Source organism: Notechis scutatus, chromosome 1 (assembly GCF_049901735.1).
Source record: "Notechis scutatus isolate UNSWTSFEM ecotype Mainland chromosome 1, rNotScu1.2, whole genome shotgun sequence".
Classification (NCBI taxonomy): Eukaryota; Metazoa; Chordata; class Lepidosauria; order Squamata; family Elapidae; genus Notechis; species Notechis scutatus.
Window position 1 is genome coordinate 294882959 of NC_142009.1, and position 72089 is coordinate 294955047.

Sequence of the window (72089 nt, forward strand, 5' to 3'; positions counted from 1 at the left end):
AGGTAAGAAAGCGAGAATAAAGTTAAAACTTTTGCAAGATGCCAGAATAAGAGGAGGATTTGGTTTGCCTAATTGGGAGTTGTATTACCAAGCTACAAATTTGATGTGGGTTAAGGAATGGATAACATTAAGAAATACTAGATTGTTGACATTAGAAGGTCATGATCTGTTGTTGGGGTGGCATGCTTTTCTATGGTATAAAGGAACTAAAACACAGGGGCATTTTAGAAGACATTATATACGGGAGTCTCTGTGGTTAAATTGGGAGAAGACTAAAAGGCAATGTTATTTGAAAATTCCGGTCTGGCTATCGACTATTGAAGCATTTTCTTATCCTATAATATATAAAAAGGAACAAACAGTTAGATATGGTGAAATATTGAATGAAAAGGGTGAACTTAAATCTATGCAAAAATTAGAGGAACAAGGTATAAAGATGAATTGGTTTTCATATGTGCAAATACATTCAAGTTATGACAAAGATTCTAAAACAGAAGGTTTCTATGATAAACTGACTGATTTAGATAAGATTTTGACAGGTACTGATGAAAAGGTGATTAAAAATTATATGGATATTTATTAGAAATTAAACTAGAAGAAGAACAAGTTAAAGAAACTATGATTGCTTGGGGGAAGAATTTTGGATATGGGATTGATCTAGAGAAATGGCAAAAACTGTGGTCTCAAAATTATAAGATGACAATGTCAACAGCATATAAAGAAAATTTGTATAAGATGTTTTACAGGTGGCATTTTCCCCCGACAAGAATAGCAAGAATGTTCAAGAACAAATCCAAAAAATGTTGGAAATGTCATCAATACCAGGCTCATATTACCATATGTGGTGGACTTGTGCGGATGCCAAAAAATATTGGACTAAAATCCACACGTGGTTGGAAAAAATGACAAAAAAGCATATAGATTTGAAACCAGAGATACTTTTATTGGGAGTTTTGCCTGAAATATATAGTAAAGAATTGAAATACCTGATTGTAAATGTATTAACAGTGGCTAGGATTGTATTTGCCAAAAACTGGAAAAATGAGAAAATACCATTACAGGAGGAAATCATTAAGAAAATATTGGAATGTGCTGAAATGAGTAGATTGACATTTGAAATCAGAGAACAAGATGATAAACAATTTTATAAAATTTGGGATCTATTCTATCAATGGTTAGACAATAAAACATGGTAATGAAATGTGTAGATTCTTAGAAAATAATAAATATATAAAGATGTATTCTTTTCTTATTATATCTACAAAATGATTGTAGGATAGATTTGAGATGATAATATGAACTGTCATAAAACAAATTAAGTAAAATATGGATTGTTTCGTAAAACATGAATGAATAAAAGTATAGTCAAATGATTGATTAACAATGATATTAATGTTCTTAATATTTGATTGAAAATATGAAAATATATACAATGTAATTGTAATTGAAGACTACGAAATGGAAGCACAAAACAATTTGTACACCAACTGACACACTGTATGTATATATATGGAAGATGGCTTGATGTTTTTATGTTTTGTCTATCTATGTTTGTCTTAAAAACCAATACAAATTTATATATATATATAAAAAATCCGCTATCGGTTCTCCAGAACTGCTCAGAACCACTTCTGTGTGGGTGCTATACCTGCTTTTCACTTGCAGAAATATTGATCTGAAACCTTGACAAAGATGAGTGACCTTTTTCAGATGAAGCTTTCTGAATAGTGTATAGGGAATTTTACTTCAAAAAAGCATACACAAATGCATATGTAACACTTATGTACACATAAGCATGCCCACATGTATCAGGCCACAACCCTTATAACAAGTTTCAGTGGTTCTAAGAAGAGAGGACTCTTCAAGTTACACAAGGGTTTTTGTGGTCTGTATTTAGACTTGGAGTTAAGATTGCTAAGCTCTATTAGCATTTAGATCACTACCAAACACACTTGTAGAAATAGCACACATTGTGATCCTAGATACAGGAAGAATCACTGCTGACATTCCCCATACATCCAAGTGAAAATGCCCTTATTTACATAGGGAAGCAATATTTTGAAGCAAACACTGTGTAACCTGATAGTCACAGAACTAAGATGTCTCTGCCTTTGATGCCCATGGGAATCTCTGCACACCATCTGTCTTAACCAGGCTCCCCAGCTTACCCTGTTACTTTTTCAATGCATCAGTACCTGTTATAACAAGTTTTGTTCACCTATTGTGCCCACATGGAGGGAATATACTGTGATGTACTTCCCTTAAATAGCCTACTTCTTCTTTCCTTGTAACTGTCTCTTTGCTTGTTCCAGACAAAATTTTAGTTTTTTTTTTTTTTAAACGGGGGTAGGGTTAGGGGTTAGGGTTATGGCCAGGGGTGGGATTCAAATGTTTAACAACCGGTTCTGTGAATGTGGCTTAGGTGGTGGGTGTGGCTTGGTGGTCATGTGACTGGGTGGATATGGCTTGGTGGTCATGTTATTGGCTGGGTGTGGCCAACTCAATATCACTCACATTGAGGCATGCATCTCTTCACCTGGCCTCTTATGACTGTGGGGATGCTGTAACAATCGTAAGTGTGAAAATATGGTCATAAGTCACTTTTTTCAGTGCCATTGTAACTTTGAATGGTCACTCCACACAAGCAAAGTACCAGCAAAGGAGAGGGGGAAATCTCCAGAGACATTCCTGAGACAGGAAGTCTAGTCCTGCCAAGAATATAATAAGGGTTAATGGAGAGGCAGTTTCTGTAAGCAACACCAGAATGTTTCCTTCCTGCCTTCCTTACAGGATTAGGCCAATAATTTATTCTAACAACCAGTTCTCCGAACTGCTTAGAATGTTAACAACCAGTTCTAGCAAATAAGTGTGAACTGGTAGAATCCCACCCCTGGTTATGGCCTGCTATAAAAACAAAACTCTGGCCTAGCATCATCTTAATTTACAAAAGTGACCCTAGCCCTGAATAGCTCTCCACAAGCAGTTTTAGCAATTGAAGGGGGAGAAATCAATAAAGCTTGAGGGGATGGGCTGTTTAGAAAGCATTCTGGGGAAATGAAGGAGTAAAAAGTAGATTCATCAGGGGTAAGATGTTAATGGATAGAACTGGAAAAGGAAGACTTGAACAAAAAGCTAGGGAAAATAAAATAAGGACTCATTAGAAGAATGAAGATTAGATAAGAAATCTAATAAGAATATTTATCTAATTAGACAAGGAACATAACACAGAAATATCGAGGGGTGCAGATAACTAACAATTTGTAACTGGTCTCTCCACACATCGTCCTTAGTGAGGCATGCAAACCAGTACTTGCATTTCTTGCATCATATGAGAGCACATCTTTCTCCTTCTGTTCTGGCCACTTTTTACAGAGGCACAATTGAGAGCATTTTGAACAAACTGCATCACTGTTTGGTTTGGTGGTAGCAGTGCCTCAGATAGAAGGTCCCTACAGAGAGTAGTAAGGACAGCTGAGATTATAGGAAGATTGCTTCCTGTTATTCAGGATACTGCTTATAAGCGCTATGTGCTTACAGCTCAAAGCATTGTTAACACCCATTTTGCGGTCTGTTTCTGTTGCTCCACCCTGGGAGGAAGTTTCAAAGTCCTTCTAATAGGACTACCAGATTCTGTAACAGCTTTGTTCCCTATGCCTGGTATACTCTGGTAAACTCACAAGATTCATTTTTCTCACCATGTGCATGTATACATTTGAACCAGACTGTCTTGGTTATTTATTTATTTTGAAAGCTGTATGCAATAAAATTTCATTTTAATGTATGCCAATTAGTGTACATTTAAAGTGATAATAAAGTTAGTTTAAGTCTAAGTCTAAGTTCTAAATCCTTTCTTTCTTTGACTCCATGTTACTACCCAGTTAAGGCAATTTGCAAACCCCAACAATCTGAATGTATCAAAATGTAATATAAAGCTTAGCATCTATCCCATAGATTGGAGAGTCCCCACAAAACTCTTCATTGTAATTAAGGGACCTTCAATCACTACAGTTTCTTCCTGCTTGTCATGTTTCTTCTTGCTTTTGAAGACATGTGAAAGTTTTCAAAGATATAAGCTGTTACTTGTTTGTTCCCATATTTAAATGGCCAGTAAGAGAAACTTGCTTCCAGACATCTGCAAATAACTTTCTGATGCTACTGCTCATTGGCAGCTCTAAGTTTGTCTGTTTGTTTTTGCTTTGTGAGAGATTTGCGTTTTGAGGTGCCAAAAAAGAAAAGAAAGAAAAGAAGAAAGCCCTTGGGCTTGCTCTCCTTTTTATTGACCATGTTATTTGGAGAACTGTTAATAAGTTTATGCTGTAATAAACAGGAAAGACAAAAGATTTAAGTTTGAAACTGTGAGATTAAATCATCCTAGAGACCATGTCTTTTGTCTATCACATGCTGTAACATGTCAATTAACGGATAGCATATTCTTGTACGGCACATTTTTCTTAGCCGCGCTGAAATAAACATTCTTTCAATTTGCTATGGATATATACAACTGACAATAAAGGATCCATACTCATGAGAGATCTCCTGAAAGATACCATTAATTCCAGTGCTCTTCTCCCTGCAGGCAATGATTCTCCCTTCTTCAAGGATTCAGAAGTAGTGGAATTGGGAAGTGCTACACTATCATTCAGATTCTCAAACTGGAGATGGCAAAGCCTTTCTCCCAATGGTGCAAGTTAGGCTACCAGTGGCCCAATCAGCTCTCCTCCTCTCTCTTAAGGAAATGCAAATATCTACAGTAAACGAAATAAAAGAAAGATAACATCATTGTCATTGAGGAGATAGCATTTGCCTATTCTGCTGGAAGTGCTGAAAGCAGGAGCAGAAGTGCCCTGGTGGTGTAACTACTCTCTCTTCCAACAAGTCTGTTGTGCGATTTGCTGTGATGGTGTAGTGATCTTGGGGGACCAACCACATGGGTTGGGGGGAAGGATTTCAGAGTGGCTCAGAGAAAGAAACTTAGGAAGCATCCACTTAATCAAGCAATCAAAAGTGGCTGTGGGAAGTTTGTGCCTTCAGATTTGCAAGATTCTGTTTATGTTGCATTACATATAGTATAATTAGTTCCTGTAGTCCTATTTTTGCTGGTTTACCTGGAAGGGCTGACAGTGGGTCACTCTCAGGGAATTAAGCACTAGGGTCTTTCTTTGGTATTATGTTCTGCCTCCCTAAGTGCAACCCTATTTTCTGGTCAGGGATCCTCAGAGGCCTGGGCTGCTGCAAAAGTCTGCAATAAAGCCCAGTCATAAGTGATCATAAATGAGAAGTCTGATCTATGTATATCTATCTGTCTGTCTGTCCAGGCTGCTGATTTGGGAATGTTTGCTTTCAATGAAAGTTAATATGAAAACAAATCAGCTGAGAAATAGTGATTATATAGATGCAAACATTGGTTAAATTATCGATCTCTGGGATATGATAATTTAGACCAGGCTACAATCAATATTTTTATGACACAAGTGAACATGTGCAAAGATCAAAACAGCATTTCTTCAAATATGTTCCAAAAGTACTTTGATTTTGATTATTTAACATAATACTAGAGTGATGTTTTCTAATGTTCTTTAAGCAGTTTTAATTATGTGATCACCACCAGACAATTTGGCAAATAAACCTTCCCCAGAAGCCATGGGGTGGGGTGGGGTGGGGAGTAGAACTGTAGTCATCTGTGTCCAATTTTTGAGAAATTTGGATAGTGAGGTTTGAATGGAAAAAGATGTAGCAATATATAAGTATATTTATAATGGATACATTTCCTTTTTCCATTACTGAGACAAATTGTACAAAAATTATGAAAGAGACTTCAAAGAAAGAAAATAGCAGAATAATAAAAATGAAGGAAGGAAATCTTTCATTTTTATACACAGAAATAGTTTTACCAATTTATGCTATTTCAACATTGTAAATGATAATAATATATTTAAATTATGCCTAGATGTCTCTTTAGAACAAGCACTAAGATTGTGAGATTTAAGTTACTATTTCATGGTTTTTTGACTAAGGAAGAATTGTAGATACTGGAACTTTTGAGACGATTAAGTGTTACAGGGAAAACAATAAAGGGGGTTATGGAACTATGAAAAGTAAAAAATATAATTATGCCTTAAATCAGTCTTGCCTACTCTGGTATTTTTGAGGTAGCCTAGGTCGTGTTAACTAGGATTACAGGGCTTGTTGTCCAATTACATCCAACATAATTTTGAAGTTTATATCATAATAAATTTTCTTCATTGATTCCCTTTATGTAGGCTAATTTATTAAAACTAATAATGTAGTTTTAAAATATGTAGCCTGGTTTATATTAAAACTAATCCCAAAGAAGAATCCAATCAAACAAACATACAAACAGAACTATACAGCAGTAATAGGAATTTGTCATGTTCATCAAAATGATGAAAGTAATGTCCTAACATTATTCCTCAAGCTCTGTCCCTTTTGTATAGTTGTTATGTCATGGCATACATAGAAAAGGAGTAAAGCTTTCATTTTGAGTAACAAACTTCAAACAGAACCATAACAATAACAATATGCTGCTCAAATGACCAAGCTCAAATTATTATACTGTACTTTAGATACATGCAGTATACCAAGACCTAACTCTCTAGAGAAGACTATAATGATAGGTAAAGTGAATAGAAAAAGAAGATAATCACCAGCAAGACATATGGACTTGATTACAAGGGGTGAATATGCCAGTGAAAACCTGAAGGGCCAAGTTGGGACAGATCATTCTAGAGAAGTTCTGTCTATGTAATTGCTAAAAAGTTGGTGTCCATTTGATATTTATTTATTTATTTATTTATTTATTATTTATTTATTTAATCACAATAGATTTCAGCAGTTTAAATGTATAATCTTCCATGAGGCAGGACTTTGAACCTACCGTGGTGCCTGCTGACTTGACTATTTTGACACAAGCCATCTCAATAGACAGAGAAGCTGCTACTGCAACAAGGAAAATTATCGATAAAGAATAAAAAGACCCAGGAGAACAAGAACATCAAAAAGATAATTGAGACAGTGTCCACTGGTGACAGATTTTCTGCTGGAGGATCTCTACAATCCTCTTTTTCAGACTAACAAGTAGCAAACAATGGATATTGTCTGATGAAGTGAACTGTAGCTCATGAAAGTTTATGATTTTAATCAAATGTGTTAGTCTGAAAAAATACTATATGACTTCTCCTAATTTGGGAGAACCATAAACTTACACAGCTCTCCTCATACAATGCCCACAAGTAGGAGTACCAATTTAGAATGGGAACAGAGTAAAAAACTTGATGATGATGATGAGAAGAGTCTTTCCCCTTCCTGATGGCACTGATGACTCCAGGCAACATAGCCATTCATTATTTATATCGGTCAGACACATATCAACTCTCACCAGCTGTCATGGCCTCTTTCTCATTGTCCTTTTCCTCCCATCTTCTCCAGCCATTGGTAACACAATCTATTTTAGACGGTAACAAGGCTATTCCAATAGAGCTCATTTCTGGTGATTATATTTAATTAAAGGCTTATTGTTGACTAAATAGATGGTGAGTGACACCCAATTGTAGCTGAGACAATTTAAAAAGGGGTACCTGCTTTTCTACATATCTGTCAAGTGGACTGATTTATCTCATCAACCATAAGTGAGCATCTGAGGCAATTTAATGACATCTTAATAAGAGGAGGCTTGATAAAATAACAGCAGATGGTATTCTGGGTAATGATCCAGCCCATAATGATTTTAGTAATGGCTTGTCTTATCTACTTACCTGGCCTGGAACAAAGCACACCAACAAAGGAAAACTTAAAGAGTTCAATTGAATTAGGTTGTCCCAGAGACAGAAGCATTTAAATCACTGAAGCAGCCCATTTGCTTCTGCTGCAAGATAAAACACGAAATTGATTAAAACACTTAAAATTCTACCCTTGAGGGGCCAGCCAGCTGCTTTTATAGCCCAGAAGGCAAGTGAGTCTTTCATTTTCTCTACTATGGATATCATAAAGCCCAGCAGCCTTAATGAAGTAGGGACTGTGGGAGGAGTAGTTAAGCAATTTAGCACCAACTTATGAAGTGGCCACTGAATAGGTGAGGCACAAATCTTTCGGAGAAACATAATCTAGGTATCTGACATTTGCTTTGCCCAGAATGCCAAGTTCTAATGTTTTAAAAAATTGAGAAATTCTAGCTGGCTGTCGCTATTAAATATATATATATATACACAGTACTATATTTAAAAAGTCCATTGCTGGACTCTATCTTACTTGGTACTGCATATCCATTCAAAAACTCAAAATAAGGATATGGGTCAGTTAATCTTACCAACTGAACCTCTGGAATCTGTTCTATGTAAAGCTACCTTCAGAGACAACCTGGAAGCTGCAGCTGGGATAAATATGGCAGCCAATATTTTGGTGGAATAATCTACCAGTAAATTATACATCTATTAAAACCAATGCATTGGCTTCTAGACACAGTTCAAAATGCTGGCTATTATCCAGACAACTCTAAAAAGTACAGCATTAGGATATATCAGAGAATACTTCATCGAAGCCAGATCAGGCAGAAAAGCTAGACCAGTCAACCACAGAGGGCCTATTGTAACTCCTCATCCTATTGTAGTACCTAGATATGGCTGAGATTTACAGAGTATCTTCTCCCAGAACTGTATGCCCACTATCTTGCTGATGTTTTGGACATAACTCAATGTAATTCTATTCCAGTGAGCCTTTGGCCTGGTTAACCAACTGTGGGGCACCTAACTTCTGAGTTTTGTCTTGTGAAGGAAGTTTGTATTGTATTTGTAATTGTTAGGAGGATTACCTATGTTTTGTATGTATTTATTGTATACTGCCAAGAGACCACTGGGGTTGGGACAGTTTATACATATTGTGAATAAATGTTGGTGTTTGAATTAGCTCAATGCAGGTGAACAGAGAACTTGAGGAATTGAGCACCTGCCCCATTTTTCTCATTCTGCTCCACAGGGTGCAAACTTGATTTGGGGACTCTGCAATCCATTGGTAGTTGTGTGGAAAAGAATAGAAGCTGGAGACACTAAAAGAGATGCTGAAATACTACCTGGTAACATTTGGCTTATCAACAACAACAACAACAAAGGAAAGAATGAATTGGTCACAAGTATTGCTTTGTGTTTTAATGGCTTGCAGGGGAATGAAAGAGGAGCGGTTCCTTGGGTCATAGAGTCAGAAAGGCTGTGGAAGCTTTTATTAATAAAAGCAAATTGTTTTATAAAAACTGCAGGTTTGCTGGAGTCTTCAACTAATCAGCTAACAATAGATAGAGCAGTGCAAAGGCTGTTCTATATCCACAGTCTTGAAAAGAAATGGAATCTCTTAACCACAGGGGAAGTGAGAACAGCCTCTTATATTTCTAGCAACCAAAGACTTTTTCTTCTTGCCACTTCAAAAAGAGTGATTTAAATGGAAGTAAAGATTTGAACATTTATCAGAAACATTGGGATTACAAAATTAACCTTTAGTGGCATACAATTTATCCACAGACACCAAAGAGAACATAACCTGCACAAATTCTTCATTAGAGTTATGAATTTCATACGGCTATTATTTATATGTATTGAAGATTTTTAACCTTATGGCAGCTTCCCTGAGTCAGATTTTCAAGATCGGTGGCCATACAGATTGGCTGAGTGAATAGATTGGTACACTTGCAAAATATATTACATTGCACTGAAAAGATTCAAAAGATTCACTTTTGTGAATCAAAATATAGTATGTTGTTGTTGTATCTGACACTTCACAACCCCATGGACCATAGCACATCAGCCCCCTCCCCATATTCAAAAATATAGTATTTGAGACAGTAAAATTTAAGTCAAGAGTAAAAAGAAGCCAAAAGATATGATTTCATTTGTTCACTCTGTGTTCAAGAGAACACTATGAATATGAAACTGTGCATGATAAACTGATGGGACACTAAATTGTGATGGGGTTTATAAACCTGAAGCCTCATACTTTAGAAAGTCTTCATTTAAATAAGAGCCTAGTGCTCAAAGAAGCAACTATGATGCTACCTTCTTCCATGCTGACATAGTTTGATATCCTGTGGAATCCTATATTCATGAGGTAGAGTTGAAAGGCTTTAATCAAACTATTTACGCATCCAACTTCTAAAACTAATATTAATGGACCAGTTATCTGTTCTGTAGATGCGCAGTGTAGTCAACCATAGCAAACAACTGAAGGCAAATGTAGGATGAACTAACAGAATAGGTTGTAGATTGATTCACACCTGAGTTTAGACAGATCTCTGAAACAACCCTAGGCTCCTTGAAGTTTCAATCAAACCATCAGACCAATTTATAGAGTCCAATTTAAAAGATAAGCCATCTTGGCAGAATAATTTTATGTCCTTTGGTTCCCCACTCCCCCATTTACAGGCAAATCTAGAACCAGCCTCAGCTGAGGAAGGTTACATTGTCCTTTTCCTTACCATAGATAGCTTTTTTCCTTGCCCATTGGTCTCTGTTTCTGAGGGAACAGCTTGGCTCTCAGTCAGTGGAGGTGAGTTGTTTTAAGACTTTGGGCAAGTTCTACAAACTAAATGGAAGAATATTGCAAGAGAATGTTTTTCATCCTTCATTTTCTCTCTGTCACTATCTGTTTTCATTATCTCTTATACACCCATTCCTTACCTTCATCCAATCACGTTTTAAGCATTAGTGAAACTTGTTACCAACAAAGCATTTTACAAAGTATTTATCATACATAATTGATGCCATCAAAGTTTTCTAAACCACTAATAAAAGAGATAAGATTTCTTTTATGGTCTGGGGAACTGGAACTTGTTGGCTACCTATTCTTTTTCTTGTTTCCAAGGATCGTCAAACTAAGTTATCTATACTGTTATTTTATTCTATAAGCCCATTTTATTATGGTATCCCAGGAGAGGATCAGAATGATAACATAATTCAATTCCAATTCTTATGACAATAGAAATAAAACATCTGGGAAATCTGACTTTACTATCAAACTTATAATTTCAGGTTCCCTCAAAGTGTTCTATGGAAGCATTATATAAATTATAAAAATGGAATAATAATAATAATAATAATAATAATAATAATAATAATAATAATAATAATAATAGAAGCAAATAACATCTTACCAGTAGAGCAGAAGGGAAACAAACGAGGAAGCAGAGACACAAAAGATCAGCTCCTGATCAACAAAATGATTCTAGAGAACTGCAAAAGCCAAAAAACAAATCTGCACACATCTTGGATTGACTACAAGAAAGCATTTGATTCACTACCGCACAGCTGGATCATCAAGTGCCGGGATGTCATCGGAATATGCAAGTGCATTGGTACTTTCACTGCGAATGCAATGAAGCACTGGAAAACAGAACTGTTTATTGGAAGTGAAAGCTATGGACTGGTTAACATCAAAAGAAAGATTTTCCAGAGTGATTCTTTGTCACCTCTGCTGTTCATCATCACCATGACCCCGCTGTCAACAATTTTATAGAAAACTAACTTGGGTTATCAAACTGCTAAAAATTCACAGAAAATCTCTTACCTGCTGTACATGGATGATCTGAAGTTATACGGAAAATCAGAAATTGAGATCCAGTCACTGACCAATACAGTTCAAATTTTCAGCACTGACATCAGCACAGAGTTCGGCCTGGACAAATGTGCCACAGTGGCACTGAAGAAAGGAAAAATTGTAGAAAGTGATGGAATTAAAATGCCCAATGGACAACCATCAAGTGCCACCAACACAAAGGGTTAGAAAACTTCTAAAAAGTAAACTGAATGGCGGTAACACCATAAAGGCTATAAATACCTGGGCCATACCCATCATCAGATATACTGATGGGATCATAAACTGGACACAGGCAGAGCTGGACAGCCTGGATAGGAAAACAAGAAAACTGATGACCATACACTATGCGCTGCACCTGTGTAGTGACGTTGACAGGCTATATTTGCCCAGAAAAGCAGGTGGCAGAGGACTTTTGCAAGTGAAGCAGACAGTCGAAGAAGAGAAGCATGCTCTGGCAGATTATGTGAAAGATAGTGTTGAACCAGCTTTGATGGAGGTCAACAATAGGAAGCTGCTCAAAGTGCAGTAAATGAAGGATCAATATAGGAAAACAGCAATGCAAATTTCGGGCTGACAGCTGGTGTAACAAAGCACTGCATGAACAGTTCCTTGAAAAAATCCAAGGAAAAGTAGATAAGGAAAAGACCTGGTTATGGCTGACCAACGGAACACTGAAGAAAGAGACAAAAGGCCTGATTCTTGCAGCCCAAGAACAAGCCATTAGAACGAATGTAATCAAAGCCAGAATAGAAAAATCTGCTGATGACCCCAAATGCAGACTCTGAAAAGAAGCGGATGAAACCATCGATCACATATTGAGCTGTTGCAAGACAATTGGTCAGACTGACTACAGACAACGTCACAACACAGTCGCTCAGATGGTCCATTGGAACTTGTGTCACAACTACCATCTGCCTGTAGCAAAGAACTGGTGGGATCATAAGCCTGAAAAAGTGTCAAAAATGAGCATACAAAACTACTGTGGGACTTCCGAAAACAGACTGATGAAGTTTTGGAACACCCATTGTGGAGAAGAAAAAAGTATGGATCATTGACATTGCCATACCTGGTGACAGCAGAATCAACAAGAAACAACTTGAAAAAATCACCTGATATCAGGACTTGAGAATCGAACTGCAAAGACTCTGGCATAAACCAGTGCAGGTGGTTTCAGTGGTACTCCAGTGGTACACTGGGTGCTGTGCCTAAAGACCTAGGCAAGCACTTGAAAACAATTGGCACTGACAAAATCATCATTGGTCAGCTGCAGAAGGCCACCTTACTGGGATCTGCTCGTATAATCCACCGATACATCACGCAGTCCTAAACACTTGGGATGTGTTTGACTAGTGATTTGTGATATGAAACCCAGCATAGTTATCTCGTTTACCATGTACACTGTTGTTTTTTGTGTATAATAATAAATGATAATACAATTGAAAATAATATGAGGCTTAATACTAATTATTCAGTTTGCTTTGCAGCAAGCTTATTTGCCAGTTTATGTTTTTTACTAAAGGAATCTAAAAAAATAACATTCAGTTGGAGGAATAAGTATGGGAAGATATCATGTATGGGAAGAGTGCTCCATGAGTTTTTATTGAACACATTGGCATTCTGATATACTATTCAGAACATTTTCATGCTTATTGCTACTAGTAATAGGTTCTTCCAAGTCTAGGGAATCATTTGATAGTGTTTGCAACATGAGTTTGCAACAATCCCAGGTTGTTGGATTTAATTCAAGAAAATTCAGATTCAATTTATCTCCTGATCATGGTACAACTTTGGGTCAGTCACTGTCTCTTGGCCTAACCTACATCTTTCTGTGGGGACTTTGAAAAAAGTTCCCCAAGTGAATGATAAAGATGGTGGAGACTGGTAACTTTTTGTCTGTTTTTCTAAGTACTACAAGCATTCTGATGTAGCTGGATGCATCATGAAGCTGGATATATCAACAATCTCTGTTGAATCACATAATCCTGTTCCTTCTGGGGTGTTGGAGAATATCATCTCTATGGCCCATTCCATTTTGGGGCAAGCTGTCTAAGGAGATCCTCCCAGGAGAAGCTGCTATTAGTGTTCCAGTTCTGTGAAATGAGGGGGACTGAAACCATACTTGATGTTTTTCCATTGTATTGTCTATTTCTGGAGCAATCTCTCCCTCCACATGGATAGCCTCCGAGCATGTGGTAAAAACTGAACTCTTCTGGGTGGTGGCTGAATAAAGACTGTTCATTGTGGCTGTTCTGCTTTTTTATTATTATATTACACCCTTATTTATTGTCATCAATATTGATATTTGGATGCTATTTTTATACATTGTGAGTTCTGTGCAGTGGAATTTTTATCTGTTCTATGTGGTTCTGTAACCACTTGGAACAAACAGCCAAGTTTGTCAGGAGTCAGTGGAATATAATTTTAATATATAATGTACAAGTAGAATTGGGAAGGCTATTCCATTTCTTCCTCCAATTCAAGCAGCAAAATTATTAATCCTACCAGCAATTAAATGAATCTTTTGAAGGATCCAGAGAAAATATATTAACCATCCCCTTCTATTAGATTTTTTAAATTAAGAAAGTAAGAGGTGAGGCTTATTCATCTATTACTCCATTATTAATTTATCAATGAATGAAATATTAAGATCAATTTGATCCATACTTAAATTAACTGAATAAGCCAGTAGCCAACAGGATCACTACCTGCTTTCTCAAAAGTATTTAGCTGACAGAATTTTTTTTAATGAACTTCTAATGTATGTTGGCAGCACGTATATCCTCTTATTTGCTCCTTATTCATTTGCATGACCCTTCCTCTCTAGTAACAATGAATGTTGATACTCAATATTAAGCTTCCTTTAATTTTCTTTGTATGTGGCAAGGTAAGGAAGTTCACTGGGATTTATTTTTGTATAGTTTGCACTGTTAAGTGCATCTAACTGAATTAAGAAATCTGGTACCTCTTTCATTTCAGGGACAAAAAAGGATGTTGAATAGTATACTCAAAGGGCAGCATAGCTGTATTACATCTAAGCCATTAGATTAAACTGCATGGGTTTTTTTTTAAAGTCACTTATGGCAGACATAATGGTTCGACCAATTTAAAATATTTTATGCTTTATTGGTTGCAATTGGAGAATTAAACATGTGCTTAAATCTCCCTCAGTGAAATGAGTGATACTGAAAACTTAATGGGCTTGGTGTCAGTATGTATCATGGTAAGCCCAAGCATCTGATACTGAACTTCCTATTTAATAACAACATTTTATGCTATGGCATCACACAGAATGTCAGTTCAGATAGTTGTTGCCATTACGATCTCACAGACCTTGGGGTCATTCGTGCTGCCTTAGGGATCAAACCCAAAGGCAATATAGATGGAAACAATAGTGTTGGTGACTATTAAACTAAGGAAAGATTGAGAAGCCAAATATATATTATTGTTAGAGAGGTCACTCAACTGCTGCCTCCTCCTTCTTCCTCTAGCCCTTGATAAAGAGGCATCTAAAGCCCCCTTCCATTCACATCAATTTACCCACTATGGCTCCAATCTAGATCATTAAATCTGAATGAATTGGGCTTCAGCCAGGTATTATATTGCCTTTTTTTCATTTACATTAAATGAATCTATAATACCACTTTTGGATCATCTCAAATCAGGCTACTGCAAAACTTGCACAATCTAACGTGGATATTTACTATTTTCATCTGGCCTTTAGAAACACATCTCCTACAATAATTTTAAAAAGGAGACAAAGTACGTATTGTTTTTCTTCCACTTTTATTAAAATACAAGGAGAAAAAAACAGTTCTATAAAGTATATGGTCCACACAGCACCAATATTGTAACATTTTGCTCATTTTTCTACAGAGAGAGTATTTATGACATTTAAGAATAAAACAAGCATACTCATAAACAAATGTTCACCACCATATTGACCCAGGACTCATATCAAATGGATTTCAAACACATCCACATTTCTAAACCCAGAGATATAAGAAGAAAAAAGAAATGCCAGTATAGAAAGCATCTGATCACCAACTGAGTGTGGTACTCTTTTGTTAGTGGTCTTCATGAAAACACCAGCATCTCTGTTTCATCCAAACTTCTCATCTTTGCAAACCAGTCTTGGGTACAGCTAAAGTTTGGTCAATATGGGTTCTGAGTTGATTATGGTAAAGAAATGAATATGACTGGCCAGTATTCCCTACCTGATACATCTTTTATTGCTTTGGTTATATTATTGAATGTAGGTTTTAAAGATCTAAAGCCAACATCTGCCAACACAAAAGATCACACAGAATACCAAATAAGCTCACAAAAACATACTTTACGAAATACCCTTCATATAAGTGATCTCACCTTAAGCCTTCTCACAGATTTATAGTATATTTCATTTTAAAAAATAGTATGAATCTGATTCACTGATGTGCCTTGTCGTAAATGTAAAATATAAGCAAAGTATACTGCTATTCTAATGTTAAGATGCATGAAATCTGTTTTTCACAGATTATATTTTCACAGAGCTCAAAATACAAGACAAAACAGAGCTTGCTTCCTAAGTGGCATCTAAGACTGAATACTAGATCTGCCATTGTTTAGAATGGTTTGGATCTATCTCTGATCATACTTTATTTCAAGTCAGACTGTTCTGGATAACACTGTGGCCTCATCTACGCACTTTCCCTGTCTCAGCATTGAGATGGCCTGTGAACTGTATGTTGAGGACATGTCCTCCAGATGGAATCGCCATCTTGATGTCTGAGACTGAGACTGAGGCAGACTGAAACTGGATCAGTGATCTGACAGAAAAGTCATATTTTCCATTGGAAAATGCAAAGCAATTTCCCAAGTGAACATTCTGATTTTAGCAGGAGGAACCTAAGAAAGATTGACAACCTGCAGCGACTCATTTTGGAAGTATGGAAGCAGTGCTTTTTTCAAAAAGATATGTTTTCCTCCATTTTTGTGGCCAGAAGGAAAACATATCATCGTGGGGTGGGAAAAAGAACTAAATCTCCTTGGACTACACTGATCTTTTAAAGATTGGCCAGGCTCCATGCCAACTTGAGTGCAAACTTGTAGCTTTGCATGACATTTTTCAAATTACAGCTTTTGCCCCAGTTCAAAACATAAAACTGCAAACTATATTCCGACAATGAATTATTCCAAATGAAAGCAGTGTTCCTATCTTAAGAGTTATCTGTTTTTGTTGAGGTGAAGATAAGCCCCATACTGATTTTTCAGAGATTCTTTGAACCCAGTTGAATAATTAAATGGAATGCAGGAACACCATTCTATGCTCACCTGCCTATACATATGTTGTTTGAGAAACATTACATACACTAAAGTTTAACTGTCTAAAATTTGAGAGCTGTTTATTTTATTTTAAAGTCATGATAATCCAAGGGCTGCTTCTTTTCAGTATGGATCTAAAACCTTCAGTACTTCTTTCACTAATAGTTTTGTATGGGATAGAAATACAGTATATTCTCCTCTAGATCACCCCTCCTTTCTTTTTCAGAGGAAGAAAAGAAAGTGCTAGCACACAGAGCTTTAAAATGTTAGTTCTAGGTTGCTAATTAAGGAGAGAAGCAACCTAGAACTACGGAGAAATTTCCTGACATTCAGAACAATCAATGCAACGACTTGCCCCAAAGAAGTTGTAAATGCTCCAACACTGGAAGTTTTTAAGAAGAGATTGGACAACTATTTGTCTGAAATGGTATATGGTTTCCTGCCTAATCAGGGGGTTGGACTAGAAGACCTCCAAGGTCCTTTCCAACTCTGTTATTCTGTATCTTTTTCACAATTATGGTACTGATCGATACATCAAATAAAATTTTTTGTATGTGCTAAATTGTATTAAAGGTTAGTCATTTTCAGCCCATTTGAGTTAAGGCATACTCCAGCAATCAAACAAAATGTTTTGGTTTTTCTCTTTTATAAAACTCTCATATAAAAGAGAGTTAATGGGGAAAAGGTTGAAAGTTTGCAATGCTCAAAAAGAAAAAGAAAACCTTTGCAATAAATAATGAATACAAAGAAGAGCATAAAAATTATACCGTTTTTTTGTAACCATCCAAAATAGTGCTTTCGTTTTGTTTTGCTTATTCCATTTCCATACCAGGTTTGAAAAGAAAGCATTTATCAAAAAAAGAGAGAAAGCAATGGAATAATTTGAATTATTCAAAACATAGAATTATTTACATGAACAATAAGGTTTTAATGGTATAAATCAGTGGAATAATGAGATGTGCGCTAAATGTCTTCTTTTTCTTAAAAAGATACAACATTCTATAATCTACTGTAGTTCATTTAGATGTAATCAAATGAATAATTGTAGTTTTCTCAGGCTGCTGTATCAATTCATCTGAGAAGGTACTTGCCATTTTGATGTGCGTAAATTTGGGTTCAATAAACATAGTCAATATGCAGAGAATGGGATTTCAGAAGCAACCAGATGTCTTATGGCACCTGAATGTCTTAACAAACTCAGTTCAAACTCTAAATTGCCATTCTTGTTTAAAAGTTAATTTTTTTTAGATATACAGTAGGGGAAAACCTCTTCATCAGCACAACAATTCTTCTGGACTGAGCCTTAAATGGGATTCAATCTTAAGTCAAAAAGGCTGCCTGAAGCCGAATGTTATATTAAGTGGATTAGATAACAATCCTAAAGTGTAATCCACCTAGAATATGTCTGCCTAAGTATTAAATGAATATAAATAAAACTAAGGTCTTCAATTGATAAATTATATGGGTAGTCCTTGACTTACAACCAGTCAATTAGCAACAAAAGTTACACTGGACCTTGCAATTTAGGTTTGAAGTTTTTATGACAGCCCACCCACCCACCCCAGCTGTTACATGATTGTATTTGGGGCATTCAGGAACTCGCCTGTATTATGACCATTTGTCTCACTATCACACAACTGTTATTTATACATTTTTTTGCCAGAAATCAGCAGTTACGACTGGTTTCCGGCAAAAACTGTCCATTGCAGACAATGGTTTGCCTAACAACTATGGCATTCACTTAATAATTGTAGCATTCACTTAATGGCTTCAGGGTTTGTTTCATATCCACTACATTTACTTAATTACTGCCACAAAAACATAAAATTGGGCCTGTCCTCTGGTGACCTTGACTTACAATCAACATGCCATATTGCAGAAATTCCAGGCTCCATTACAGTCATAAATCAAGAACTACCTATATGTTATAATGGCAAAGTAAGGACAAGTTAAAGAAAAAAAACAATTTAAGAGAAACATTAAGGAATCTGTTCACTGGAAGATCATTTTTAAAAGAATGTCACTGAAATCATTTGCTAAGAAATATGTTTTGCATCCCTGCCAACAGGTTACTGTTTTAAAAGATGAGCATTTAATTTATATTAATGATTGCTTGTTTCATATTTTAGCAATGATCCCATCCTAAATTAAAATACTACTTTCCTGCAACTGTCTGCCTCTATACCTTCAACAAGTCCTCAAATTTTTCAAACTGTAACAACATATGCCATCTCCTCACCCTCCATCTGTCAGCTTTTTAGTACATTCATTCTCAACTCCTCTGACATCTTTCTCTATAATTGTGTGCCCCAGTGTTGTATACCTGTAAAAGAGAAGCAAAGAAAAAAATGGACATAGAAAAAAATAGCATTCAAACTCCACTGTCAAGTTTGTATCCTTTCATTGGAGAGAAACATTATCTAAAATATGTGTTGAGTATTAGAAAAATTCTTGACCAATATCAGAACAATGGTTCCACAAGGAACTAATGAATTAAAGGAATTTTAAGTCTTTGTGGAATTTAATTGGTTGGTAATGCTTTCTTGCCCTTCTCTGAATTTTGTCCTCAGAAAATGACTTTTACCCCTTCTCTTTTCTTTCACAATATTTATGTACTTTGAATAAAAATGGGCAAATGGCTTCATTGTGCTAGCAGGGCAACTCTACTCACTGTACTTATTTCAGTGCATCTTGTACAGAACATTTTTCAGGAAAATACTACCCAGCCTTTCTTTCAAAACCATTCTACTTTGTCTTCTTCTTCCAAATTCGAACATCCCAACTATTTCATTAAAACTCCTTCCATTTTTGTCACCCATTTAATGGGTTGGGTAAAGAGACAGGCAGATGAAGAGAGATAGTAGCCATTAGGCCAAAATTAGTATTTAATTAGTATTTAAGGGGAAATTATTATTTTTTTAAATGGAAGGTGGACAAAGGATTTGGCTTTCTACTGTTCTGCAGTTCATCAGTCCTAAAGCTGAAATCTGTTTCACATTAAATCTATGTGGTTAAAACCTAATTTCAGGTTATTGGGTAGAAGGGCAAACAATGCATCAACGAGAATTGCACCAAGCCAACCCACATTAATTTATGAATAAATTCTCAATCCCAATAAAGTAAAAAGATACACCACTTTCACCATTTTCAAATGCAATAAATTATTTTTTTAGAAAAAATTATACACTAACAGCTAATATTAATTGCACTGTTGTTGAATTTGTAAAAAAAAAAAAGGCAAATAAACCTGATAGTTTCCATCCATGCATCCAGGCTTAACATAAAAGAAGTTTGTTTCTATAATTGGATATGATTCCGGGCATTCTCTCATCAATCTTCCCAAAAGATTGTGATGCACACAATATTTTTTTCTAACACAGAGATAACTTTTCATTACATTGCTCCGACATTACCTCAGTGCAGAAAGAATGCAAGGTAATGTCCTCATGATTGTTCCTTCTGTGATCCAATACAAAATACCAACCCATGCCACTTCCAAGATCCCAACCACTTTTTCACGTGTAATAATCCACCAGTTTAAAGCTTCATGAGGGATCAGCAAAGGATGAAGATTTGCAGGTAGTATGCACCCCCTGAAATCCTTGCAGGTTTTCCCCCCAAATAATGTGATAATGGGAAGTGAGGTTGCCATGAGATGCGCTTTAAAGTTTAAGTTGAAAGAAAATACTTCAAGTGTTAATTTTTTACCTGAAGAGCTTACTTTCAAAAATTAGTTTATGCTGGCAGGCAGCACAAGCTTTCTTTTTCTTTCTTTCTTTCTTTCTTTCTTTCTTTCTTTCTTTCTTTCTTTCTTTCTTTCTTTCTTTCTTTCTTTCTTTCTTTCTTTCTTTCTTTCTTTTCTTTTCTTTTCTTTTCTTTTTGCAATAAGAGATATTTACCGAAGCATGCTTTTCACAAACCAGTTATAGGAATTGGATATGAGAAATCAATTGCACACCTGATTGCATAACTGTCCTGGATATATCCAGGCTCAAACATAATGAGTCTAATACTGATCTTTCACAACAAAATTCTGAGAATTGGGTTTGGGGCAGACAAAATAAACTGTCAGTTGATTGAGACAAGTTTTTCAACATAAATTATTTCTTTTATAGACATGGTGGAAATCCATTTGAGCTAGATTCTCTGAATTGGCTCAAAACACAATAGTCTTCACTACTTCAAAATTATTAAGAAATTCACTTTGGGGGATATAAACTAAGATTCAGAACAGCCCAAGTAATTTCCATGATGACTGTTGCTAGGAGATATTTCAGCTAAATCATGCAATGCAGTGTTAGCGTATAACCTGCTCTTACAGAATTCTTTGTCTTTGAAGCACTGAAAGAGTTAGAATCAAAGTAAAAGATTTCCAAGCTGTACTACATTGCAAAAACAAAAAAGTATTATAGCAAAGTGAATAGCGGTTCTTATTTTCAGCAATTAAGAAGGCAATTAACTGTCCAATTTATGGATGCTGGAATCTGGAATATCTACGAAATGGTACCTCACTACAACAAACTAAAATAATTATTTCATGATAACTGGCAAGCTTTAGGTTCTGAACATGCTATGATGGAATGTAACAGGACAATTTCTGAAGGACGACATGATTTTTTAAAGCTCAGGATGTGATATATCATTTTTCATAAACCTTGAAATAATGGTTTGGTGTGCTTCCACTATCTCATGGCACAAAAATCTCAGAAGACTTATTCTATGAAAGGGGAGGGAATCTCAGCTCCTTTTTCAGAAAGCTACTGGGAATTCATTGTTGTTTGTAACCACTTTGTGCATTTAAACTTTTTACTAGGCCTGTTTTTCCCCAAAGGCAGAAAAATCCTATTCAAAACAAAATGCAACTTGTTTTCTTTTTGCATTATTTTAAAAGGACAGTCCTCTTGACTTCTTATCTGGTAAATTTGGATTTCATCTTTTCCTGAAGTTTTGCTCCAGCCAAAGTCGAACCTCTTGAAGATTGTAGAAAAAGGGGCCTTTCCCCCCCAGGTAAGCAATTTTTTGTCTTTGTATAATGCATACACGCTCAAAGGAGACTCCATAAGCCACATTGGCATTATTGTCCATGCAATCAGCCACTATCTGGCACTGTGGTGGCAAAGAAAATTTCTTTAGAAGCTGGTGAGCAGCAGCACATCTGTCTTCTTGGTTCCTATGTTTCTTGACTTCAAATGAAGATGAGATACCAGGAGCAGCCCAGCCATCTGATGGGTGAGCCTCATCAATGTAGACTAACAGAAAGTCAGCCACACTAGAGAACTCTTCCACCAACTTGCCAAAGGCAGACAGCTGGTTTGTGAAGGGAGGTCAGGTAGCTGACCCAAAGTTGATTACAAGTGGGCGCTCTGATTTGGCAAAGTCTAAGAGATGGCATTCACTTCCATATTTTCCCATGGAGCTTTTCCATCTGCAGTTGCTGCTGCTTTCAGCAGTACCATTAGGTATGTGGATAACATTGGAATTAGGAGCTTCTCCACCCAATTTCACCTATAAATTAAAACGAAAATATAATCAATTATTATGACTTGCTGCCATTTATCTTGCCTTGCTCTCCTTATTAAACAAAAACTGTTCGCTTCTCCACCTCTAAGCCCATTCAGAAGTAAATTCTAGCATGCACTTCCTGTCTTCCACTAGTTATCTGACAACAATTATACTATACTGTGGCATATATACTAATATCAATAATAAATTAAGAACCAGTCTTTTAAAATAATAAGTCTAATATTTCTGAGACATATAATTGGAAATTTTCATTTTTTAGCTTTTTTTTAAAAAAATACCCAACTATTTAGAATTACGTTCATACACACACACACACACACACACATAACACAATGTTATATTTTTTAACTGAAAAGTGAAACTCATTTTCGTAGCCCAGTGTCAATAAATGTATGTTTGGAATCACATTATAGATGAATAGATGTGTAAGAAATGCTAGAGATTATGTTAGAGGATATATATTAGTTGGGAACATGAATGCACATATACTTTTATATGGAGATAATACCATCTTGTTCTTCCTTTCATTGAGAAAAATGATCCAAAGCTATTTATTTATGACAAAATTATGTGAATTTATAAGATTAACACTTCATTGGAATTTCCAGGATTAAGAGTTGATTGGAACAGGAAATTAGAGTCAATCAATGAGATGATAATGAAGTGTAAATGTGGGAGGTCCTGCCTTATTTAAAGAACAGAATTCTAAATAGTTACTATCAAAGTCTGAATTTCATAATAGAAGCATTATATTTGTTCATTTCTTCAATTTATATATGAAAATAAGTGTCACAGTATGAACAAATGAGGTTTCTAAGGATCTCTAAAAATCAGTTGTTGATGCTGACTAGGCTGGATAATATCGTAAAACTATTTGCAGTAAATAAAAATAAAGAAGTATAATTTTTGATTGATATGCTTAATTGGGTCCTCTATCTAGTTTTAGGTGTTGTGTAGAGAACATGACACATTTTGGGTCACGTTAATGTAAAAATATTAAAAACTCACATGTGGTCCTGATGGAATCTGTCCTTAATCATTTTAATGGAATTATAGAAAACCGAGTGTAGCCTACTCTTTTCATTTAGGACTGCTATCATGAGTCCCCTTAGTTTTTTCAATATTTTCATTTCTTTAATTTCCTCCAAGGGTTGAGTTTCTAAGTCCCCAATTATTTTCTTTGCCTTTCTTTGGTCCCATTTTAATTTGTCTGAATGTTCTTAAAGTGTAATATTCAACACTGGACTGCGTAGGTGAGGTGAAGTGTGACTAATTCAAAATAAAATGGAATGATTATCATGATTAATATATTGTACTTCTATTGATTCAGCCTGGAACGTATGCACGTATTTATTTATTTTGCAGATACTTTACACTGCTGACTCACATTCAGGTTATGATGAACTACAATCTCAAGGTTGTTTGGACATGGACTGTTGCCAGGCCATATATCCTTGATCTTATTGCTGTGCATTGATTTCATTTTCCTAGATTAAAAAAGAAGAAAAACTTCCCTTTTTTGGTCTATTTTTTAAATCCATTTTTTGCAGTTCTATCAAGATCAATTTGAACTTCATATCTCTTCAACGATTTTAATTATCCTATCCAATTATGTGTCATAGCCAGATTTAATAAGCATTTTCACCACCTTGTCATTTAAGTCATTAATAAAACTGGTAGAAAGTATCTGATCCAGGACTGCACTTTTTGCCATCTCATTTAAAACCTCCCTCTAATTTGATGAGGATATGACAAAAATTTTAAAGTATCCTTTGCAAACCAGCTGTGGATCCACTTAATAGATGTATCATTCAGTTCACAGTAAACTAGCATGCTAATTAGAACACTGATATATATTCATTCTCTCTCTCTTTCTCTCTCTTTCTCTCTCTCTTTCTCTCTCCATCCCTCTATCCCTCCCCCCCTCTCATTAGATAGATAGATAGATAGATAGATAGATAGATAGATAGATAGATAGATAGATAGATAGATAGATATAAATAGATAGATAGATATACACACTGCGCAAAAAAAGGGAACACAAAAATAAGACATCCTAGATCTGAATGAATGAAATATTCTTATTAAATACTTCATTCATTACATAGTTGAATGTGCTGACAACAAAATCACACAAAAATTATCAATGGAAATCAAATTTAGCAACCCATGGAGGTCTGGATTTGGAGTTACACTCAAAATTAAAGTGGAAAAAAACACTACAGGCTGATCCAACTTTGATGTAATGTCCTTAAAACAAGTCAAAATGAGGCTCAGTCATGTGTGTGGCCTCCACGTGCCTGTATGACCTCCCTACAAAGCCTGGGCATGCTCCTGATGAGGTGGCGGATGGTTTCCTGAGGGATCTCCTCCCACACCTGGACTGAAGCATCCCCCAACTCCTGGACAGTCTGTAGTGCAATGTGGCATTGGTGGATGGAGCGAGACATGATGTCCCAAATGTGCTCAATTGGATTCAGGTCTGGGGAATGGGTGGGCCAGTCCATAGCATCAATGCCTTCACCTTTCAGGAACTGCTGACACCTTCCAGCCACATGAGGTCTAGCATTGTCGTGCATTAGGAGGAACCCAAGGCCAACTGCACCAGCATATGGTCTCACAAGGGGTCTGAGGATCTCATCTTGGTACCTAATGGCAGTCAGGCTACCTCTGGTGAGCATATGGAGGGCTGTGAGGCCCCCTAAAGAAATGCCACCCCACACCATTACTGACCCACTGCCAAACCGCTCATGCTGGAGGATGTTGCAGGCAGCAGAATGTTCTCCACAGCGTCTCCAGACCCTGTCACATCTGTCACATGTGCTCAGTGTGAGCCTGCTTTCATCTGTGAAGAGCACAGGGCGCCAGTGGTGAATTTGCCAATCTTGGTGTTCTCTGGCAAATACCAAACATCCTGCACGATGTTGGGCTGTAAGCACAACCCCCACCTGTGTACATCGGGCCCTCATACCACCCTCATGGAGTCTGTTTCTGACCATTTGAGCAGCCACATGCACATTTGTGGCCCGCTGGAGGTCATTTTGCAGGGCTCTGGTAGTGATCCTCCTGTCCCTCCTTGCACAAAGGTGGAGGTAGCGGTCCTGATGCTGGGTTGTTGCCCTCCTACGGCCTCCTCCACGTCTCCTGATGTACTGGCCTGTCTTCTGGTAGTGCTTCAGTGCTCTGGACACTACACTGACAGACACAGCAAACCTTCTTGCCACAGCTCACATTGATGTGCCATCCTGGATGACCTGCACTACCTGAGCCACTTGTGTGGATTGTAGACTCCGTCTCATGCTACCACTAGAGTGAAAGCACCGTCAGCATTCAAAAGTGACCAAACCATCAGCCAGAAAGCATAGGAACTGAGAAGTGGTCTGTGGTCACCACCTGCAGAACCACTCCTTTATTGGGGATGTCTTGCTAACTGCCTATGCTGCCCACCTGTTGTCTATTCCATTTTCACAACAGCATGTGAAATTGATTGTCAATCAGTGTTGCTACCTAAGTGGACAGTTTGATTTCACAGAAGTGTGATTGACTTGGAGTTACATTGTGTTGTTTAAGTGTTCCCTTTATTTTTTTGAGCAGTGTCGGTATATATATATATATATATATATATATATATATATATATATATATATATATATATATATATATATATATATATATATATATATATATATATATATATATATGTTTTCTTAAGTTTTCGGTATTACATGTATGGTGTTGGCTTGGTTGTATTTTCCCGTCATTGTAGTTCTTTTAGTTGTACGTTTCAGCAGAATCTCATCTGCAGAAGAAGCCTGATGATGGCAGATGAGATTGGTGCAACAGACTCATTGAAACCAATACATACATACATCACATACATACATACATACATATATATATATATATATATATATATATATATATATATATATATATATATATATATATATTCTATTGAAGATACTATTATCCATATGAAATTTGGTTTTGCACCCTGACAAAGGTACTGATGATTTAACATATCTTCTTCATTTCATTGATTTCTATTGAGCTTTTTGCTCAAAGTAGCATATATAGTTTCCTTCTATTCCCCCCCCACACACACACAACTTTGTTGTGGCTGAAGAAAAACTATTGAACCTAAGTCATCCTGTAAGCTTCTAGACCAGGTATGTCCATGCAATCAAAACCAGAATTGTCCTATAGTTATTTCTTTCTTTATTTTCAATCCCACCTTTATTATTTTTATACATAACTCAAGGTAGCAAACATACCTAATATTTCTTCCTCTTATTTTCTACACAACAACAACATTGTGAGGTGAGTTGGCTGAGAGAGACTAACTGGTCCAAAGTCACCCAACCAGCTTTCATGCCTCAGGCAGGAGTAGTACTCACACTGGTTTCTATCCTGGTGCCTTAATCACTACAGCAAACTGACTCTCAATTTGTTTTAGATGTAAAACTAGTTCTGTCAGTTGTGGCTTCCTGTTTGTTTTTCCAAATTATAAAAAGCAAGATTGGTATGATAGTACTTCCATTTTGAAGATTTCATTAAGCAATATTTAATGCCATTCTTTAAAAATTGGGAAGAGGAAGCGGAAGAGGAAGAGGAGGAGGAGGAGGAGGAGGAGGAGGAGGAGGAGGAGGAGGAGGAGGAGGAAGAAAGAAGGAGGAGGAAGGAGAAGAAAAAGAAGAGAAGAAGAAGAAGAAGAAGAAGAAGAAGAAGAAGAAGAAGAAGAAGAAGAAGAAGAAGAAGAAGAAGAAGAAGAAGAAGAAGAAGAAGAAGAAGAAGAATTATTCTATATCCAGGATATTTGCTATTATTGTTCTTTTATTTATGAAACCCTCTTGGTGCTGAAACATTGGTTTAATTATGTTCTAACAAAGGAATATTTAGCAAGTGCCTTCCAATCAAAGCATCACAACTGACTCAGGAAATAAATAATACCAGTATCACGTCACCACATATCTGGAAAGCAACCAAGACATCCCCTTGTATGGATTGCATCACTGTGTTTCCACAACAGCAAAAGAAATCTTGTGGCCACAGGTTATCTTTTTAATTTTTTTTATTTTGCTGTTAGAAGTCCTTGTGTTTATTTGGAAAAATTGTCCTTAATGAGACAGGCTTGCCAAGTAAACATTCACAAGGCCTCCTCGGCTCTTGCAACAGAGTAATTAGGTCGGTGCCTTGTTCTGTGCTAGCATTAACCACTCCAAAAAGCCAATCCTGACTAGTAGTTAATGCTTAGACACAACTGGCTGCATCTCCTGCTAATTGGTCTTGATGAAGCTGTAACATTCCCAAAGGTCATCTTTATTCTAGCAGGTTGAGAGATGGGATTGACATCCATTTTGAGGGACTGTTTGGTTTCTTTGTTGTCATTCATTACTGAAGAGGGTGGAATTAACTCTTGGAAAAATACCTACAATGCGCCACAGTGAAATGTCATCCAAAATAAATAAATTAAAAAAATATTTCTCTGCCAAACTTCTTTTGAAATTACAGACAAAGGCAGCAAGAGAGCAGTTCTGAGAAGCAAACCCAGGAAATTTCCCTCACACGCAATATTTCTGGCTCCAGTTTTCTTTTCCTATAACTATGGACTTCTTTTCTAACAAGCTAGTTACATAGTCTACCATGGAGCTGTATGAAAATGGGATTGAATTTCTCTCTCACCCAGTTTTCCTCTGTAGGGAAGATAGGATGTTGAGCTCTGTTGAACTGAAAGCAGCAGTTCAAGTTATCCGTATTTTCTTTGACTTCTCTGCTTCACTCCACTGAGGCTTGTCCAGTGAAAAGGATGAATGCATAATTGATTTATTGATTTTATTGCACCAAGATGAGCTGTGGTTACATAGTTTTAAATTATATTGGGACACATTTAGCTTATACTGACAGCTTCTGGTGAATTCCTCATACATCTAAATATCATCAGATCTAGAATTCCATAAGCCAATTACACATCATTGAAGTCACACTATCATTTATTTGTCTCAGGACTAATTCAATTCAGATCAAAACCCACTGAATCTTACCTATTAGCAACAGATTTAGCTGCCTAAATCAATGTTTTCCAATCTTGCCAACTTGAAGACATGTGGACTTTAACTTCCAGAATTCCCCAGCCGGTTGGTTGAGGAATTCTGGAGATTAAAGTCCACATGCCTTCAAGTTGCCAAGGTTTGGAACTTCTGGCCTAGATCGTTGTCATTACCCTATTAGATGAAAGTTGCTTTGTAAATATAGTTCAAAATGCAGTTTTATTTAAAACTCTAAGGAATCCCTCTTTAATATTATATTTATTTATTTTATTTATTTATTTATTTGATTTGCCAATTGTTTACAAGATAATAAGTATAAGCGTATACATAGTTGTGAATACATGAGATGGGTACATATAAGAAAAATAAAAGAAGAATAAGAGAAACAATAGGACAGGGACGGTAGGCACGTTGGTGCGCTTATGCACGCCCCCTACAGACCTCTTAGGAAGGGGTGAGGTCAATAGTAGACAGTCTAAGGTTAAAGTTTTCGGGGTTTGGGGAAGAGACTACAGAGTCGGGTAGAGTATTCCAGGCGTTGACCACTCTGTTGCTGAAGTCGCAATATTCAGTAGCAAGACCATGATTGGCTTGCTTATGCAGGCAAAGTGAAAAATGACGTGTCAAAGGCAGGGAGACAAAAGTCTGATTCATAAATCACTGACTGGAATTAGAATTGCCAGTGTAGCATTCATGAACAAAATATCCTACCCTTTACACAATTTTCTCCCTCTTTATGGAAAACTTTAAGTCTTTTCAAATTCTCTATAGGGGTTAGACTGTCAGACTGTGTCAGTTCCTTGAAGAAAAGAGATGTTGCCAAATAATCAATGGGCTCAGGCACCAGTCATTTAAACCCAGACATAATATATTAGAGTTATATTCAGAATTCCTTTGAGCAGTCAAAAATATTTGAAGATTTACTCTTTTTATTTCGTTCCATTCACAGACATCCAAGTTCTTAATAGTCTGTCATTTCACAATGATTCATCCAAAACTTCACAGCCACTGGCATGAGAACAGTTCATAGCTACTATTGTGTTGTTTTTTTTTCTCTGACAGGACCCACAATTTTGCTGTGCTCTTCAGTGGCCCTATTCATTATATACAGTTCCTGGAAAGCCACACCTCTAAAGAGCCAGATGCTGGAAATATACTTTTTTCTGAAATGACATTTTCTTACCCTTACCAGGGGCTAGAATCACTACATCTCTCCCCCCCCCCCCGAAACTGACACTTCCCAGTGGTTCAAATGATTCCTTATGATATTCACATAACGATCTTAAATGCAAAAGTTTTGTATGCTTCATCTGGAATAGCAAATCGTTTTATGAAGACTTAAGAACTTTCTTGACTCAAATCAGAGATGGAAATTTTTAATGGCCAGAGGCTGCATCTAACATTTTATAGAGGACGAAGACTAAAGAGGTAATGGAGTTTAGGGGCGTTTAAATAAATCTAAGCCTCAGAATCACAGAATCTTTACAGCAGTTTCTAAATTTTTCTTGCTTCCAAATGATGGAAGCAAGATTCTATTATTTTTGGTACTTGATTGAAAATTGCATGGAGGATTAGGAAGCACTGAGGCTCGATTTTTGATTGCTGGCTTAGATATAACAATTATTTATTTATTCATAGGTCAAATAATTATTTCAGCCAAAAATGAGGATGAAATGGGCACTGTCATTCTCAAGTTAGGAATTATATTATTTTGTCAAAAACAGTGTCAAAGAAACTCAAGCAAGTTATGAATTATTCAAAATTATATAAACTGATCCCATTCTACATCAAAATAACATGAGAGACAATCTGAGTCTTTATTTTCAGAAACATTATGCATATGTTCACCTGAATATTCTACTAAGATTAATTATCTTGCAATATACATTGTTCATGGCTCTGAATGTCATCTTGGGAGATGTTAGCCACTGTTATCAATTAAGCATCCAATATGACTATTTTGGACTTTAAACTACTGGATAAGATTTGTTAAAAATAGAGAGTTTCTTTCACAAGTTTCTCACATGAAATTCAAGGAAAGACACTTTGTTGAATTCCAGGCCAAAATAAGCAAAGATGATGAAATCAAATGGCCTGCCAAAATATCTCTGACCAGTATGTCAAACAGACGTGTTACAAAGAATCCCACCCATTCTTCTTTACAAAATTTGTTCTGTCTTTATACATACCGCTTTTATAATGATGCTATATTCCATCATATTTTTTATTAGTGAGATTTAGTGAGATGTCATTTAGGAAAGTATTGCAAAGGTATTTTCTCCAAGAAACAAATCATGAATAGATGTTAAGCAAGAACTGTTTCTCAGACTTGTACATTCTGACAACTTTCCAAAAGTACAAACTTACACAGAACTTTATATGAATACATGCTTATGATCATATATCAATTTAAGGCACTGAAATGCTTTACCTTTCAATTACAAACATAGAAAATATTGCATGGGGAGAAGTTCTACAAGGTTATTATTGACAGCTAAAATGATCCTTCCCCCACTGTTGGAATAATTTACTGATTTTCTTTACAGTTCTTTAAATACTTCTAAGTTCCCAGGACCAAGTCTTTTCTGAAAGCAGCAGTTATGCATTGTTCAACTGAGAGAGCTAAGGGAACCGCTAAATTAGATTGGAAAAACATGTTGGCTTGCCCCACTACCACCACCAACAAAATTCTTTACCTATACCAGCACCTGGAACAAGAGTTGCCCTTTGACAATTTGCTGGTGATGTTCCAACCCAGCACAATTGCTCTTGCTTGCTGGGTTTTTCTTCCACTGTGGCTTTTTCTTCCACTGTGGAAAGTAAGTGCCTTGAATAGCTATGCCAATTGATACCTAAGAAAATATCTGAGGGCAATATAGTTTAGAGTAGAGTAGAACTCCTATTTCTAGGAGTTAATGTTTTCTTTGTGCCACACATGCCTGATGTGTGCAAGTACATTATTGTCTTTTGGGCCTTGAGATATTTTTCTCATAAGAATATCCTTATCTGAAATCCAGGGTACACTCATACTACTGAAATCCTGGAAGCCTTACAAACCAAGAGAGAAAAAAGTACACCCATTTAAGTAAATTTATGCTGCACCTTTCACTGACTTAATGCCCTTCAGGTTAAATTTCAGTAAAAGGCTTTTTTGTACCTTACACAATCATACAAAATGATTTGTATCATACAAAATGATTCAATTCCTGATCTATAAAGATGAGACTTTAGTCAACTTGATCTTGTGTTAACGAGACCTTCAAGTAGCATTTCTGACTCTGATCTCTGGAATTGTTTGAGGAATCTGTAATCATTGCAGGGCTTTCAGTAAACCATGAAAAGCTGTAAGAAGAGTCATAGTAATCTCTAATCATATATAAACAGAGATATCACTGTATATACTGCACTTTCTGTTCACCCAGCTGTATCAGCTTTCCTGACCTTCTCACTCTAGTTCTTAAAATAAAACTATAATTTAAGATACCATTTTTTACTTCAGAAATCCTCAGAAACCTTTGCACTGACCCACAAATGTCCTCAACATTGCTATTTGAGAGCTGGTCTAGTATAGTCATTAGTATGTTGAAGTTGTAACAGCTACATTGAAATCCACCATCAGCCATAGAAGTTCACCTTTGGGTCAACCATATTTTCCCAGCCCAATCTAACTGTTGTTGTGGGTGAAGATGGAGATAGTTTAATGCTGGAACAAAATGTAGCATATAAGTTTAACAAATACCATAATTTCTTGTTAAGTTAATCAGTGTTCTCTCTACATGATTAATATGGAACCATAAAAAATGGGCATCTAGCTACTGCCCATCTTCAATTAAGCCAGCATTTGATTTCCTGGCAAATTAATACATATAGTAGAAGTATAAAGCGGAGATTTTTCTCTTTTAAAAACCTTGATATGTGATATGGTGCAATGGCACCTTAATCTCAAAGGGAATAGGGAATTTGAAACTCTGGATGATAAAAGACTTCCTACTAATACCCATCTCTTTAGCCATCTGCAGTATCACTGAACCAGAAATAAAGTGGCTGTACTGCCAGATATTGCCAGAGGACCATAGTATTGATTAAGATCTATTAAAATTTGTTGTGTAGATGTAGCATAGCACATGCTTCGCATGCAGAAAATGATGGGTTCAATTCCTGTTACTGTACTTCTACTTTCAACTACAACGTCAGTTTTGAGGTCATGCTGACCTTTCTAGAATAGTAATATAGCTAGCATCCTATTTTTCTACTTTTATGACTGAAACACTAGTTGCTCAGAGATAAGAAAGGCAGAGACTTTTGGCTTCTCTTCTCTTTGGTTTCCCAGAGATCCCTGACCAAATAGGGTGCTGGAATAGATAGGCCTTTGATCTGGTCCAGGAAAAAAAATCATAGTTTATATTTCATATTTATATGAAATTCCAGTTTAATCCTAAGTGACTCTTTCTTTGCAAAGGAGAAGAAGAAAATATCTTTGGGACTTTGGGAAAATTCATACAGACTTGAAGATCAAAGAAAGGAAACTTCAGCGTACTTATTATTGTCTGAACCTTTGGATTCCTTACATTTTTTACTAAGAATAACATCCTTTCTATTTCCTATCCATAAAATAAAGATTCAACCTATACTTTTATTTTCTAACCCCCCACTTAGCATGAGACATCTGCTTTGCAAGTAAAAACTGCTTTATAATTTTTTTTTATAAAACTGGACTTATATGTGCTATACTATTTATGCAATCACAGAATGCCAGCATCCCTGAAAATAATTTTTTGCTGAATGTTATTCCTAACTTTATTCCTGGAATTTATAAAATGAGATTCCAGGGTTGAAGGACAGTCTTATTGAAAAGGGTGACATCACCTCTAGCTCCTACAAAAGACCAACAATGACCTGAATATTGTTTGTATAATTTCTATACATACTGTGTATGTTACAACAGGTCAAACATGGTGGCACAAAGCCTGTATTAGTAATGACATCATTACAATAGTAATGAGGACAAGTGTGGATATCTTGCACGTATATAATAGTTGGGGAAGCAGCAATATGTTTTCATAATATATGGTAAAATACAACTGCCTTTTTCATTCTAATAGTTTAATACCTTTTGGAACAAGTCTATGAAGTACTTTCAGAAACAAGCTCTTTCTTTGACCTCTTCTTCTAAAATGAGAAGTGACCCAGTGTTATAAACCCTATAAACTCTATTAACCCTCATTATGATAATTAACCTTGTTATAAAGAACCTCTCTATGCAACATAGGGTGTGCTTGTCTCCTGGGACTGCTTTTCAAATGACAAGGAGGGAACAGTGAAAACAGAACTCCATTGAACCTGGCAGGTGTTCAAAATGGAAAGCAAAGGTCAACAAAGTTTGATGTAGAAAGTACTTACTAAAGCTGGATACCCAAAGGGAAAAAAAAGAGCAAATAGAAGGAAATCATCAATAACTCTATCTAACAAAACATAATCTGTAACTAGCAGTTTTAACAACAAATTGTTCCATATTGTATTGGCCTGCAAGTAAACTTATTTTACTTTGAATTTTAATTTCAGCATGGCTTCTAACAGAGTTTGCCCACTATGCCAGCTTTCTAAGAACACAACTAAGTTCCTTGTTTCTGCTCCTGGCAGAGATAGCTTGCTGAAGAGAAGGGAAGACACAAGTGCTCAACTCAGAACAGGTGTTAGTGTGATGTTAATTATCCATCTCTAAATATAATCTGAACATCCACTCTTTTAATTATTTTAGTAGAACATTTAGTAGAACATTTTAGTAGAACATCCATGCTTTTAGTTATTTTGCTATGCTATTCTAAATCATATTCATACACATTCTAGGATGCTCCAGTGCAAAATGAGATGTATAAAGTATTGATTTATTTTAAAGCTTTTAGCTTTTCTTTCTTGACACCCTGCTCTCACAAGGGAGTTAACAAGATGATATAATCAAATGAATAAAATATAGCAGTAGATAAGCATTTTGATATTAAGTCTAAAAGGTTGAACAGAAAAAGTATTTAAAGATTACAGTGATAGGAAAAGATTTCCTAAGGCATAGGGCCACCAAAGAAAAAGCATTGTCTTGGATGTCTACTATCAAGGGGTTTTATGATGGATCAGAGCATAAAAAGGGTAACAGATTAACAGAGTTGGGAGGGACCTTGGAGATCATCTAGTCCAACCTCCACCCAAGCAGGAGACCCTACATCATTTCTGAGAAATGGCAGTCCAATCTCTTCTTGAAAGCCTCCAGTGATGAAGCTCCCCAAACATCCAAAGGCAAGCTGTTCCATTGGTTGATTTTTCTCACTGTCAAAAATTTTCTCCTTATTAGGTTGAATCTCTCCTTGATCGGTTTCCATCCATTATTCCTTGTCTGACCTTTGGGTGCCTTGGAAAATAGGTTGACCCCCTCGTCTCTGTGGCAGCCCCTCAAATATTGGTCTAAAATATAATAATTGATGCTGATTTTAATGCTGCTAGGGATTGAAGTAAATACAGACCATCTTTCAATTTACATGGTCTGAAATATTTTTTAAAGAAAACCAGCATTTTCCCTTACCAGCATTTTGCATTTTGCCTACAGGCAAACAGGTCTCCAATACAACCAGTGTTGAATAGATATAATAAAATCCGAGTAACTAGCACCCACAAATATTCTTCCTGCCAATTGTAGCCTGTAAACTAACTTTAACAGTAGTTCATTATGTATCATATTACAGTAACCTTTTGTAGACATTACAAATAAATATGTCACTATAGTTAAATCAGCTTTCTCTAGATAGGATAGCAGTTGTCAAGTTGCTTTAGCCTAATAGGAAAAAAAATTACTGTCATTTCCATATCAGATCTAAGAGTATATCAAGACTAGGTACCTGACCCTTTAATAAGGAAGATGATTCCATTTGGTTCATCAAATATCCAATTTATAGCATTTTTACATAGATTGTTACATATTTTTTAGACTGGAGTAGGAAAGCAACCTGCAACTACTGTATGGCTGCAAATACAAAAATGCAAAAATTCTGTAGAGCCAGAGGAAATTCAGATGCAAAAATTCTGTAGAGACAGAGGAAATACCATTGGTTTCTTCCAGTGGCCAGCTAATTGGGATGATCTATTGACTATCTGAAAACAGATTATTGGTTTTCTGCTGCCATTAGTGGTGGACACAAAGCATTTTTTTTCTAGCAGGCAACTGAATAGTCTGACTATGGTGACTGTGGAATAGGTTAGATGGGCTTTGCTCAAGCACATTAGTGGTGCAGTTGAGAAGAAAATGGAAACACTTTATGAAAATGAGACTCAAGCAGATTACATCATCCTTTTTTCTCCTTATTACGCTAGGCTGTAGGAAAAATCCAGCCATCCCTTTGTAATATGTATGTTCTTTTCATACAAACATAACTGGGAGTTATTAAATTAAATTATTTGCTCATCTTGTCTAGTATAAACCTTTGTTTTGTTCTCCCATAAGCATCTTGAAGAATAGTATGACCTTCAAAGAAATCTCACCTCAGTACTTCTATGAATGATAGTCTTTGTGCCTGCTGCAGAAATGGTTATCTTTTGAGGGGGTAAAAAATAAAATAGAAAAAATTGAAGGGGGGGGGCATAGGTTGATTTAGAATATGCAAGTTTCCAAGAAAATACTTTTAATATGTTCATCTATGTATCAAAGTTGAGTACTAATGAAAATATTGTTTGTATAATTGTTTCTTGGTAGCACGCTTGAAAATTTCAGATGCAAAAAGTGCTTCAAAGAATGCATTGACCAACAGGTGTTTATTAATATATTTCAGAAGAGGAAGAAGAAGAACTGGGCAGAAGAGTTTTAATAACATAATGGTGAAGATGCTATTATTTGCCTAAGGGAAATATTTGCTTGCTTGCTCGTCTACTGGAACTGTTAGTATTCAAGAAACCTAGGCTTCATCTCTTGTAAACTGCATTGGAAACTGCATTGGAAGAAGGAATTCAGAGTTACAAAATATATTTTACAGGTTATTATATTAAAGCCACTATGATATAATGCATATCTCAATTCCACTCAGCAGAATGTTGAGCACCTGATACCCATAGGAGTACTTCCCTCAAGTGCACAGTTCAAAACAGTCAGGATTTATACTACTTCAAAAAGTATTGTGGAATGTACTTCTTCAAACAAGGCAAATACTGTGTTGGGGGGGGGGGTGACTACTCCAGGCAAAATTTTAATATAGGTCAAGATATTAAAATGTCCGCAAATAAATTCATATGTTTGCAATTTTAAATACTTATAAAATCTGATTCTCTGGGACATTTTTAACACCAATATTTTCTGACTGTTGGGGAAAAAATCAGCCCAGTGAACACACCAAATGTTAATGTCTTGAGACTTTTTTTGTTGTTGGAAAGAAAGTTATACAAAGCAACTGGCTGAAATCTGGACACCATGTTCAGTATGGTATATAATAGTATGTAGGTATGCCTATATACTGTTGCCTTGTAGAATGTCTACCCTACAGTTTAGACTTCAGTATAAATTCTGAAATGAAAGTTTCAATATGTATATTCCCAAACTTCCAGATACTAATAACATTCCAGCAAAATATTTCCTGCCACAGGATTATCCAGAAGCGGAAAAATGTTTTTACAGAAATGTAAACATGTTTTGTGTATCTTGAAACATTTCTTGAACATTTTGAGGGTTATTTTATTAAAGAATAATTCCACCTATTAAGGGGAAACATATGCAGAGAGTTATCCCTGGATACCTAAGACTCCAATTTACTCTTGATGATACTACCATGGGAGCTCTCCATGGTGCAAGAGCTCCCTCAGTAGAATATACATATATTCAAAAATAGAAAGCACCTTTGATACCAACCAAAAGCAAGTGTCTTCCCATCTAAGGTAATGAAAAGATTGGATTTATCTATCTCAGGTAACATAACAAAGGCTTCTTTGAATTTTGTATTTGAATTCTGTATGGAATGCTCACCCTAACTGAAAAATTCTTTCAGAGTTTTTTTTTTTTTTCAGAAAATCAATTTCTAGGAATTTAAGTTTTCTGCTTTGTCAGCAACTGGGGAAATACCAAGCCATAAAATTATGTCAATAGGAAAAGTTCCCCCCACAATGATGATTTTTGGGGGGAGAATCAGCCAATCAGTTAATTAATCACAAGTATTGAAAACCTTTGTACATATTCTTCTGAAATTTTTTATGCTCCTCTTGCAAAATGCAAGGACAACCTGCACTTTTTTTTTTTTTGCAAGGGATACATGCATTAGTTCAATAACTGACAAATTACCTTCCCCACTTCACTGATTCCATCTGCAAAATGAAAATTGGGCCAGAAAAACAGTGTATGGCTACTTCCATTTTGCAGATGGAAAAAAGTGAGGTGCAGACGTTTGATTTCCAATTAATTTTGCCTACCATTTTAAATAGTGACAATAAATATATTCCCAGGATTGGTTAATTTTAATAGCTGGCAGTATGAGAAGTTTGCCTGTTAAGTCTGAAGTTCTACATATCTTTGGACTTACCTAACTTTACCATTATATTCACAAAGGAAAGACAGGAAAAATTGTCACTCACTCTGTGTGTGTATGTGTGTGTATTTATATGCACTAGAAAAGAAGTGTTTGGAGGGCACAAAGAAAAATCACCAATAAAGGCAATAGTGCAATCTCTGCTTAGACCTTAATATAGTGCTATTAATTACTCAGGAAGTGATCTCTACAGAAAAGTTTTTAAAAACAGAATAGCTAGACCCAAGCAACTAAATTATGTATATCTCTTAATAAAACAACACTGAAACAAATAAGTTGATACCAAAATTAGATGGCAACTTAATACTTTCTGCACCAAATGCCTAGGATAGTAATATTTACAAATCTTGTGTTCATTTAGTAAACATTGTATCAGCTTCACACACACACACTATCTTAATACCTCTTCCTCTCTGCAGTGGAGCCCAAGGGCTCTCTTCAGATGTCTGGTCTTCAGCCCATGCCTGTCCATAAACCTACCTGCTTGTAGGCATCTAGGAGAAAGCTATTCCAGACGCAGCGTAAGCCCTCTGATGTGAGCATCCTTCGCCATTCGCCACGTGCAGCCTTGGAGCAACTCAGAAGAAGCACCATGTGCTTCAAGAGGACCACCGAGTCATAGAGGGCGAGGAAAAGGCAGTTGGAGAAAAAAACCGGCAGGATCTGAAGTGTGATCAACAGGTCAATGCTTAACAAGCCCATCTTGCTTGCTCTTCTTCTTCAAAGGGTTCCTCTGAGTTCCCTTTTCATACCCTGTGTGCCCTCATGAAAAACAATAATAAAAATAATAAAACATAAGGGGCTTTTTAAAAATTCATAGTGCTCCGTTAGCTCTCTTTCAGAGTTGGCTCAGTTCTCACTTCAGTAGAGCCGCTTAAAAGAAAAAGAAAAAGGGAAGCACCACGCCAACATGAACGTTTTTCCACCCTGAGCTGCTTTTAATTTTTCAAAAACTCTAACTTAAACTACTGTTGTTTTTACTTAGCCAGAAGCCCTTTGCAGTCCTCTAAACAGAGAGAGAGAGAGGGAGGGAGAGGGAGGGAGGGAGGGAGGGAGGGAGAGGGAGAGAGACAGCTGGGCTGCCAATTGCCTGTAATTCTAAAATTGAAATGGAACAGGCTAACTTTCCTCTAATTTTCTCCTACTTCAGTAGTTTTCTCATTCTTTTATTACCGGAGCTATCAGGTGAAATAATACTTTTTTTTTCTGTCAAAGGACGGCTGTAGAGGAAAATCTTTGCACACAAACTTTCTGCTCTTCCCTCGCTGGCTGGGCTGCCTCTGCTCAGCCTCTCTCCCTACCACTCTTCCGTTTCTGCCTCTCGCTATCTGCCTGTGGTACAAAGTGCTTTTCCTCTGGAGTCCTCGCTTGGTTCCCTCAAGCCTTTTATACATTCCCTGGCTAATTGCTGCAATAGAGAAATGAAACCCTAATCTTAGTAAAGATCTTGACGTCAATGTAAAAGAGGGCTTTACTTTGGCCAGGACTACAGTGAATAGAAAAGTAAAATTCTCAAAACTTTCTCTCTCTCTCTCCCTCCCTCCCTCCCCCTCCCTCTCTCTTTTTTAGAACAAGAAAGGAGGGGGAGGGAAGAATGTTGCTTTGTTATTCCAAAAAAAAAAAAAAATCCACAAACTAGATACCTCAAATGCACATTTCTCTGTCTTTTACACTTGCTTTCAAACTTTGGGAAAGCATGTTCAAATGACAGAGAGTGACACAGAAAAAGGGTATACTATTATTTAGAATTTCTTTCTCTCTCTCTCTTTTATGGCTTTCCCCCATTATTATTTTGCCCTTTGTATTTTCCAAGAAGGTGTAAAGACTGATACATTCTAGAAAAGGACACATTTTGGTGCATTTCCCTCCCACAACTATCAACTACATCAGTGTGAGCTGTTTTAAATATCTTTTGTTGTCTTCTTGGTATTTAAAGAAACACAAGAAACTCCCAGTCTGACTTCATCTGTTAAAATAAGAGAATAAAAGAACAGGAAAGAGAAGAGCAATTTTAAACTGAGCATTGACTAATACTTTATTTCAAAGGCAGCATTGTCATTCCTTCTAGATTAAATGCTTCAAAAATGCTATTTTATCATCTTTTAATTTATCTTCACCATGGCTATTTCCTTCTTTACTTAAAAACAAACAAACATACAAACTTACAAAGCTAGGGTCTCTGGAAAGGTGACCTGTTGGAACTCAGATTATTTTGGACTTCTCTTGCATCAGGATAAAATCTGTTAGCGGAATCCTCCTCAGTGTAGCTGTGGAAACCTGGCTCTAGGTATCTGACAGTGTCAGATAACAGTTGGCTCCACCAACATACCTCCCAAAGGTTTTGTTATAGTGAATTGCCTTCTTCTTTGAAGCAATAGAATGGCCTTTTTAAAAACTAAGCCCATATAAAAAGGGTGGAATGTATTCTCTGGGTGGTTCACCTGAACAGGCTAATATTAGTTTTCCCTCTTTGGGGCCGCGGTGGCTCACATGGTACCGTTGGGGTTGGCAGCTTGGTGGTTCGATTCCCCTGAGCGAATAAATCGTGTAGAGACAAGAAAGGAGCCTCCCCCAAATGTTTACCAACATTAAAGCATCCCACGGGTAAAGATAACACCGCCCAAAAAAATTCCTTACACAGAGGCAGCCACCTCGGGGATTCCTGGCTAACACATGCCATATGCTAAATAAATAAATAAGTTTTCCCTCCATCATCCATGTCTTAGATCTATCTATTATTATACTTTACTATGGTTGTACTGCTGTATATTCTAAACAAGTTTTATGCCACATGTAGCCCTGTAGCATTCTCAGAAATTTAATTTTAAAACAAGATTACTATTGATACCTTGGGACTGAAAGGCAGTTAGATCTGTACATTCACTATGAAACTATGATTTGGACAATAGAACCATTCTCATTTACCAACCCATCCAAACCCATCATAAAACAGACCCATCATAGAACAGTATCTCAACATCTATAAGGATCAAACACTAGATCCACCCAAATGCTAAACATAAAATACAAAATGCATTCATTACCACATATATCACTGCATATTTCCAGGAGTGTTTGTGAGCTGTTTCCTCTTGAAAATTACAGTCAAATAAACATAATTGAATCATAATTGAATAAAGATCATTTCAATCTAATACTGAAAGGGAATCTAGAACAAAAGAACAACAATGTCAAAGAGACTTGGCATACTTTATCAGATTGAACTGGGTCTCTCCCTTCATATGCTTGTCTCTCAAACCACAATCATTCTGACCAATTGAACATAAGGGTAAAATGTTTATTGGAGAGAAGGAGTAACAAGTATGCCTAATTCCCAGTACTGTTAAGATACTCAGTCAGAAGAGGATTGGACAAAGGACTCTAGCATGCACAAAACTTTGCCTCAAAACTTATGGGTAGCCCTATGCCAATTACTATCTTTCTCTAAGATGCTTTACAGAATTGTTGTGACAATAATCCATAGGAAAAGATAAAACTATATATGATGCCTTGAGCAACTTGGGATATAAAATCCACTCATCAATCAATCTAAATAAAGTCAGTTTATTAAATAAAGGCTAAAAGGGCATTCCAGCTGAAAGATTCAGGTTTTCAGATGTTGAGAGGCTAGCAGAATGTTTGCTACCTTAATCCATGTCAGTCATTCTTTGTTTTTTGTCCCATCCACAGGCCAAATAAGCAGAAATGTGAAGAGGGAACCAAAATATTGAAATAAGCCTTGGGGTTTTGCTTTAATTGTTTTTATTACTTTGAATGACAGTGATCCTTCTTATTCAAATACTTTACCATACTTTGGAGAGGATCCCTTCCATTTGTGGGCCTGAGAAAATTGCTTTCAATTTTTTCCTCAGGCTATGCCTGAAAGAAAGGAGTAAAATGGTGAATTCTTTGTCAAATCATACTTGATTCCTGGCAACATCATGGTCATATATGAAAATGGTTTGAAAATGGTTTTTCTTAGGTGTTTGTTTTCAAATTCCCAGGCTAATCTACAGTTTTAAGAGATCCTGGTGGGTCTTCCAGTATCCTACCTTGCTTAGTTTTCAAGGTCAGCCATGATTCATAGAGCCATGGTGGCACAGTGGTTAGAATGCAGTACTGCAGGCTACTTCTGCTGACTGCCGTCTGACTGCAATTTGGCAGTTTGAATCTCACCAGGTTCAAGGTTGACTCAGCCTTCCATCCTTCCAAGGTTGGTAAAATGAAGACCCAGATTGTTGGAGCAATATGCTGACTCTGTAAACTGCTTAGAGCCATAAAAGCACTGTCAGGCGGTATATAAGTCTAATTGCTATTGCTACTGTCACTGATTGAGCCAAAAGAAAAAATGACACAAATGAAACTTTTTATTCCTACCTTAATATTTTCTGAGTTTTGTAGCTTCAACTCAATAAAAAGGACCCCAGAGATTATCTAAAGAAGATAATGTTTTTCTTTAAAACATTTATCAATAATAGATGTGATCACTTCAAACTCCTCCATTTCCTTTTAACTTCATTTGATTCATAAAATGTTATATAGTTTTAGCTTGCCATATTTCAATTTATTACAGAAAAAAACTTTAAAGTACAAAGATATAGGGGAGGGGAGGCACAAAATGCAATAATAGTATGACAACCAGGGTCCTTTTCCCTTTAAAATATCTGCATCTGTAATTTAAATCTGTCAATTTTTCGCTAACACAATTTTTCTCTCTAAAGAATTCTGCCAATTGCTCATTAATTTTATTGCATAGAATAAAGTACCAGCTGCTGACAGTAAGAATCAGAGTTGTTCTTTTGGATGTAGCCCTATTAGACTTAGTTTCTTAGTGATGCTATAACAGACAGAAAGAGCTTCAGTACTAATACTTAGGAACAGTAAAACCATGGTCATTGTAACAAGTGGGACAGATATGCAGAAAGACCAGTATATTTCCAAAGTTTGTAGAGAAAGATCTAAGTGGAGGTTAAAAACTGTCCCCCATCCTAAATGATTTAGAGGGGGGGGACAAAATAGTGATATTACACATTGTGACCTATTTACACTGGTTATAGAGTCCAATGTGAGAATCCCAGAGGTGTTTTTTTCAAGAAGCAGACTTAAACTTTCTTGTTTTTCTTTGAAGAGGTTTCGCTTCTCATCCAAGAAGCTTCTTCAGCTCTCATGTGAGAAGTGCTAAAACTCATTTACATATCCCTACCCTCTCAATTTGCAAAGTACTCTGTCAATTTTGAGTCATGTTAAAAGATATCAAAGAGTAGGGATAAAAAAAAACCTTATTTAAAATCTAAACAGCCTATATAATTTTTTCTCAACACATCTTTGTCAAGTGGGTAGCCATGATTTTGGGAGGGAGGGGGGGAAGGAAGGAAGGAAAGAAAGGAAGGAAATGGTATATCAGGGTGGGCAACCACGCCCCGGGCCATCCGCCCGCTGGTCTTAATCCCCCCCCCTGGATGGGTACGAAGTTTGATGATATTCTTCTTTTTGACTTGAAACGGCCCCCCCCAGCCCCCCCCCCCCCCACCCCCCAAAAGCAAGAGCCCCGCCCCAACCCACCCTGGTATAGTCACTAAATATTGAAAATCCAGTGAAGCTAAAATAATAAAACATCCATATTTATTTCCATCTTATTTATTTTTATAATTTGGAGGCAGCCCCTATGAAACATAGCAATGTTATATACAATAATAATAATAAACAAATGGATGGTTACTTTTAATTGTTTTGGATTATCATCTTCAAATAATCTCATAATGAAAATACCAATTAAACAAAACTTTGCTTTGAAGTGTTAATACCACTTTATAATGCCTTGGTAAGACCACACTTGGAATACTGCATTCAGTTTTGGTCACCACAATGTAAAAAAGTTGTTGAGACTCTAGAAAGAGTGCAGAGAAGAGCAACAAAGATGATTAGGGGACTGGAGGATAAAACATATGAAGAATGGTTGCAAGAACTGGGTCTTTTTTAATGAAAAAACTGACTAGGGGAGACATGATAGCAGTGTTCCAATATCTCAGGGGCTGCCACAAAGAAAAAGGGAGTCAAGCTATTCTCCAAAGCACCTGAGGGCAAGACAAGAAGCAATGGGTGGAAACTAATCAAGGAGACAAGCAACTTAGAACTAAAGAGAAATTTCCTGACAGTTAGAACAATTAATCAGTGGAACGGCTTGCATCCAAAAGTTGTAGTTATTCCAATGCTGGACGTTTTTAAAAAGATGTTGGATAACCATTTGTCTGAAGTGGTGTAGGGTTTCCTGCCTAGGCAGGGGGTTGGACTAGAAGACCTCCAAGGTCCCTTCCAACTCTGTTATTCTATTCTACCTTTCTCCACATCTCCTTTTAAGAGTCTTAAACTTATAAATGGACAACTTCAATTTCTGACCAATTAGCACAGTGAGTGGTAAGTACAACAGAGGAAACAAGATAAGTAATGGACTCTGAGCAAATATAGAAATGTTCCATGTAAGAAAGATTCCTTCACAAGCATCAAGAGTAGAGCACTGAATCTTGCTATCATGAGAGTTCTTCTGTATGCAAAGAAACAGATGTATTTACTTGACAGAATAAAGACCTCTGTTTTCCTGGGCATATAAAGTTCATTTTCCATCATAGGATTGTGTGCGTGTGTTCATGCATGGTTAGAAAGCATGGGTCACACATGTGTTATGGATACAGAAACATTGTTAACTAGAAACAGGATTTTGATGAACCAAAAGCACTGGTGAGAACTAGACTGAAATCTCTGGATTCCAGTGGATACAACCTACAATGAACTTTTCTTCTACTTTTGGGAAAGACAGAAATTCCCTGAGATTGAGACATTGTACAATCTGTACCTTTGCAAAGGACACCATATTCTGTGAAAACTTGCTCTACAAAATATTAATAGAGAGTTGAGAAATGTGGGCCTTCCCATATGCACTGCTGAGGAGATTGGATTTGCTCTGTTATTTTATGCATCTGGTTTATTTGTGATGTTTTATTGTATTATGCTTGCTACTTGTTTTGGAACTGGCAAGATTTGGGCTGGGGGTAGGGTCTATTACCCTATTAATGCTATGAAATAAATGAAATGAAATAAACAAGCAAATGAAATGCAATAATAATATAGTATATAGTAGATCTCTGCTGTAAACATTCTTTGTCTTGCATTACAATTACAATCATGGGACCTGGGCAGCCTGCTTTATGTGGCCCTCCCCTCTGTGATTCATCAAGTAGAAGAGATCCTAAGCACTCCTTCACATTGTACTGTGGGATGCCTTTTCTGCTGAATTCCATTTGGCTTATTTAGTTGTGTACTTGAAAAGAAAATACTGACATTATTCTTAGGGACATACCACCTTTCTCCCCAAGCACAAAAGAATCATAAACATTGCTTTTATTCTTGTAAAATTAAATTCTTAGATTATTAAAATTATAGTTAAAAATTAAAAACCATGGTGGCACAGTGGTTGAATGCAGTACTGTAGAGCTAACTCACTGCTCACTCCAGGAGTTCAGTTCTGAGCAGCTTAGAGTTGACTCAGCCTTCCATCATTCTGATGTCGGTAAAATGAGGACCCAGATTGTTGGGGACAATAGGCTGGCTTTGTAAATAGCTTAGAGCTGGGTTTTTAAGCACTGTGAAGCAGTATATAAGTAAGTGCTATTGCGATCAAATATGTTTGAAAATATGTTTGAAGATCCTTTTTTTCTGCTTTATTTAAATAACCGCCTAAGAGGAAGGTCTAACTTAATCAGGTGGTCTTCAAAATGGGAACAGTCTATGTAAAAGATAGTATCAGAGGGAATAAATTTTCTTTGTTGTCATAAAAAAAGTCATCTGATTTGAAGAACACAGACCTGGCAATGTATTTTTTTTATTTAAGAAGATTAATGAATGTATATTCTTTATTTATATGCTATGGTATATAATACACAAAGAGAGTGTTGTCCTCAGCTGAAATAATATTTTACTTACATTCATATTTCTGTGCAAAATATTCCTGAGAAAAGTTCTTTATGCCTTCTTTTTGTGCTTTTTCCTATTAGTTTCTACTAATGGGGAAAAGCAGACAACAATTTCTCCTTCTATCAGCACAATGTGCTCTGAAGCCAACAATGGCATGCTCTCTCCTCTAGGGGTCACACATTTCATTTTAAGATTGTGAGAATATGCTTCCAGCAGATAATACTGTATTATTCATATGCCTTTGTGCAGGAACTTACTTGTTCTGTAATAATCCTGAGAAGGAGAAAGACATTAAAAGTATTTGGACCCCAACTATAATATCACTCTTATGTTTTGGGTCCAGTTTGTAGCCAAACAAGATGTGATAATTTGTTGTGCTTCTTGGCCCTCAAAAAAAAAAAAAAATCTGTTTATTTGACATGAAGTTCATTTGTCTAATCTTAATGATACAGACAGTTCTGTATCTTGGGCAAAGTTGTACATAATACTAACATGAACAATGTGAAAGTTACATGGAAGAATGTATATGATAATTATACGCATTGAAGTATTTTAAGCCTATACAGTAACTTTACTGAAACTGGGTACATTGGCATAGTTCCTGGCCTTTTAAAATTCATCCGGCACTAAAATTTAACAAGTGAATTTGTCAGTTGGTTTGGTTACTTTGGCTTTCTGGCAAAACTAGATTTTTTTGAATGACCAGCTGCTGTTAAATACAGACTTTTTAGTTTCTTAAAACAATAGTAAACAGAAAACAATGAACATGGAGTTTTAGGTATTTGAAACAGATTTGTAAAATGTAAATAGCAAGATCTTGGAATAGATAAGGCGGATTATGAAAAATGAAGCACAGAAACATTTGCCAACTGTTCATAGAGGAAAGCATCCAAATGATTTTCAGACCAAACTACTATGAAAGCTAAGAAATCAGAAGATGAGATCATTGGGGAACAAAGATATATGACAACTGAAGCAGACTTTGCACATGAAACAAGAAAGGACAATATCTAAGTTAAGAATGTTAATAAACAGAATAAAGTAACAAGAAAAGTAAACAGATATTGTAAAGAAAAATCAGAAATCATATGAAATGTTACACTTAATATAGGACTAGTCAAGAATAATGGAAGAGGTTTAACAAAAGTAAATTAGGTTACAGCTGGAATGAAGCTGTAGAATGAAACAATTGTAGGGATAAACTATTTGGGGAACAGTGTAATGCAAAGGTATAGAAATACTCACTAATAAGTGGCAGTTAAACAGTAGTTAAAGTGCTAACAGCTCTATGCCAATAAATATGAGATTTGTATATATAAAAATGTATATAAAACAATATACGTAACGTTTTAGTGCATAATTGCCTATACCAAACAAGACAGGTGCAAAAGATTATGTATACAATAATTCCTCATGCAAGGAAATTTTTGGCTAAAGTTTTATAAAAAATATAGGAATGCCATATGAACAAACAAGTTTCAGTAAAGATAAAAGGACAACAGATTGGATAACTAACACAAGATGGATAATGGTGAGAGTAAGAGAGCTTATAGTTAGGCATTTGTATAAGTAATTATTTTTCTTATTTTTTGTTGTAATTAACAAGGAACTACTTCTATAAGAGATATGTTTGAAAACATATTGGTTTAAAAGTGGAAATGGGTCAAGAATGCATCTGTTTAAATTGTGCAGTAAATGTAATATAAAAAATGAGAGGATTGAAAGAAATGACACTTGGAATCACAATTGGAGCAAGAAAAACTAGCTACCTGAAATGTACAGATGATGCTACTTTGTTAGCTGAAAGTAAAGAAGGTTTAAGTAGCAAAGTAAAAATAAATAGTGTAAAATATGGGTTATCATTAATATAAAGATATCAAAGACTATGTCAACCAGCATTTTTATCAGATTTTTAAAATCCTTCCTTTATAACTTTTTATGTAACTCAAGGTAGCAAATATTCCTTCCTCCTGTTATTTTCACCACAATAATAACCCTTCAAGTAGGTTGAACTGAGCGGGAGTAGTGGCCCAAAGTAACCTGCCATTCATGGCGGGACTAGAATTCACAGTCTCCTGGTTTCTCTGTCAGCACCTAAATCATTCTTGATGAACTCAAACTTAATAGTGAAGAAATAAAAACAGGAAATAGTTTTCATCATCTTGGTGTCAAGAGAAAGACAGTGTATTGAATAAGTAAAGGGGAAATAAATTCTAGTGAAAACAGGAACGACAATTAATATGAAATCATGAAGGATAAGGATATTTCTATGACAACAAATATAAAAATTATTGAAAGAAATTATATCTTAGTGGAACTTGATATAATGGATTTCAAACACAATGGAGCAAATTTTTGCAATTATTTACATAGCTAAAGTATTTTCCAAATGATGCAAATTACATCATTTCTGTCAATTTGTATCACTTGCATACTGATATCATTATGCAAATGATATAAAATTATGCAAATAAAACAATTTCTGTCATTTGTGGAATGCCATTATTGTGTAAATTATCTGAGTTGACTCAAAAAACATAATTTGTAGAATTATATTATTAAGCAAATTCTTAAAAAATTGTTATTTGATGTACTTTTGTATTAAACAGACATCAATGAATAAAAGACACCTCTTCTGATTAATCCATTAAAATAGATTTTATTGTAGTAATGTATGGCTTCAAAGGACAAAAAGAAAGTAGACCCATTCAAATTATGAATTTGGAGAAATTTATAGAATACCATGAATTACAAAAAGAAGTCAAATAAATGGACCAAATAAAAGATGACCGCTCTCTGATGTGATGGCCACCAAACAGAAATTCATATAGTTTGTGTATACATGAGTGGATAATAAATGAGAAAAAAATGTTATGTGAGGCAAGTTTCAGGGAAATAAAAGAGAACAAAGCCAACAGATAAGATCCCTGAAGAGGATTAAGATCACTAGAATGTCCTTGAAGAGTTGATAATTACAAGAGATAAAGATGCATTCTGTCAACAAGGCAAGGCCCAATGATACTGCCTCATAAACTAAATGAGTAAAACTATGTAATCCCAGCCTTAGTCAATGATTCACAAAAAGCTGATTGAATAGTATTATTTGGGTTCCATTAGGGAATAGCTTTTATCTATAAAGCCCTACAACAGCAATGATATCTTCAAGAATTCTCTGAGATAGAAACTTTGCATCCTAGGAAAGGTATTGTACAAATGTAGTGATGGCATGACATGTTGACAATGTCCTCATTAGTCAGATCTTCTTGATCAAAACAGGAGAGATGACAACTCCTTTTGAATTCTGGTACTTGGAATGACCTTTCAAAACCTTAGTATTCCAAATGTTGTATAATTTCTCTTAAAATTAGGTATATCCTACTGTCTCTGTCCCAAACCATGGGAATATGTCAACTCTCACAGTCACTGCTGCACAGTCCGCAATAATATCTTATTCTCAGATATTATTTTTTTAAAAACAGTCTTGTTTGACTATCTTTTAAACTTCAGAATTAAGCAGATATGGAAAATTTTCAGCCAATTAAACTTCTCTGCTTCATCACAGTTTTAAAAAATGGTAAAGGAATCCCTGTGGATTTTATTCTGCTAGTCATGGCTGGCTATAGGTAATTTTCATAATGGTTAATTGCAATTGAAAAATGTCAATCAATAAGCAAATGCACAAGAGTCTTAAGATACTATAGCAATTCAAATGCAAAAATTTTGAATTGTTTATACTATTGCCAGAAATTGTGTAAGGCAAGGCTGTCAAACTCACAGCCCATGGGTCAGATGCATCATGTGCTGGCCACACCCATGCCTGGTTTAGCGAAGGGGGGAAAGTCACGATACGTCACATGAGGATGCCAAGATGACACAAGTTTGACATCCCTGATGTAAGAGAATTTGTTCTCCCTTATTTTCTTTGTAGCTTTGCCAGGCATAAACAACTCCAAATAGTGTCAATCATTAGCAAATGCTGGTATTTTGGGGGGGAATCACAGAGTCAGTTACTTACTTCAAGCATTTGGCATCAGTTTTCCCCAAGGAAAGACTGAGAGCCTCTCCTGCAACTTATATTCATGTGTTCCAAAATAAAAGAATTAAATAATTTTGCCGAAGCAAACTAGTATTTTGCTTAACATGCATCACAAATAAGTGTTGAAGAAAGAGCTAAAAAAATTGAGCAATATTGTTCAGATTAAGAAATCAGGCTAGAGTGAGTAGCTTTACATATTCTGTTGCAATTTGGCACCTGGTGAGAACAGAAGTTTAAGAAAGGCAACCTATCACTCTAGATATTAGGGAAGTACGGTGCCTTGGATATAAGGACAAAGGGTTGCTTTGGAACAGATGCTTATATTGGATGCTTATATAGCACCTGTCTGCAATTTCTCTTCAATGCACATTTGGGAAAATAATTATGTGCATGCTCCTACATGTTCTGAAGCATTTTTTTCCTTCAGATCCCAAAGTGCTGCAGAGCTTCTTAGATGAAGAGCTAGTACAGATGGAAGGTAGGAAATCTACAATTATTTTTTTCAGAGCCTAAAACTAAAGTCGTACATAGTTAAAAGGCAAACAAAAACAGCTGCAAAGGTAGATTTAAAAAAAATATCAAAGTAATGGCCATGACCATGTGATCATAGCAATAGTAATAGCACTTAGATTTATATATGCTTCATAGTTCTGTACAGGCCTCTCTAAGGAGTTTACAGAGTCAGTATATTGCCCCCAACAATTTGGGTCCTCGTTTTACCGACCTCAAAAGGATGAAGTCTGAATCAACTTTGAGCCTGGAAGGATTTGAACTGCCAAATTGCAGGCAGCCAACAGTCAGCAGAAGTAGCCTGCAGTACTGCATTCTAACCACTGCGCCACTGACGCTCACGGCCCTATTTACCATGTGAAGCCTGAAAATAGTGACAGGACTTTGATTGCATGATCTTGGCTGATCAAGTGCTACATGGTAATGGCTGCCATTTTGATTTTTTTGTGGGATTGTGCCTTAAGATAAAATAAACAGAAGCAAAAAAAAACAAAAAAACATGATCCATAGAGAAGAGGTAAAGGAGAAAAGTAAGAATTTGAAGTGATTTTTAGTTCTTTCATTCATTTCTGGTGAATGTTGGCTGCAAAATCTGCCATGCTTACAGCTCTACCTGATCAGTTGCAATGGAAGAGTAACACTAGTATTTTAGTGATATTATGATTGCTGGAATATCTTTATTTTTAAAAAGCCAGTCACTGATTTGCATTTGAAAGTGGCAGGTGAAAAGCTGCAAAGGACAATTCTTCCTCTCTGACAGATGACCCCCTACTGTATGTAAAATAAATCTATAAATGGTTGGCCTTTGCCTCCTTTCTAAGATTGAGACAGAGTTGGCCCAAAGTCACCCAGCTGGTTTCATGCCTAAGGTGAGACAAGAACTCAGTCTCCCAGTCTCTAGTCTTATGCTTTAACTACTATATCCAGCTAACTTTGTATGTGATAAAGAACTATATTTATCTCCATAAAATATAATATGAACAAACAATAAAACACATCTCAATGAGTCAGAACAGTTTGTACCACACAAACTAAGCATCCTGTACAACCCAATAGTTATTCATTTTACAAAAATAATAAAGGTGGGATATAAATAAACTGATTAAGATGATGGACATATATACTATTCCTCCCTCCTCCTATTTGCTGCACAACAACCCTGTGAAGTGAGTTGGGTAGAGAGAGAGAGTGAATGGTCCAAAGTCACCCAGCCATGTCTAAGGCGGGACTAGAATTCACAGATACTGATTTCTAGTCTGGTGCTTTAACCACAAGACCAAGTAAAACAGCTTCATTCCAGAAACTGGGAGTATGTTTCTCATTATTGGAGTCAGTGGGAAAATATCCCCAAATAAAATCAATAATGTAATAAAATCCATTGTGGTTGTAGAAAGAAGCAGTTAAAAGTCCACCAGGAAACACCTATAGGGTAAATGTCTTATAACTGTTTCCTTCATATGATGGATATTTTATCTGCCAGTCAATTATTCTTTTGCCCCTTTCAGACAAGCACATTAAATAACAGGTTATGGTCATTGGTACTTCTGAAACTTATGTCATGGAGTAAGGTTAGCTGCGCTTTAGCTAAAGAGTCATAGTGGAAGGTCACAGAGAGGATCAGTTCCTGTTGATTATCTAATATTTCAATTAGAATTAGATTACATAGGCCCTGAGGCTACTCTTATCTGTGAAGACAATTGTGTTGCCTGTGGAAATATGATTAAACTTTTAGAGTGAATGTTCTGTGTGGGATGACAGATTTAGAGGCCAATGCTATTCAAAACTAGCAAATTGGCTCCTCAAAAGTGGACTGGCTTTTTACTGAAGATTATCTAGGCACAGTGGGATCTCCCAAATAAAGCCACAGTTCCAGTTATAAGATAAGATGAATCCCCCACTGATCACACAACATCAGAATTGAGAGTTTGTTATCATGAGCAATTTTGTTAACGATACTCAATTCATAGTATAGAAAATCCTTATCAAAGCACCAAATACCTGAAATGGCAATGTATTATTTCATGTATGTATGTATGTATGTATGTATGTATGTATGTATGTATGTATGTATACATGTATATACAGTATGTATATTTGTATCCTCCCTTCTCCCTTCACTCTCATTCCCATAGTTACCCATCCTCCCTTGTGGCAACCGCAAATATAATGCAAGTGATCTAGTTTATGTATTCATGTGAGAAACTAAAACACTAGAATACAAGTACAAAAGGTCAGGATTTTTTGGGCACAAGATGCCTATGTTCTTAACAGAAAGGATTCTTGGGTTCTAGGATTTGATCATAGAGACTGATGTGATTAGATAATCATTTACAAATACTAGAAATTTATTCTCCTTTATATCTATGACAGCAGACAGGAATGTATGTTTAGGCATGATGGAAGGTTGGGATGCAATATTCATTAACTGGACAGAAGTAAACACTGATTGGTTAACAGTTCTCTGTGTTTTACTATGGATCAAAAAGAGAAAGTACAGACTGTCTGATGGTTCTTCATGAGCTGTAGACTTAGAAACTCACCGGTATAAAGTCTTAATGAGAGCATACAGGTCATCATCCAAGCAATCTGAAAGAATGTAGTGTGCATTTTCTTCTGGGTAATGAAATAACATGGTGTGTCTGCTGAAACTCTCTCTTCATATTACCCCTGTATACCTGTTTTATATGTCTATGCACTTGGAGATTCACACTTTCAAAGTTGGATTCTGTGATTAGGAAGAAGGAAGAACAGGGGCATATAATGGAGGAGTCAATGGTCCTGGCAAGTTCTGGTTCAAGGTTTCCTTTGCCAGCTTCTCTCACCATATCAAATTGGTTCCATTCCCTTCTGTTTTCAGAGAATTATCCTGATGCTGATGGAGGCCCAAGCCTCTTTAAATATTTCTATCCAACATTCCATTAGATTGGAAAGCATAACAAGGTTGAGCATGATTTCTGGGATTCTTTCCAATGCCTTCATAGCTGCTCTGTCCTGGATCACATGGCCAGAACAAAGAGAGGGGATTCAGAATGGAGCAGCAAACAACATTCCGAGCTACTGCTCATTGATTTCCCCTATAGGGAGGCACTGAATGAATTTCTTCAGAAATGTTTACCTCTAGCTTGATTTTCAAACACAGTCTTTGTTTTGCTGGATTCTCCCAATACACAACATTTGGTCTTGTTCTGTTTTTTTTTTTTTTTTTTTTGAGGATTATACCATTAAAGATAGTCATTCCCAAGTCCCTTAACAGAATATCTTTGCAACATTTTGTTGGGTAGTAAAGAATAATCTCCTGTAATCCTGTAATTAACTTCCTGTAAAATTCCTGTAATAAAGTACACCATGGTGAGATAGGCAGCATATATATATATGCAATGCAATATATATATATATGTATATATATATATATATATATATATATATATATATATATATATATATGTATGTATGTATGTATGTATGTATATATTCATGGCTATTCACATGGAGATTTTTTTTAATGAAATTGCTATTTGGGTCATCACAACATAAAGCCTTCCCTTCCTTTTTTCCTTTTCTTGTAATAGATATTTGAAAATATAACCCAAGAAAAAGAACAAAAAGTGATAGAAATGAAATTTACAAGTTGAATCAGTTTCAAATTTGCAATTAATGAAAAGGTAGAGTTTGTGTTATGATGTCAGAACACATCTTGTCATTTTCCAGTTCTTATAGTTAAGTGAGGTTATGTAAGAATGCCAAGGCTGGGGTGAGATAATAATCTGCCTGCTCCATAGATTATTTGAAGAACATCAACTTCAATGTCAATTGTGGTGAGAGGAGTGACCCCATGTAGGAGATTAATTACAGTAGCTGACTGGGATGGACATGTATTCTGAAGAAATCTGGTGGAACACCTTTGAAATCATAACATGTTATCTATTGCTTGGATCATCAGTTGCATAATTTATAAACACATGGGGTGTGGTCCACCAGGTGGATTCATCATGGAGATCAACATATGGCAGGCCAGTCTAGAATACACCTAGCTGAATTGGCACCCTTGCAAAATCAGCATAGTAGTCTTGCTTCATTGCTAAATTACAATGCAAGCACATGCCTCCCACTAAATGATTTGGCATACAATTGCCTAGGTAAGTAGAACAAGCAATAAAGGAAGATTTTTGATGCCTGTTCCATCTGAGCCAATCCAACAGATTAATTTTACCAATATGTCATTGGGGAAGAAATATCCTATACATGTAGTCTTTACCTTATGACCACAATTGAGCCCAAACTTTCTGTGGTTAAGTGAGACATTTCTTAAGTAAGTTTTGCTCCATTCTATAATCTTTCTTGCCACAATTGTTAAATGAAACACTGCAGTTGATAAGTTAAGAACCCAGTTGTAAAGTGAATCTGGCTTCCTCACTGACTTTGCTTGTGAGAAGGTTGCAAAAGATGTTCCCATCACCTTGGGACACAGCAGTGGTCATAAATATAAACCAGTTGCCAAGCATTTGAATTTTGATCACATAATCATGGGATTCTGCAAAGGTTGTAACTGTGGAAACGGTCATAAGTCATATTTTTCAGTGCCATTGTAACTTTGAACACTTACTAAATCAGGGCTGTCAAGCTCCCTGCCTGTGGATCAGATGCATCATAGGCCATGCCCACCCCTTATTTTTGTGAAGGGGAGAAAAGTCCCGATACATCACATGATGCCACTGTGACGATGTGAGTTTGACACCCCTGCACTAAATGAATTGTTGTAAATCAAGGACTACCTGCATATCAATATAATATCCTTGTTGACCAGTGTATTGAAAAGTTTGCCTTTCCAAATTTGAATTAATGCTTAATTTTTGTCTCTCCATGGTTGTCAGGCTACAGAACTTTTCCCATTCAATCAACTAGAATGAACTTCTGAAAACGTATCAAAACGTATCAAAAAGGAATTCTTTATTGAGATGAGACAATTCATGTTGGGATTAAAAGCAGTGTCTAAAGTCTCTCAGGCATGCAGGGAGTTTAAAAAAATAAGGGAGTTTAAAATAAGGGAGTTTAAAACCCCTCCCCTTATCTTGATGTGTATTTAGTAAAATAAAGAGCCAACATGTTTATTCCCCCCACCCCCTTTTTAGAACGATCTTTTTCAGAGTTTCCCAGGCCACATCTCACTGTGGAATTTTTATGGTCTCTTCATCTCCTGGCTGTCTCTCTTAGAGGTGATAGGTTCTGGCCATCTGGGTTTCATCTCTCCATTGTATCATGTGTAGGTTATATAAATTCGATATAAGATTAAATATGTTCAGGTTACATCAAGAAGGATTTCTTTATCAGCCCCCCCTTTTCTTCTTCCATTGAAGAAATGACAGATACACAGATCTGACATTGGTTTATTATTTACTCAATTATATCTCTTCTATTTTGGAATCTTCATGGAAGCAAAAGCATATAATTTGTTTTTTGAGGTACATCTACCTCTAAAATTAGGATATTTTGATTAATACATTTTTATTCATTCCAACCAAGAGGAATATTGTAAAGACATTACATAAAGGGGCTCTGTCCATCAGCAAGATAATGCTCTGAAAACAGAACAAAATGGGACCAGATGGAGAAGCTGCTGAAAGAAATCTTGAATCCAAAAATGTTCAAAGAAAAACATTTCTGGGGGGGAAAAAAACCCCTCAAAGCATTTCTTTGGAAGAGGCAATTGGACAGCAACTTAGAATATTACTGACTGATCCAATCTAAGCTGCCCGTCCTTAATTTTCATCACCTGATCCAGCACAGAGCATGTGCAGCTTGCCATGTACTTCCCAATTCAGAAAAACTCAGAGAAGGCAGAAATGCACACAGAGGCAATGCACATGAACCCGCCCTAGTTAGGCTCTCACAGATGTAGATTGGCCACACAGAGGCAACAGAGAATATCCTTTGATATACTGTACAAATATACTTGGATAATTGGATATAAGAAAATGAAAACACTCCTTTGGCCACTACTAATAAAGAAGTTAGGAAAAAATATTCCAGAGAATATTTGTTATCTGTGTTTTCCCTACTTTCCCTACTTTCTTCGGTATAATGCAACACTTAAGTTATGGACAAAAACAAACACCATAAGCAAGACAGGAGAATATGCCCATTATGAAGTGCTCTACTTGATGATCTACCATTTATTGTCTGGACATCAAAACTGGCATGATATAAAATGTGGTAATAGTCTTAGTTGTACCATAGTGGAATGGCTTGGTGAGAAACCTCTCTACAATTAGCTACAGTCTCTACTTTGGGAAAACTAGTCTAACATTCTTCACTCAGCCCTAGGGTTATAGAAAAATACATTCAAATAACTTCGATCCTTCACTGTGAATCTGGTCTATCATTCTTAGCCATATGGTAATGCATACAGTTAAAGCTGAATACAACCTCTGTGTTTGACCCTGACACACCTAGTTCAACAAATCCTCCAGAAATACTTTGTTCATCCCACCTTTATGACATTTCATAAACCAAATTTTCTGAAAAGGTCTGTGATAGACTTAGAGTGTATTTAGTCCAAATGGAACAAGAAGTTTAAACTAACTTTAGAACAATTGCAATGGAAATTTGTTTTGGCAACTATAAATGATTTTGATTTATTTTTGAAGATCATAAAACAGAAGATACTCTTTAGAATACAGTGGAGCCTCGGATTGCGACCGTAATCTATTCCCGGACTCTGATCATGACCCGATTTGGTCGTGTCCAGAAACATGAGCGCAATAAAAAAAATGACGCTGAAGGGGAAATTGGCACGGAAAGGGAATCTTTCTGCACCAATTTTGTTCGCCACCCAATTTTTGAATTGTGACCTGATTTAAAAATCAGGTGGATTTTTTGTTCGCCACCTGATTTGGTCGCAAACAGGAGCATTCATGACCCAAGTTTCCACTGTACTCTAAATATCTGTTGGTTCTCTCAAATGAACAACCAAAGAGATACCTATTGTTAATTGCTCAGTAATCACAATCCCTAATTTTTTCTTCTTTTGCACTCCTTTACCTCTTCAAATTTCTCCTAAGGAATCCCTTATTCTCTGGACAAACACAGGACATTGCATAGGCGTTTGGGGGGTAAAAGAAAACTATTTCACTAGTGATGTGCCTTCTACTGCACAGATACATTTAATATAGTTAAAAACAAAGAACTTAACACATGTTAGTAAACTGTGAGCAACAAGAAGAAACTATGTGAAATTGATATTTATAAATGTCCTGTTTCTCCTGTAATATTTCCTGTTAGAAATATTTTTGCTGTAAAACGCAAAACTTTTTATTTATTTTTTTAAAGACCTACTATATAGAGTTACTACAAAGAAGCAGGGATTACATATAACTCAAAAAGAAAACTGATTGTCAGACTTGAGATAATTTTACTGGGTAGGCAATGGTTTTGCTAATATTTTAGGGGAAAAATGATCTGTTAAATTGTAAAACCTATGGACTCCATTAATAGGAACAGTATAAGAATATTTAATAGCCTCTGGTATGCCTCCTGAGATGGTAACCCCTACCCAGACTGACTGATCTGAAAAGCTAAACAGCTTAACCATTGCATAGGGGCCATAAGAAAATTTACATTAGAAAAAGGCAATGGCAAATCAGTTTTGTAACACTGCCAAGTCACAAGGAACTGAGTTAGGCTTAAGGTGTATTGTCTTTACTAACTTGAGGCAGCAATAATCTAAAATGAAATAATGATTGTGCTGGTTTTGTTTACACAAATTAATTTTAAGAATATACAGTATTTCAGTAATTGTAACATTGCTTATATACTGAAGTATATACTTATATACTTTCCTAGACACAATATCATTTGCTAAGGTTTTCATTGCTTCTCACTGGATGTAACCTCATGAAGGCCAAAATAAGCTGTATTTGCTGCTCCATTATTATTATTATGATAAATATTGTAATAAATAAAATGCTGACTTTGTGCAAACTAGGATGGCAATTTACTACTACTAATCTCTTATTAATAGGAGGGCTCCCAATCTAGTGAAAATTTTGTTCCTATGCAATTTGTAATACTGGCCCCTGAAATTTACCTTGCAGCAATCAAAGCAGGCAATACCGTGAATTTGTAGCATTATTTTTTCTATCTGGACAGGGATCCCTTTCTCAGTACTCCATTTATCCTCCTTTTACAGTTTGCCTTAAAATGTTCAACATGCAACAGTTTTTGAGGCAGAAATATATCTCACTTTTTTACAATTTTATTCCTGATTACGATTCAAGTAGAGTCCTTTTTTTCCATTCCCAAATAAAATATCAAGGCTTACACTTTTTTATTACATGGTTCTAAATAGGCTCTATTTTCATACCAAATGAAAAAGAAGTTAAAATTGGCACCAACCTTCCACAAAATTGGATCTGTGTAGTAACATCAACACAAATAGCCCCAATTCAGCAAGCAAGTTAACCACATGACTAAATTAAACCTGAGAATCATCTCAATGGTTGCCAAGGAGTTTCTTTAGCAGTGAACTTACATGTGGCTTCCAATAAGTAATAAAATATAATTTCACCATCACTCTTTTGCAGCAATTTGTTTTTAAAGCTAAGAATGACTTTCTTGCATTGCTTGGGCACCAAAGGGCTAAATGTTCAGCATCACTGAACTTTATGGAAGATATAAAAAGTGGTAATGAACTTAATATTACCACTAATAATAATTATGTAACATTACACCACTCTGCAGTGACGTACCAATACTGAATTGATCCAAACTAAATAAAGAGGCCTTGAAGTTTTTAAAGGCATATTGAATTTAGGAGAAGCATTTCTTCCTTAACTTATTGATCTTTTTGGAAGAATTGGTATTAAGAATGTTTAAAGGGTGACCTTCGAGTACACTGGGAAATAAGACGTACTTTAAAAACAAAATACATAGACTAGATAGAACATGTTTTTTAGGATAAGTCTTACTGAAGATAGTTGTCGTGTCCATCGCGGGAAGGAAGCTCAGAGTCAGTGACTTGGTTTCAGCTCTTTATTGGCTCTGGATACAGCTTAAACTTGGAGAGGAAAAATGGCGGCTTTTATTTCCGAGCCGCTGGCCGGTCATGGCCAATGGCACCGCTGAATCTCCCGCGATTAGTTTCCACCAATCGCGGGGATTCGAACGGGCCAATCAGTGCGGCTCGCTCGACCAATCCGGTCGCCGCGCGCTTTAGCCAATCGCGACGCGGGCTACGAGTATGTAAATTGACTGTACAGAACACCCTCCCCTCTTGGTTCGGTCCTACGTAACGTAGTCCCGTAGGTAGGCGGGCTTCGCACTTGCCTACTTGACCTGCGCAGATTAGTTGTTGTTTGGCTCTCGGCCGGTTCGGTCGGGACTTCTGTTTCTCTTGGCCCTGTCGATGGAACCCCCTGGAAGGTGTCGCTGGGCCTCTTGTTGCAGCTCCTCCCGGTCTACCCGGGCTGGTCGAGCTGCGACTTTCGCCGCTCCTGCCTGGTCTTTCCGGGCTGGTTGAGCTGGCCTGGCTGTTCCTTCCTGGTGAGACTTCGGGCTGGCTGTTGACTGGTGAGTATTGCTGGTTATTTCCTATTTGATCCCCTGTATCTTCCCTCCCTCTTGGTTTGTGTTAACGGGTCGTCTGTGTTTGGTTGCGTGTCGGTTGTGTTTTTTGTTCTTGATCTTATTTGATCGATGTGGCGTTTCCATGTTTGTCCGTCGGTTGTCTGTAGCCGGTAGGAGTGGGGTCCTGTCAGTTGGGTTATAGTTGCCGGTACCCATAGTGGGTCTCCGGTAAGGTTTTTTGCATAGACTGCGTCGCCTGGTGCAAAACCCGGTGCTTGCTTGATGAGTCCGGGGTTTTCCGGGTTGTATGTGGGTGTAGTCTGTCGAGTGGTGACCTTAGTTTTCTCCCCATTAGTAATTCTGCCGGGCTTTTGTTTGTCGTTGTGTTTGGGGTGATATGTTGTATTAGGAGCATTTTATTTATTTTTTCTTGTATGTCCCCGTGTTCGATCTTTTGGAGGGTTCTTTTGTAAATTGAACCATCCGTTCTGCCCTACCATTGGCCGCCGGATGCGCCGTCGCTGTCAGTGCGTGTCGTATGCCTCGCTCCGCTAGGAATCTTTCGAATTCCAGCGAGGTGAACTGGGGCCGTTGTCTGACACGATGACATCCGGGAGACCGTGGGTTGCGAAAAGTTTGTTTAAGACCTTGGTTACTGCATCTGTTGTGGTGGTCTTCATGTTGCTTACCTCCAGCCAGTTGGAGTAAGCATCCACCGTGATGAGGAATGTGTTCCCTTTTGTGGGCCCGGCAAAATCTATATGGAGTCTCGACCATGGTCCCCTGGGCGTTTCCCATTCTAATATTGGTGCTGCGGGGGATTTGGTCTGGTTTCTTGGCAACGCGAGCACTTGGCTACCCAGGCCTCGATCTCCTTGTCCATACCTGGCCACCAAGCATAGCTTCTGGCCAAAGCTTTAGTCCTCACAATCCCGGGTGCCCTTCGTGTAATAATTTTAATACTTTCCCTTGCAGTCTTTCCGGTATGACCACCCTGTCCCCCCATAGCAAACAACCTTTCTGTAGTGACAGTTCTGTTTGCCGGTTTCGGAATGTCCTGAATGCTTCATCGTTGTCTTTCTCTGGCCATCCCTTTTCTACCCAATGTAATACCCGCGCCAGACGCTTGTCTTTATTAGTCTCTCGGGCAATGTCTGATGCGGTTATGGGTAGGTCGGGTAATGTCTCTATGCTGAGGGTGGTCGTCGTGGGAGCTGGATCGTCGTCTAGGTCGGGAAGCGGCGAGCGGCTCAACGCGTCTGCATGGGAGATCGTCTTACCGGGTCTGTGTGTGAGTCGGTAGTCGTAGGTGGCGAGGAACTCAGACCACCTTGTCATCCTGGGGGATAGGATGTTCGGGTGGCCTTGTTCCCCGCCAGGATGCCCAGCAGTGGCTTGTGGTCCGTGATGAGGGTGAATCGGCGGCCGTAGAGGTACTCGTGGAACTTCTTTACCGCTGCGACGATAGCCAGTGCCTCCTTATCTAATTGGCTGTAGTTTCTTTCGGGTTCGCTGAGTGTTCTTGAAAAGAAAGCGATGGGTGCTTCTTTTCCGTCTGGAAGTGTATGGCTGAGGACGGCGCCGACGCCAAATGGTGAGGCGTCGCATGTGACGGCGATGGGTAGGGTCTCATTATACTGAATGAGAACGGCATCCGAGGTGAGCAGGTCTTTGGTATTCTTGAATGCGGTGTCCTCCGTTTCCCCCAGGTCCATTTGGCCGTCCTGTCCAGGAGCCTATGCAAGGGCTCCGCCTGTCGCCTTTTGGGGCAAGAACACATTGTAAAAATTTAGCAGTCCCAGAAATGCCTGCAGCTCTGTTTTGTTCTTGGGTGTGGGGCTTCCTTTATGGCTTTGACCTTGCTTCCGGTTGGGTGGATGCCATGTCGGTCTAGGAGGTACCCCAGGAACTCGACTTGCTCTGTGCATAGCTGGCATTTCTCTTTCTTCACCTTCAGCCCGGCCCCTTTGAATTTTTCTAGCACCTCCCTTAGGCGACCCTCTAATTCCTCCTGGTTGGCTGCCGACACTAATACATCGTCAAAATAAGGGACCACCCCTTGATTCTCGCAGCAGCCTCTCCATGAGGCTCTGAAAATTCCTGGGGCCACGCTGACTCCAAACTGGAGTCGGTTACAGCGAAACGCTCCCGGTGGGTGACTATAGTTTGCGCTCGGCGGTTTCTTCATCGACCGGCAGTTGCTAATAGGCTTGCGCCAGGTCGAGCTTCGCAAAGACCTTGCCCCCCAGCGAGTGTAATAGGTGTTGCACTACTGGGACGGGGTAGGCGCTTTGTTGCAGTGCGCAATTGAGGGTGGCCTTATAGTCCCCGCAGATCCTTACTGACCCATCTGGCTTGACTGGGGTGACTATAGGGGTCTCCCACCGGGCGTGATCGATTGGCTGCAAAACCCCTGTTTGACGAGCTTGTCAATCTGCTCGTCTATTTTCTTCCGGAGTGCAAAAGGCACCCGCCTGGGTTTTAGGCGATGGGGCGATATTTGGGTCTAGGTTGAAAGAGATAGGGGGCCCTTTGTACTTGCCTAGAGTGCCGTCGAATACTTCTTGGAAATCCTCGCCAGTTGCTGCTCCCAGTCGGCCTCTGTGGTGTGATTTATTCCGTGACCTCGATCCCGAGTGGCGCGAACCATTGGAGTCCCAAGAGGCTGGGTCGGTTCCGGTCCACGATAGTCAGGGGGAGTTTCGCGGTGCGGTTTTTGAAAGTCACCTCGAACTGTCCGGTCCCAATGACGGGGATGCGGTCCCCTGATAGTCCTTGATGATCAGCTTCTGGTTCTCCAGTCCTCTTTTCTGGATGTTTGGCACCAGTCGCTTGAGTTCTTTCCAGGCGACCATGGAGAGGTAGGATCCGGAGTCTACCTCCATCTGGCATGGCTCGCCCTCGATGCTCACCTCCACGTAGACCTTCCGTGCATCAGTGGTTTCGGCATGGCCGATGGTGACCGTCTGGTGGGTTTCTTCTCTCTGACGGCCTTCCCCGTTCCGTCGCCTCGGTTGTCTCGGCTCCAGCGGTTGTCGGCTTGGCGATCTCTGGCCCTCGGGGGTGTCGCCTCGTCCCCGGTTGCTTGGTTCTCGCCGGCGGGGCTGTGTGTCTTTCTGAGCCGGCAGACTCGGGCGATGTGGCCCTTCTTGTTGCAATGCCGGCAGATCGCGTCGATGAACCGGCATTCTGATCGAAGGTGATTTCCCCGCACCCGGCGCACTGGTTCCCCGACTTACGACCTCGTTGATCTCGCCGGTCCCGTCCTGTTTGTAGCCGGTGGACGCCTTCCTCCTCGTCCGTGGTCTCGGAGGCGGAGTCCAGGTCCCCGTGGTGTGTGGTGGTCTCCCGTCGGCTTGCCTCGGGGTTTCAGTGCGGTCCCCGCTCTCTGCCCTCCGAAGTCTGGCTGCTGACTTCCGGGTGGCTTCGGCCGGGAAGCTTCGGCCAGGCGTCCCGAGGTCGATGTTGTTTTGCCATCAGTCGACTTTTTAGTGCCTGATCCCGGAGGCCTAGGACCACGCGGTCTCGGAGGACGCCGTCCAGGTCCCGGAACTCGCACATCCCCCAAGGTCCCGCAAGGCGGCTATGAAGTCGCTGATGCTCTCGCCCTGCCGCTGGTTCCGCCGATAGAACTCATCCCGCCGGATGAGGATGGGTACAGCGGGGCGTAGTGGTTCAAGGAGTGGCTCGAGATCGGCCCAGTCCATTTCCTTCACATCCTCGGGCTTCGCTAGGGCTTTGGCCATCTTAAACACCGCGGGCCCGCAGTGTGTGAGGAAACGGCCCTCTTTTTTTGCCGTTCGCATCCTTCAAATTGCTACTTTGAGGAACATTAGGAATCTATCCGTGTACGATTCCCAGTCCTCGGTAGCTGGGTTGAAGGGTGCTGGTGGGGTCATGCTGGCCATCTCGCCGGTCTTTGTCTTCCTCGGACACGTGCTCGGTGGTCAGTCTCTGATCCCCCACCGCCGCCAGTGTCGCGGTCCGTGCGGGAAGGAAGCTCAGAGTCAGTGACTTGGTTTCAGCTCTTTATTGGCTCTGGATACAGCTTAAACTTGGAGAGGAAAAACGGCGGCTTTTATTTCCGAGCCGCGGGGCGTTCACGGCAATGGCACCGCTGAATCTCCCGCGATTAGTTTCCACCAATCGCGGGGATTCGCAACGGGCCAATCAGTGCGGCTCGCCGACCAATCCGGTCGCCGCGCGCTTTAGCCAATCGCGACGCGGGCTACGAGTATGTAAATTGACTGTACAGAACAATAGTAAGACTGGATCCATGATAACAATCATATTTAATTGCCACCAAGACAGCTATTTAATGCCATGAGATTTACAACATTTAATTGTACCAAAATCATTAGATACCTCAAATTTAAGTAATGTAATAATTTCTATGTGATTCTAGGTTTAAACAATAATTTTCAAGTCTCTTAATTTGATTTTACATTTTTTTGGTATTCTTTGTGCTTATTTAAGTGTGCACAAAATAGAAAAATGCAGTTATGATTTTAAAATTAACTAGTTTATACATTCAACAATAATTGGTTTGCAGAACAACATGAACCACTTATTTTTAAAGTTCAAAACACATTTTAAAAATTCAACTAAAAAAGGTAAAATAACTAATCACTTTCTCTTAGCCCAATCCAGCTCAGCCTTCCATCCTTCCAAGGTTGGTAAATTGAGGACCGAGATTATAAACTGCTTAGAGAGGGCTTTAAAGCACTGTGAAGCAATATACTGTATAAGCGTAAGTGCTATTGAGGTATATATTCTTAATAATATATATAATATGCACAGATGCATACATCTTTGTAAATTGAAATAGTATTTTACTTGCTTGAACATGATGAATTATGATAAATAAGTAATTATCCAATTTAAATTATCAATTGTTCTTAGTCAGCATTCTCTTATTTTATAATATAATTATTTATATTGTATTTATTTTATACCTTCCAAGACCATGCATAAATAACTTATCTGTTATTATCTGCTGTATAATTGACACATTTATATTATAATAGTGATTCTAGGATGAACCATGGATAGTTTTTTGGGTTTGATGTTACCCATGTCTGAAAAACAATGATTATTATATTCAAGATTTTTTTACAGTTCATATTGCTTTTGCTAATATTATGTGAGCTTTTGGTACAGCCTTTCACACCATTACTCGCCTTTGACCAGAAGAAAAAATTAATATGTTATTTTGTCAAAATAGTGAAGGACATAGAAAGAAGTGAGGTATCAACTTGGCCAGCATTATATGCTTGGAAAGAAAAACACATCCACTTCCTATGTAGTTTCAGAGTCAGAAGCAGAGCATAGCATAATATAGCTTGACTGACTGACTGTCGGTCCATATTAGGTAAGAGAACTTACATATGGCCTGTAGTGTACAGTGGTACCTTGATATTCAACTGCCTTAAAAACTCATTGAATTTGGTATTCATTGCATGTTGACACTAAAATTTTGTCCTGGTATTTACATTTGTTTGCTATTTAGTGCACAAGCTGGATCTTGTTGGTGTTGCCTGTCTTGTGACTCACTACATTATTTTTTATGGAAACTCATACAGTTTTTGGTACTCATTGCACATCCTGGCATGAATTAATGATGAGTGCTGTATTTACTATTCACGAAATGTCTTATCTCTGAGCATCTAGACAGTAGAATCAACCAGTCAAAGTCAAGAACACTAAACACAGAAGAAAGAATACAGCAAAAAAAATAGGCAAAATCAAATCTGGAGATCAAAAATATCAGATATGGTACATTAAATTCAACAATTAGACACACAACAAAGTCAAGGGTGAAGCTAAGGTTCAGAAGTCCAGGTATATAAGCTGAGCCAAAGCATTGGTTACATAAGACAAAATTAGAACAAATGTTGTTTGCAGTACAAAACTCTTCTAATATACAGTTTTCTGAACTAGAGTTCTGAAATTTCCACCAGATGGTTTTCTATCACTTATTTAGAAATGCCAACTGCCGTTAAAATATAATGAGCATCTGGAAAAATAAGATAGGGATGGCATAATAAGAATTTATAAAATGAAGCACAATTTTCTTGTTCTCTCATACTAAAAAACCCTGGGCATCAGATAACATTGAATGGTGAGAATTCAACACATTACTCTTACTCTCGGGAAAACTTAACTTTGGATGAATTTAAGTCTCTGGAAGTTCTTTAATTACATCCTAGGATAAAAAAAAGGACCATGCTGATTGTCTGGCTAGAAATTTACGTATTATGTATGAGGAAATCTTGGAAATTCAGAGGAATATTTTCAAAAAAGAGGAAAGAGGAGAATCCAGAGAACTAAAAGCCATTCAGTTTGGTATCAATACTTGGGAAGATTTTAAAGCAAATTATTAAAAAAAACATTGATAGTAAACAATGCAGTATTTGCCAAAATCAATTTGTCAAGGACAAGACATGCCAAATCATGGCTCATTTCTTTTAATTGGAGAACCCCCTTATCAGCTTGTTGAGAAAACTATAGGGTATAAGATATTTTAATTTCAACAAAACATTTGACAACGTGTCCCATGATATTTTGATTAGCAAGCTAGTTAAGTGTGGATTGGATGCTTTGACAATAAAATGATTGCACAGCTTACTTGAAAATCATACTCAAAAAGTTTGCAAAGAGTCTTCATCAGACTGGAAAGTCATTATCAAGTGGGCTGCCCCAAAGTTCAATGGTCTTCAGCAGTTTTATTAATTAGTACGATATGGAGGTAAAACTGTGGTCAACGGGCCACAGGAAGCGTGGTCCATGCTGAAGAGCACTGTTCACACTGCCGGCTGCCAACAGCTTGGTTGTACCAAGCCAGGACGGAGACGCATCGAACGAGATACATGGCTCTGGACACCGGAAGTACAAGATGCCGTGCACCTGAAGAAACGGCTTTACAAGGCCTTTCTTCAGGACAAGACCAGCGAGAAGCTCTGCGAGTACAAGGCGGCCAAAAAGGCAGCCAAGAAAGCAGTAGCGACAGCCAGAAGCTCCCACTACGACGACATCTACGAGAAGCTGAACACGCGAGAAGGCGAGAATGAGATCTACCGCCTAGCCAAAAGCAGACACAGGAAGACCCTGGACATCGACCAGTTTCATGGGATCAATGACGAAAGGGGAAATTTGATCGTCAACCCCAGAGACGCTGCCGAGAGGTGGCGGCAATACTTCGAGAAGATCTCCACCGAGGAGTTCCCACACCCACGAACCCCGCGAGGTGACCCCGTCGAAGGCCCAGTCTCAGGCATTCACGCCAGCGAGGTCACCGACGCCATCAAGGCCATGAAAAACGGTAAGGCAACAGGACCAGACGACATCCCTGCCGACTTCTGGAAAAAGGCACTACCGGGCTCGGCATTGTGGCTGTGCGAGCTGTTCAACAACATCGCTCCACGGGAAAAGTGCCACACGACTGGTACCGTAGCACCACTGTTCCGATCTGGAAGGGAAAGGGCAGCCCAGCGGACTGCTCCAACTACAGACCGGTCAGGTTACTGTCACACACTATGAAGATCTTCGAACGCGCCCTCGATAAGCGCATTCGGGACATCGCCGACATCAGCGCCAACCAGGCCGGATTCATCAAGAACTGCGGCACCACCGACGCCATCTTCGGTGTGCGGATGCTGATGGAGGCTCACAGAGAGAAGAAAATCGTGCTCCACACCGCCTTCTTGGACTTGGAAAAGGCCTTCGACCAAGTCCCGCACGATCTCATCTGGTACGCACTGCAGATCATGGCGTGCCCGAGCTGCTCGTACAATGGGTCCAACTCCTATACAGATGTCACAAAAGCCGTGTAAAAGCGGCAGCTGGGATATCAGAGGAGTTCAATATCACCGTCGGCGTACACCAGGGCTCTGCTCTCTCACCACTGCTGTTCATTCTGGTGATGGATACAATTAGACACGACCTGTACACGCCCACCCCATGGACGCTGCTCTACGCCGATGATGTGTTCCTGGCCAACCTGCGCATGGCTGAACTCGAGCACCTAGTCCAACAGTGGCACGACCGCCTCGAGCAGTTCGGGCTCCGCTGAACCTAAAGAAGTCCGAATACCTGACCACTGACAACGAAACGACAGGCTCCATCCACGTGAACGGGCAGGAGCTACGCGCGCTCCACCTTCAAGTACCTGGGAACTACTCTTGGGGAAGAAGGCCTACTACAAACTGAGGTGGCAGCCAGGATCAACGCAGTGTGGGGCAAATGGAAGTCCGTCACGGGCGTCCTCTGTGACAAGAAGATGCCGATGCACCTGAAGGTGAAAATCTATAACTCTGTGGTGCGTCCCGTGGCCATATACGGTGCAGAGTGCTGGCCGACGACCAAAGAAGTTGAAAGCAGACTCCAGACAATGGAGATGCGAATGCTCCGATGGTCGGTAGGCCTCACCCTACTCGATCACGTCAGGAACGAAGAAGTGCGTAGACGGTTCAACGTCGTGCCCATCCCCACGGTCATGAGGCAGTCCCGGCTACGATGGTTCGGCCATGTGAGTCGCGCTAAGGAAAAATCCATCATCAAATCTGCGATGAAGGTGACTGTCGGAGGAGCGAGACCGCGTGGTAGACCTAAGCAACGCTGGATGGACACGATCAAGGCCGATCTAGAGATCACAAAGGCAGACCCGACATACGTGGCAGACAGAGAGGCGTGGAAGCAATACTCAAGGACATTAGCAGACCTCGCCAGAGCGCGAGACAAACGCTGAAGAAAAAGAAGAAGAAGAAGAAGAAGTACGATATGGAGGTAAAAGAAAGGCTTATTATCAGCTGATGTGAAATTGGATGGAATAGCTAATAAATTGAAGAATGAATAGAAGTTAACATACTGTTTGTAGGTAATAAATATCAACTCAAAATAATAGAACAAACAGAGAAATGTAGGATTTGATTTCAATTAAAATCAAATACACAAGTATAGAGGTATATAATTTGGAAATAGAATTGTGAAAAAATCTTGGAACTGTAACTCATTTCAAACAAAATATATTTAGAAATATGATGTGGCTGCAAATAAATAGCAAATAAAGTTTTAGATTGCATCAACAAAATATAGTTTTCCAAAGCATAGGAAATTCACATATTGGTTGGTTACCTTGAATATTCTATGGTGTTCATTTCTTTGCACCAGATTTTTAACAAGGATTCAGAAAACTGGCAAAGGTTCAGAGAAAAGAAGTGAAGAAAATAAATGAATGTTAGAAATATTTTTGCAGTTTGATCATAGAGTCAAGCTGATGGGCTTCCCTTATGTTCAGGTAGAGGCTGGACAATCACATGGTATAGATATTTTCATCTGGATTGCTACACTGAACATTCCATGTAACTCAGAGGTCAAAAAATCCCCTTCAAGATACTTACATCTTCAGCCTGAAAATGCAACAGGAGAAGATACTGAACCTGGTTTTTTGTGCTTTAACTAGAAAAGGGAGAGAATTGTATTTGGTCTAAATGTTTCGCTGAATGTATTGATTTCATCCTGATCAGACTAATAAGCAATTCAGAACAGTTATTTCAGATTCTTCATTTTTTTAAAGTTTCTGGTTCAATTTTTAGTTCAAAATTAACTACAAAACATACACATATTATCAAAAGCTGCATACCTCTTAACTGAATGAAAAATACCCACATAGTGGAAATTTTGTTCAGTAATGATACAGAGAGAAGTAATATACCAAAATTTGCTCAAGGTTTCCTTTATAATTTTATTTTTATAGTTGAATACATGTGACATTGCCTCAGATTAGAAATTGGGCTGCTTTTATTCCATCTCACCCCAATACTATGTTATGTTCTCCTCACTTCCATATATTTGGATTCAGGTTTGGGCTTAGTATGGAGAAAGCATTGATTACTCTTGATGATGCTTTCTGATGGAGAGGATGCTTTCTGATGGAGAAGATGTTGAGGATGTTGTGATATTTTGGTTCTGCATTTAATGTCATCAATCATGGTACTCTTCTGGACCAGCTAAACAGATAAGAATAGTGCACAGTATTGCACTGATTCTTCTTCTTCTTTTTTTTATTGTGGGCCTTTCCAAATGGCGTTGGTGGAGATGAGAGATTCACTCCAAGACCTCTGGTTTGAAACCCTGTAACCTCTCTTTTTTAATCTTTATGTAAAACTGATGGGTGAGGTCCTCCAATGGCATTGACTTGGAAATTAGTAAGCTGTCAAGCAACATCATCGAAGTGTTATCAACACTTACATAAAAGGAAGGGAGAAATAAGATGAACTTCAACCCAGGCAATATCCAATGGCTGTAGGTACATTGATAATCTGGTTTCTGGGCATTTACCAACTTTAGCTGTGGGGAGTGCCACTTCTCTACATAGAGCTAGCATGATATATTTTTTTTAGTTTTTTTGGACTTAGATCTCCCATTTTGAAAAGTGAGTGGCAATTATGCCTTTCCTGTATCCAGAGGTGCTCTCTCTCTCTACTCATGACCATTCATGTTTTAGTCACCACACATGTGGATTACTGCAGTGCACTCCACAAAGAGCTGGCCTGAAAGGCTGATCCTTAGCTGTAACTGATCCAAAATTTGCAACAGCACAAGCAGTTTTAGGGGTAAGTTTCAGTTTGCCCATACAATATCGCTACTGTGCAAGCAGCATTGGTTACATGTAGACTTATAGATGCAACTCCAGGTGCTGATTGTCATATATAAAGCTCAACATGGCATGGGATCTGAATGTTTGTAAAACCATCAAATCTGCAATTGGGTCTGCCTATAAGCGAAGATCTGACCAACTGGGGGTGACTCAGGTCTGTTAAGTAATGTCATCTTACAAGAGCCAACAGGCATGGCTTTTCTAGTGCCATACTTGCCCTCTAGAACAACATTTGCCCCAAGAAACACTCAGCCCTAAAGTTTCTGTGCCTTAAAGAAAGACCTCTTTCCACAGGCATTAGGCTCGGATATTTAGGGTACTGATCATTAGATGAACATTCTGGAATTATCTGGTTTTTTCTTTCTCTTGTTTGGCCAGTGGAATTGTTTCAATTTTGTATGAGAAGCCATAAAACTTGGAATTATGAACAAAATCAATAAAGTCTGTGCACTTTATATTAACAAAGTACTGCATGTTTCTTTGTTTTGCTTAAAAGCTTTCTAGGAAACTAACTTTAATGAAGAAAGGGGAGAGAAGATGGTCAAAATGCACAAGGTAAATGAAGTATATTACATTTCACTATGCACTTGTGGATACCAGTAACCTAGTTAAGAGAAAGGTAGAAATCATACCATCAAAGAGCTGGAAGAGTTGAGACTATTAACATTAACCCATAGTTAATGCAGAAAATAGAATAAATTATCTTGACAGATGGCTGATCAAATTCTGCTAGTTAAAAGGAGCTAACTACTAGATAGTAGATTCTGTAGTTAAAGCTTTTTCTAACAATCAATCCAAAATCTACTTCATGTAACTCAACACTATTGTTACATTGAATAATTATGAACAAAGCTAGTTCATAGATTGAACGATGGAGCTCTTTGTTCACTCTTAATTATGACCTTTGTAGAATCACTTATTGTACATTAGACTTGTTTCTTTAAGTTACAGTTCAGTTAACTGATGAGTCCCTAACATAATTAAGGTGCTATGAACTACAGGTATGATTAAGTCAAATTCATAGCACTGTATCTGTCTACTCAGAAATAAACCCATCTTTATTCAACAATACTTATTCCTATGTAAAAATACAATAGAGCAAAATTACAACCTGTCTGGTCGAATCTTTATTCACACAGTCAGGAACTAATGTAGATTATACAATCCTACAGATGAAACCAATACTTTTGTTAAAGAGATGGGCAAGTATGGCACTAGACCATAAATGGACTATAAAAGAGACACAAAAATGATTTTTCTGTATAAAATATTGTTCTTCAAACACAGCATTTTCTAGAATTGTTTTATTATTACTTACATACTTTTTCTTCAATAACAATTCATCA

At 37.7% G+C, this 72089-nt stretch overlaps 1 protein-coding gene and 1 long non-coding RNA gene across 2 annotated transcripts; both read right to left on the bottom strand.

Moving 5' to 3' along the window:
- Positions 1-7824: 7824 nt before the first annotated feature.
- On the bottom strand, positions 7825-11216 carry LOC113410008 (uncharacterized). The gene is made up of 3 exons (XR_015747392.1): positions 11150-11216; positions 10475-10581; positions 7825-7882 (listed from the first exon to the last, which is right to left on the bottom strand). It is a non-coding gene; the product is annotated as an uncharacterized LOC113410008 (long non-coding RNA).
- Positions 11217-15356: 4140 nt separating this feature from the next.
- DIO2 (iodothyronine deiodinase 2) lies at positions 15357-39368 on the bottom strand. Its single transcript, XM_026664341.2, has 2 exons — positions 38492-39368; positions 15357-22398 (listed from the first exon to the last, which is right to left on the bottom strand). The coding sequence occupies exons 1-2, from the start codon at positions 38711-38713 to the stop codon at positions 21778-21780; spliced, it is 843 nt and encodes a 280-aa protein (XP_026520126.2). The 5' UTR covers positions 38714-39368; the 3' UTR covers positions 15357-21777.
- Between the last annotated feature and the right edge of the window lie 32721 nt (positions 39369-72089).